The following is a 61,425-nucleotide window of genomic DNA, read 5'->3' on the forward strand; positions in this document are numbered from 1 at the left end:
GGAACCCCAGTACCACCAAAAAAAAAAAAAAAAAACTCCATAAATGTAAAAAGCCAGGCATGATGGCACAAGCCTGTAATCCCAGTATTTGTAATCCCAGACTGAGACAGGGAACCGCAATTTCAAGGCCAGCCCCAGCACTTCAGCAAGGCCCTCAGCAACTCAGTGAGACCCTGTTTCAAAATAAAAAGTAAATAGGGCTGGGGGTGTAGCTCAGAGGTCGAATGTCCCCAGGTTTCAATCCCCAGTACTGCAAAAAATTTTTAAAGTAAGCATAGGGCTGGGGGGCGTAGCTCAGTGGTAAAGCAGCTGATTGCCGAGGATGCCCAAAGCCCTGGGTTTAATCCCCAGCACTGCAGAGAGAGAGAGAGAGAGAGAGAGAGAGAGAGAGAGAGAGAGAGAGAGAGAGAGAATGTAAATATAGCATAACATAAAGCTCAAAATTTGCATGAAGTTTAAGATATAATAAGAGACTCCTCAAAGGTGTTGCTTTCAGCAGGTCCTAAGATGCTCTGGTGGGAAAGTTTGAGTCATCCGTCAGCATTCTTTTGGAAGCATCCTGGCCTGACCTGCGTGGACAAAAGCCAGCTCCCCGATGTCCCGCAAACCCCAGGCAGTGGAGGGCAGGATGAGGCTCCCACCAGGCAGTAGGGCCAGGAGTCCAGGCCGCCTCTGAAATGGGGCCTTCTGGGCTGGCAGTTGTCAGCCATGGGGATCCCCTTCCAGGGTGGCCAGAGCAGGACCCAATGGAGGGCGGAAGGGTGAGCCAGACAGCCAGGGGAGGACAGACAGGAACTCCGGAAGCCATCAAATGCGCAGCGGCTGGGCAGGAGGGATAGGGTGGGGAGACAAGTCCCTCACTACCCAGCCTCTCGCTCCCCTTTTTATTTTCTCTAAGACCCGCAAGTAGCAGCGCCAAGCGAGGGAGCCCGCCCTCCAGCCCTGCAAGAGCCTCCCACACCCCGTAGAGGACACTGGGCGCCCCGGGCCCTTCCAAGGGCGTGGTGCATGGTGCCACGTGTGCACACACACACACGTGCCTGCTCCTGGCAGCGGAGGCCTTCGGGGCTCACAGATCCTGTGAGTCTCAGAAGGCAGCAGCAGGCCCCTGTGGGCCCCGTGGACAGAGCCTGGAGGAGGCGCAACGTTGCACCCTGTTTCTTGATCAGAGGCACAGTGGTTGCCTTCAGTCAATGGAGGGCTGTCATGGGCTTTTTTTTTTTTTTTTTAAGGTTATTTCCTCCCCTCTTTGCAAGTTCTTACAAAAATAGATTTTCTCCTGGTGTTCTTAAACCCACAGCCACTGGCTCTAGGTGCAGGGGACAGGTAGGAAGCCATGTGGCGCAGTTCCCTGTGGCTGGTCAGGCCCTGATCGCCAGTTGTCCAAGTCCCTTGTTCTCAGAAGTCTATGCAGCCAGCCTGGGGTCGCTGAGCACCTTCTGTGGGCCCGGCAGGCTGGACGCATACTCTCGCTGGAGCCGGCCACGGTAATAGAAGAGGTAGGAAGGTAGCAGAAATCCCAGCAGGGAGAATATCAGGAGGCCCAGATTCACCTTCAGGAGAAGGAAAAAGACACAAAGTCAGAGAAGCTGCTCAGAAAGTGCAGGGGCTTGCCTTTAGGGTCCTGTGTGGAGGAGGAGGCCATACGTTTACTTCAGCTCCTGGGGCAGAATAACAAATATGAGTAGGGTATAGTGACTCAAGTCTTTAATCCTAGTACCTGGGAGGCTGAGATAGGAGGATCGCAGGTTAGCGGCCAGCCTCGGCAACTTAGTGAGACCCTGCTTCAAAATAAAAAATAAAAAGGAGCCGGGCATGGCGGTGCACACTTGTAATCCCAGCATTTGGGAGGCTGAGACGGGACAATTGCCGTTCATGCACAGCCTCAGCTACTTAGTGAGGCCCTTAGCAACTCAGTGAGACCCCGTTTTAAAATAAAGAATAAGCCGGGCGTGGTGGGGCACGCTTGTAATCCCTCGCTTGGGAGGCGGAGACAGGAGGATCGCGCTGGTTCGGAGCCAGCCTCGCTGGCTTAAGAGATCCTGTTTCCACATAAAAAAGTTAAAAAATAGGTCTGGGAGTGTAGCCCGTGGGAGTGTATCCCAGAGGCAGAAAGGCTTCCAGGAACCCCAGTACCACCAAAAAAATAAAAAATAAAAATAAAATAAAGAATAAAAAATAGGGCTGGGGGTATAGCTCGGAGGTAGAATGGCCCTGGGTTTCATCCCCAGTACCACACATTAAAAAATAATAAAAATAATAAATAGGGCTGGCGGTATAGCTCAGAGGTACAATGCCCCTGGGTTTCACCCCCAGTACGGCAAAACTAAATAAATAAAATAAAAATAAAAAATAAAAAGAGCTAGGGTGCTCAGAGGTGCACTGCCCCTGGGTTTGATCCCTAGGCCTATGCACACACACGAAAGAGAGACAGCTTGCACTTGGAGGATGCGATCGGGTTCCACCAGTCATCTCAGTCCAGCAGCCTGACTACGCGGCTGAGACGAGGAGGCCGGCGTCTGTAAGCGGCAGGGTCTAGCCGGCATCCACGCAGTACGGCCCCTCTGGATGGATAGAAGGGAGGCGCCAGCCAGGCTGGTCGGGCTACCTCTGAAATGAGGCCTTCTGGGCTGGCAGGGGCAGCCATAGGGATGCCCATTCGGGGTGACCCAGAGGGGTTGTGAAACCTGGACAAGGGAGCAGGGACGGGCAGCCTGGAGGAGAGGCCTGGGACGGCGGCCCTCAGGGACTCTGCTTGGTTCACGCCCCACTCTGCCCAACTCGTGGTATCGGGTATATATGTCAACCTAAGTGCCTCCTTCCAAGAGGAAGGGAAAAGGGCCCACAGCATGCCTGGAACACTGGGAATGCCCAGGAGAGCTTAATCCACCCTGGTTCCCCAGGGGCAGGGCTGTCTTTTTAACATTTGGCAGAGGCTTCCGAAGGCAGCCAGCTCAGGAACCCTTGGAGAGGGGTCTGAAGATGTGAGGAGGATTTCAGTCCCACACAAGCCCCGCCAGCCTCTTCTCCTGCAGCCAAGGAAGTAGCCGCTGCCCCCCACAAGCCCACAGGCTCTTACCCAGAACGGGTCTCCTTGCAGGGGTCCCACCATGGCCATAAAGAGCGGCTGCTGGAGCAGGGCGAACACGGCGCTGAGGAGGGACTGCAGACCCGTCAGTGTCCCGAAGTGGTTGGATGGGAACCTGTCCGCAAGAGGGGCAGCCGAGAATCAGGGGCCGGTGGCCTGTGCTTCTGCACACGCTGGTGCCTGCAGGGCAGGCTCGGGCCCTGCTCTCTGGTCCCTGCCCTCGAGGGTGCGAGCTGTGGCTTCGGGACCAGCGAGCTGGGCGCTGACACCCTGTCTGTGTTTGAATGCAAGTAGCTCAGTCTCTCTGCACCCCACTTCCTCCGCTGATAGCAGGGACGGTGGACCCCCCAGGGCTGCTCACTTGACTCCGTCCACGAGTGTTTGGTGAGCTCCTATTACGTGCCAGGGAATGTTCTAGGAGCTGGAAATGAAGCAATGTACTAAAGGGGCAAAGGTTCCTGCCCCGGGGGAGGTGGTGTGCTGACCCCAGCAGGTGGTGGGCAGACAGTAAACAAGATAAAAGCTGTCAGGTGTCAGGTGCGGTGGGTGGCCTCGCCTGTAATCCTAGGATTTGGGAGGCTGAGAGAGAAGGATTTTAAGTTGGAGGCCAGCCTCAGCAATTTAGCAAGGCCCTATTTTAAAATAAAAAATAAAATAGGGCTGGAGGTGTGGCTCAGAGGTAAAATATTCCTGGATTCAATTCCTAGTACCAAAAAAATTAAAAATCAACTGAGAAGAAGTTGGGCATGGTGACACACATCTGTAATACCAGCAACCAGAGAGGCTGAGACGTAAGGATCTCAAGTTCACGGCCAGCCTGGACAACTTAACAAGATTCTGTCTCAAAACAACATGAGAAGGGCTGGGGATGTAGCTTAGTGGTAGAGTGCTTGCCTAGCATGTACAAAGTCACGGGTTCAATCCCTGGTACCACATTTATTTATTTATTTATTTATTTATTTATTTATTTATTTATTTTTGTGGTACCACTGGGGATAGAACCAAGGGGCATTCTACCTCCAAGCTATACCCTTAGCGCTCTTTTTTTATTCTTTATTTTGAAACACGGTCTCACTAAATTGCGAAGGGCCAGAATCTACAATCTTCCTGTCTCAGCCTCCCAAGTACTGGGATTACAAGAGTGCACCACCATGCCCACCCAGCTCCCCTGGTACCACATTTTAAAAAAACAGAAAAGAAACCAGGCATGGTGACGCATGCCTGTAATCCCAGTACTCGGGAGGCTGAGACAGGAGGATCTGCAGGTTCAAGGCCAGCCTCAGAAACTGGGTGAGAACCTGTTTCTAAATGAATGAATGAATGAATGAATGAATGAATGAATTTAAAGAATGGGGTATAACTCACAGGTAGAAGGGAGGGAGGGAGGGAGGGGAGGGCAGGGCCTGGGAGAGCCGGGGCTGGCCGGGGGGGGGACCACATGGAGGCTGCTGCCTCGGCCCATGCTGGAGATGAGGGTCACGTGCCAGGGCTGCTGGAAGGCCGGCAGAGCCAGATGCAGGGTAAAGGGAGCGTGGAGTGGGCCACGCAGCTGGCAGGACCGCAGATGGACCGAACGTGGAGTAGCGGGAGGAAGAGAAGACCCAGCAGGGCTACAAGGTTGTGGCTGAACGAGCCAGGGAGGCGCTGCCCTCTGCTGGGACAGAGGCGCTGCGGTGAGCCTCCCGCAGGGCAAGGCTCAGTGTCCTGCCTGGCAGGACGAGGCCCAGGCCCAGGGGATGGCTAGGTCTGTCATCGTTAGCGTCAAGTCCTTTGATCTCCGTCCCCCATGCAGGGGCGTCTCTCCGCAGGCCTAGCAGTGGATAGAAAGGGAGCTGGGGCTGTTCAATGCGGAGAAGGGAAGTCACAAAGAAAAGGCTGTCCCAGCCGGGCGCACTGGCCCAGGCCTGTAACCCCTGTGCTTGGGAGGCTGAGATGGGAGGGTCACGGGTTGGAGGACAGCCTCAGGAAGAAATGAGACTCTCACCAACCTAGCGAAACCCTGTGTCAACATAAAAATAAAGCCGGGCGTGGTGGCGCACGCTTGTCATCCCAGCATTTGGGAGGCTGAAACAGGAGGATCGCGGTTCACGGACAGCCTCAGCTACTTAGTGAGGCCCTCTGCAACTCAGTGAGGCCCTGTTTCAAAATAAAGAATAAAGCCGGGCGTGGTGAGGCGCACTTGTAATCCCCGCGCTTGGGAGGCGGAGACAGGAGGATCACTCAGGTTCGAAGCCAGCTGCGCTGGTTTAAGAGACCCTGTTTCCAAAAAAATAAAAAAATAATAAAAAATAGGTCTGGGAGTTTAGCCCGAAGGTAGAAGGGTTTCCAGGAACCCCAGTAACACACACACACACACACACACACACAAAATTAAAAAATTAAATAAAGAAAAAAATAGGGCTGGGGTGTAGCTCGGAGGTAGAGGTTCCACCCCAGAACCACAAAAATAAATAAATAAATAAAAATAAATAAAAATAAATAAATAAGGCTGGGGGTTTAGCCCAGAGGTAGAATACCCCTGGATTCAGTGCCACAAAAGAAAAGAAAAGAAAGAAGAAAAGGAAAGGAAAGACAGAAAAAGGCTGTCTTAGTTGTACACAGTGCCACATGCCTGTAATCCCAATACTTGGGAGACTCAGATGGGGAGGATACCAAGTTCAAGGACAGCCTCAGCAACTTAGTGAGACCTTCGGCAACTCAGTGAGACCGTTTTTTGGCTAAGGGTATAGCTCAGAGGCAGAATGCCCCTGGGTTCGAAAGACTTCTGAAGGTAGGATTCTCCCGGTAGTGGGGAAGCTTCCTTTGCGGTAGTGAGCTCCCCGTCGCTAGAGGGGCCCAGAGAGGGAGCAGATGTCTCCCCAGATCCCCACGGGCTCTGAGATGCCAGCCTTGGGGGGGGGGTGCAGAGGTGAATGGAGAGCTGTAAGGGCCCTTCTGCCTCTGCCCTGCCATGGGGGCAAAGGTCAGGGAGACCGTGCAGCCCAAACTCACACTGCAGCATAGAGGCCTCCGCAGGCCGAGTGGAAGAAACCTCGAACCACGGTGTGCAGGACAAAGGTCACGTACTGAAACCAAAAACCAGGGGGATTAGGAGGGAGCGTCAGGCAGGAGGACGGGCGCAGGGTGCAGAGGGACGGGGGGCCTCACCAGCCATATACACACCCCCACCCCGCCGGGACCCCACCAGCCCAGTCCACTAGTTAAGGAGAACCCGGGACATAGAGCCAGGCCGGGGGACGAGCACCGTGCCTCCTGGAGGCAGCAGCGGGTAGAGGCCCCATAGGGGGAGGCTTGGGAGGCTGGGAGGGTGCAGAGACCCAGATGGAGGCCGGCACCTGGAGGTGTAAGTTGCTGATAAGGCAGGTGACGCCGAAACCCACGAGCAGGAAGTTGGTCAGGGTGAAGGCGTTGATGGCGTTGGTGAGTTTCTGGATCTTGCGGTAACGCGGTCTGCTGCGCTTGGTGGCAGCCCCGTCCCTGAGGAGGGAAGACAGTCACTGGGCCCTGCCTCGACCTCCCCGGATGCTCCCGCTTCTCGGCCTGATCACACCCCCGCGGACGAGCCTCCAGCCTTGGGGCAGCAGAAAAAGCAGGGTGCTGTTTCTTCAATGCCGTGTTTCTCAAAGCGGGGTCCCCCCAACCAACTCCAAGAGCACTAAGAGGGACTTCTTCAAACGCAGATTCAGCTGGGTGTGGTGGTGCATGCCTGTAATCCCAGTACTTGGGAGGCTGAGGCTGGAGGATCACAGGCTAGAGGTTCAGCCTCAGCAATTTAGTGAGATCCTGTTTCCAAATAAATAAAAAAGGTTCGGGCGTGGTGGCACCCACTCGTAATCCTAACATTTGAGAGGCTGACATTTGAGAGGACTTGTAATCCTAACATTTGAGAGGACGGCCTCAGCTACTTAGCGGGGCCCTTTGCAACTCGGTGAGACTGTTTCAAAATAACGACTAAAATGCAGGGCTGGGGTTGTAGCTTGGAGGTACAATGCCCCTGGGTTCCATCCCCAGTACCCCAAAAGAGGGGGGCTGGGAGTGCAGCTCAGAGGTAGAACGCTCATGGATTCAAGCCCCAGTACCTAAACGCAGACTCACAGGCCTGGGTCCAGGCTCTGCAAAACCTCAGAGAGGCCCAGGAGCGTGCACTCGAGGTGTCCTGGGTGTTTCCCGTGCATAATGAAGAATAAAGAACAAGAAGGGTGGCAAAGATGGGTGGTCTCCCGCCGGCTCTCACACCGGCCAGGACAGAAGCACGTGCCGTTCTGGGGCCAGCTCGGCTCCCGCGTGCCCAGCCACCTCCTCCTTTTGGCACGATCAAGGGCTCCAACGCCAGCACAGGAGAGAGGTCAGTGGGCTCGGGTGAGGGCAGCCTGCCCGTCTATCCTGGCCATCAGGAGCAGAGGGTAACGGGAAGGCTGGGCACCGCTGGCAGGGAGGGAAGCCAATGGACGGACCGCTCCTTAGATGACGACGCTCCTGGAGGCCCTCTGACATCGGGACAAATGGGGACGATTTGGATCAACGCAAAACAGACCAAAAGCCAACTGAGCGCAGTGGCGCAGACCCGTGTTCCCAGTGCTTAGGAGGCAGAGGCGGGAGGGTTGCAGTTTCAAGGCCAGCTTCAGGGATTTAGCAAGACCGTGTTTCCAAAGAAAAAGGGCTGCGGGTGTGGCTTGGAGGTAGAATAGCCCTGGGTTCCACCCCCAGTACCCCCCCCCCCACACACACACAAAGAATATGTCGCAGTGACTCCTGCCCCACCCCCCACTCCCACGGGCCCCTGCCCCACCATCCCAGGGCGGCTGAATGTAACAGAAGCCATGCCTGTTGCTTCTGAGATTCTGCTGTGAAAGACAATGCAGCTCTGTCTTGGCCTCTCTCTCAAGAAAGCCGGCCACCATCTGCCCCGCCCCCTCGCTTGACCCCGCCTTATGAAAGACCCTTGTCAGAATCATCCAGCTGAGTCAATCCCAGGCTCCCAGCTCCCAGGAAACGTATGAGATGACAAATGTTTGTTTCTTACGGATGGCGTCATCTGTCTTACAGCAATAGATCCCTAATATGCCAGTTCCACCTCCCTCTACCCTTAACCCATTAGGCCTCAATGTCCCCATAAAAAACTTAAATTAGTCAGGCGTGGTGGCGCACGCTTGTCATCCCCGCGCTTGGGAGGCGGAGGCAGGAGGATCGCGCAGGTTCGAAGCCAGCCGCGCTGGCTTAAGAGACCCTGTTTCCAAATAAAAATGTAAAATAGGTCTGGGAGTGTAGCCCGGAGGTAGAAGGGTTCCATCCCCAGTACCACCAAAAACAAAACAAAACAAAACAAAAATTTAAATTAGCTGAGTGTGATAGCACACCACTGTAGGGAGCTCAGACAGAAGAATTAGATTCAAGACCAGCCTCAGCAAACTTAGACTCTCAGTAACTTAGTGAGCCTCTTTTAAAACAAAAAATAAAAAGGACTAGATGTGTACTTAGGGGTGTAACTTGGAGGCCCATGGCATTCTACCTCCAAACCATACCCCAGCTCTATTTTTTATTTTTTTATTTTTATTTTTTTGGTGGTTTTTTTTTATGGTTCGCGGACAGCCTCAGCTACTTAGGCCCTTCACAACTCAGTGAGACCCTGTTTCAAAATAAAAAATTTAAAAAAAAAAATGGACAGGGGTTATAGCTCGGAGGTCAAATGCCTCTGGGTTCCAGCCCCAGACCCGCAAAAAATAAAAAATAAAAATAAAAATAAAATATGTATAAGGGCTATATAAGCTCTGGAATATGAATTCCAACTTATTTTAATACACCTGTGTCAATTTCATTGAAATATTCTCAGAACTGAAAACTTGGGACTCAGCGGGTGAAGAAGGCCTTGGGGTAATCCCTGAATGGCATGACTTCAGGAGCCTGCTGTGTGAGCCTGGGCCAGCTACGTAGCCCTGTAACCCTGTGAAAACAACGAGGTTCCTCCTCTTCACGTGAAGACCATGACATCCCCACCCGAGAGAGCCACGGCAGGGCAGGCAGCCCACACCGGGCGCCTCGCGCACGCTCAGCACTCAGTGTTAGCTGTTCTCAGAACCAGACAAGCCCTGGCCCTGCTCCCCTCACTTTTTTTTTTTTTTTTTTTTGGTGGTACTGGGGTTCCTGGAAGCCCTTCTACCTCCGGGCTACACTCCCAGACCTATTTTTACATTTTATATTAGGAAACAGGGTCTCCTAAGCCAGCGCGCGTGGCTGGCTTTGAACCCGCGCGATCCTCCTGTCTCTGCCTCCCAAGCGCGGGGATTACAAGTGTGCGCCACCACGCCCGGCCTCCCCTCACTTTTAACATCTGTAAAGTGGAGGGGTGTCAGCCGGGAGTGGTGACGCACACCTGTAATCCCAGCACTCGGGAGGCTGAGACAGGAGGATCGTGGGTTCAAAGCCAGCCTCAGCCACTTAGCAAGGCTCTCAGCAACCTAGCAAGCCCCTGTTTCCCTCCCCCGCAAAAAAAAAAAAAAAAAAAAAAATACGGCTGGGGATGTAGCTTGGAAGCAGAATGCCCCTGGGTTCAAACCCCAGTAGCAAAAAAGCGGGGCGGTGTCTTTGCCCTTCCCAGGCCCCTCGGGGAGCGAAATAAGAGACTAGATAAGCAAGCACCGGAAAATAAAAACCTCCACCTGCTCACTTGCTACCACCATCCCCGGGGGGTCACCTGGGGTCTCCGAGGGCGGGGCCCTCAGTCGGGATGTCCACGCAGTCCTTGATCCGCCAGTCCATGAGGTAGCCAATGAGGGGGCAGGTAAGGAGGCACAGCAGCTGCATGGCCCCAAAGATGGAAGTGTAGAACCCAACTGGGCGGGAAGGGAAGGGGGTCAGGATGCCAGCGGCCGCACTGCGGCCCACGCCCAGCAAGGGCAGGAAGCGCCCACTAGCCTCCCTCGGTCCTCAGACCCCCAGAGTTATCAGCAAAGAGGCTCTCAGCCCAGAGCAACCCCAGCCCCAGGGCTCTGCCTCCGGCCCCTACCTGTCTCCGGCACCTTCTGTCTCAGCTCAGTGGTCTCTGCGGGAGGAGGGAAGACGTGGTGAGGGCAGGCAGGCGGGCTGCACCCCCGGCCCCGGCCCCGGGACTCGCCGTGCCTCACCGTGCTGCTGGCCCCCGGTCAGGATGTATTCCAGCATCTTGTTCATGGCGGCCATGTAGAAGATGACTCGAAGTTGGGTCATGCCCATGGTGAGGAGGCTCCACAGGAAAATGGGGGAGGTGAGGCTCTTGCGGAAGGGGGTAGACTCTGGGGAGACAGCAGGGGGCTCCCCTGAGCCTCAGACCTTCCCCTGGGCTCTGACTGCCCCAGCCCCTGAAGGACCGTGGGGATCCGGAGAGCTGGGTTCTTCAGAGGCCAGAAGTTCGGCCTCACCCGCCTCCTGCCCACAGAGCTGTCTCCACAGAGCACCTTTAGGTGATCTCTGGATACCCGTCCTATGCTTGTGTGGTGACGGAAACTCCGGAGCACTTACTAAGAGCTACACACATGACATGTATTAGCCCTGTGAATCAAATCTTAAAACAACCTTCTCTCCTTTTTTTTTTTTTTTTTTTTTTTTTTTTGCAGTAATGGGGATGGAATCCAGGGGGCATTCAACCTCTGAGCTACACCCCCAGTTCTATTTTTTATTTTATTTTTGAAACACGGTCTCACTGAGTTGCAGAGGGCCTCACTAAGTAGCTGAGGCTGGCTGCGAACCGCGATCCTCCTGTCTCAGCCTCCCGAATGCTGGGATTACAAGCGTGCGCCACCATGCCCTGCTTCTCTTGCCTTTTTATTTATTTATTTATTTATTTATTTATTTATTTATTTATTTATGATAGGTCTTGCTCTGTTGCCCAGGCTTTTTCTCGAACTCCTGGGCCCAAGTGATCCTCCCGCCTCCCCGTCGTTGTCGGCTGGGACCACAAGGTCACGCCGCCACACCCAGCTCTCGGCTGTATTTTATAGATGAGGATGCTGTATCTCAGACAGATAAGCGAGTGACCACCCGAGCTCACGGGCTGCAAGTGGTCGCCTCTGGCCCTGTCCTGTGAGCACAGGGGAGATGGCCGCCCTCGTAACTGTAGCCATCTGTCACTTTACAAAGAGCTTTCTCGTCCATGGCGTCAGCCAGTCCTGACAACTAACTTCCTGTTGGGTGGGTGTTATTAGTGCCGGTTTAGGAAATGTGGGAGGTGAGAGCCAGGGAAGAGATCCACCTGAGTCACACAGCCTATACAGAGGGAGCAGGGCCTAAACCCTCAGCTCCTCACTCCCCTAACCACAGAGCCCACAGTCCCAAGATCTGAGCTACCTTGGGAAGTGGACCAGGCAGGTGGGTGCAGAGCCTCCTGCGTCCAGCAGGGGGCGCCGGGCAGCCAGGTATTGGCAGGCACCTGCCTGAGGCTGCACCTGACCCAACAGGCTCAGGGATTTGCAGGGGGCTCTGAGGAAACCCACTGCCCCACGCCAGGAGATTTTGTCCCCTTCTGGAAGTTCCTCCTCCCCCTTCCTCAGCTTCCCAGGGCTCTTAGCTTTGACTTCCCCGTCTGTAGTGGAGGTGTCTGCCTCTCCTGCACTGTGGGGTGCTGTGGGGAGCGAGGAGGGCTGCGACTGAATACTCAGGCCTCAGTGCACCCTAAGCGTGGGACGCACCCTCCCCGCCCCGAAGGCTGGCACCTTGGCCCGACACTCACTCTCAGGAAGGCCGTCCGGGGTGCTCTGAACATCCTGAGATGAGATGAAGGCGTCGGCCCCGTCCTCCAGGCTGGGGGCCTTCTGGCTCAGCCGCTGACCCACGACTGTCACGTGGGTGTAGAAACGGTCACCTGTGACCTTGTGGTCCAAGGCCAGCCCGATGAGCTTAACCTTCTTCCTGCGGGCAGCCAGGTCGGAGCTGGTGGGAACCAGCCATGCGGAGCCCACCCCCAACCTCTCGCAGCCATCCCAGCCTGTCCCGAGGGTGCTGAGCACCCCTATACCTAGCCCTGACAGGCCCAGAAAGCTCCCTAAGGCAGGACCCATCTCGGGGCCCAGAGCCTGACCTGGGGCGCGCGCATGCAAGCAACCCAGCAAATGGAGGGCGAGTGAGTCCTTTTCACTTGGGCTGTTCCTACGAATAAGGGCATGGAGAATTCACTCTGGCCGGGCGTGGTGGCGCATGCCTGTAATCCCAGCATTCCGGAGGCTGAGACCAGAGGATCGCGGTTCAGTTCGCGGACAGCCTTAGCTACTTAGTGAGGCCCTCCACAATTTAGTGAGACCCTGTTTCAAATTTTAAAAAATAAAAAAAGTAGGGCAGGGAGTGTAGCTCAGAGGTCAAATGCCCCTAGGTTCCATCCCCAGACTGGCAAAAAAAAAAAAAAAAAAAAGAATTCAAGACTGCACTCAGCGCAATGCCAGCCTTAGATGCACCCCGTCTTCACTGGCATGACCTTCAGAAAGTTACTTTGCTCTCTGTACTTTTGTGATTAATGAAGTTAATGATGAAACCAGTTTGCTATTTGAGAATGGTCTGGGGGCTAAGTACAGTGCCTGGCATACAGTAGACGTCAGCTGCGAGACTGCCACCCGAGGTGCCTGGTGACGGAGCAGCAGCTCTGACCCCGCTGAATGGAAAGGGGGTTGGAAACCACTGGAATCCAGGCTACCCCACAAAAAGCGGAAAGCCGGGTTTGTTTACATCCTCTCTTCTGGGTCCACATAGCAACTGACACTACTGCTGGGATGCCTCCTACTCTGATCTCTCCAAACTCAGGAATGACAACAGCCACCATGTTCTGGCCACCTGTTATATGCTGGCTCTGTTACTTAAAAACACCTGTGAGCCGGGCACAGTGGCACACGCCTGTAATGTCAGTACTTGGAAGGTTGAGATGGGAGATTCGCAGGTTCAAGGCCAGTGTCAGCCAGTTAGCGAGGTCCTCAGCAACTTAGTGAGACCTTGTTTCGAAATAAAAAATAAACCCGGGCATGGTGGCACACGCTTGTAATCCCAGCATCTGGGAGGCTGAGACGGGAGCATTGCAGTTTGCGACAGCCTCGGCTACTTAGTGAGGCCCTTTGCAAGTCAGTGTGACCCTGTTTCAAAATAAAGAATGAAAAATAGGGCTGGGGGTGTAGCTCAGAGGTAGAATGCCCCTGGGTTCCATCCCCAGTACAATAAATAAATAAATAAATACTAAAATAGGGCTGGGGTATAGCTCAGAGGTAGAATGCCCCTGGGGTCAATCCCCAATGCCCAAACTAAAAACACCTGTGAGTAGGTAGGATCAGGTCGGCTCTCCAGATGAGAAAACAAAGCTGGGCTCCAAACGCAGGTCTCTCTGTCCATTACCACGACCCTCACCTCCCTCCCTGCAACACAGGGAGTCCCCCCCACTCCAGGGCCCCAGCTCCACCCACTCACATGTAAGCGATTTCTTCTGGGGCAGGGAAGGCTTCCACGGGCCAGTTGAGGGCACAGTTCAGAAAGATCAGGCAGGCCAGGCCAGACCAGGTGAACATGATAACCATAAAGGAAACACCGGCATCGTAGACCAGCTGTGGGGGAGAGGGACAGTCCATGGAGGAGGCTGCTTGGCCCTGGGCCCCACAGAGGCAGATCCCAGGCCTCGGAGGTCTTACAGTCTCTTCCACCCTGCTCCTTGTACCAAATTTGCAGATGAGAAAACCAAAGTGAGAAATTAAGTCAGATCCCTACTCCAAGACCCCACCATTCCTCTTCCTCCTTCACCCAAGTCCCCCCAAAAGAAGTACGGAATAATCTCCCCAAAAGTGCTGAAGCTGCTGGCTACTCACGCAATACGTCTTGGAAATCTCAATTATTATCTAGAACAGACACACACATTTTTGCCTCTGACCCTATAAATGGTCCTGTCTTCATATTATTTCATATCGTGTACAAAAAAAAAAACCCACTAATTCTCCAGGTTTATCACGCCCAACAAAGTGTTTATCCTGTCCCTTCCTGGCATGTTCCCTGGGGGAAAGGTAAACCCAACCTGAGAAGCCGATCTCACCTTTCACAGGTGCTTCCAGGTGCACCAAGGCGGGGCGTGCTAGTGCTCTGCCTCCAGCCTCCTGACCCCGCGTCAAATAGGTTCTGAATTGCCTAGGACTCTGTGCAATGCATCAGCACCTCTGGTGGGAGAAGCTCTTGTGCATGGGGTCAGTTGCTCCTCTGGTTCTCGCTGCTACCCTCTGCCAGGGATGACTGCCAGGCTCCTGGTCGGAGCTCAGCTGCTGCCTGGGAGACCCCTCTGCTACTCCGCAGCCTTGGGGCTCCTTCCTTCCTTGGGAAGAGTCATCCCCCTCAAATGTGGAGAGGCAAGACCTGGCTCCTCAAGCTCACCCCTGCACTTTTATACTCCTGTGGGGGCCAGGCGTGGTGTCCCATGTACATAACCCCAGTACTTGGGAGGCTGAGACAGAGGATCACAGGTTCACAGCCAGCCTCAGTTTAGTGAGGCTCTCCCTAACTTAGTGAAACCCTGTTTCAAAATAAAGAATAAAGCCGGGCGTGGTGGCGCACGCTTGTAATCCCTGCGCTTGGGAGGTGGAGACAGGAGGATCGCGCAGGTTCGAAGCCAGCCTTGCTGGCTTAAGAGACCCTGTTTCCAAATAAAAAGTATAAAATAGGTCTGGGAGTATAGCCTGGAGGTAGAAGGGCTTCCAGGAACCCCAGTACCACACACACAAAAATAATAATAATAAATGAAAAAGAATAAAGAATAAAGAGCTGAGCGTGGTGGCACACGCTTGTAATCCCAGCATTCGGGAGGCTGAGACCAGAGGATCACGGTTTGCAGACAGCCTCAGCTACTTAGTGAGGCCCTCTGCAACTCAGTGAGACCCTGTTTCAAAATAAAGAATAAAAAAAAGGGCTGGGTGTAGCTCAGAGGTAGAATGGCCCTGGGTACCATCCTCAGTACCACACACAAAAAAAAATAATAATAATAGGGCTGGGGTGAAGCTTGAAGTTAGAATGACCCTGGGTTCAATTCCCAGTACTGCAAAAACAAAACAAAACAAAAAAACCTCTTTAGGGCCGTGTGTGTGTGTGTGTGTGTGTGTATACACACGTATGAACATGTGTGTTCCTGGAGACTGCACCCAGGGGCATGCTACCTCCGAGCTACACCCCGACCCTATTTTATTTTATTTTTTTATTTTGAAACAGGGTCTCGTGGAGTTGCTGATGGCATCGCTAAGTTGCTGAGGCTGGCCTGGAACCTACAATCCTCCTATCTCAGCCCCCCAAATGCTGGGATCACAAGTGTGGGCCACCACACTTGGCTTCTATGGGGCCTTCTTTTTTTTTATTAAACACATTTTTTTATTGAACATAAATGGTATACATTTAAACTATACTTGGTGTCCTCTCCCCTTATGGGGTCTTCTAAGCTAACAAATTAGCCGCCCACAGTGGGATTTGAGGGACAAATCAAAGCCCGGTCGGAGGAATACTTCGATGCCACACGACGGAGGCCTTGAGCTGGCCCAAGCTAAAATCAGGCCCCCTGGCTCCCAGGTCCACCGTGCTGAGCGCTGACCTGTACATGATCTGTCCTGGCACAGAAACACTTTGTGACTCTGGGCCAAGTCACTGGGCCTCTCTGGAAGGGAGATGCCCACAAGGTTGGATGAGGCCAGACAGTCAGCAACCTCGACCGCCTGTGAAGGGGTTGAATGAACTCGATCCTGTCACTAAAGCAAAACCACTGAAGCTTTACAGGGAGCCTGCGAGCCAGCGCTCTCTCTAGGATTACTCTGGAAGCCATGTGAACGCAGTGTGAAAAAAGGACCGATCAGAGGCAGGGAGACCGGCTGAGGAAGCGAGCTCCGCCCAGGGCAGGAGGAAGGCCTCCGTGGGACGTCGGTGAGGGAGGAGCAGAGCGGAGAAGTCAGACCCACGGGGCGGAGTCGGAGCCCTTCCACACCATGGCGGCACCCGACCTGTGACAGGTGGGAACTGGGTCCCTAGACACCACCCACCCAAGGCAAAAAGGCGACCCCGGCGACCTCACCCGCCCTTCAAGAGCCACCATACCTTGATTCCTGGGAACGTGATGGCTGACGAGGCGTAGGAGCCAATCATGAGGGCCATGAACGTGGAGCGCAGGTTCCCAAACATGTTGGGCAGCTGAGAGAAGAGAGCGGGCGGTGAGCTGGGGATGTCCTGACATCTCCCAGGGCACCCTGGCCAGAGTCTAGTGTGCGCTCCAGGAAGGATGGCCCCCAGACATGCCACCGCCAGTCCCAGGCTGGGGGTGTCGCTCAGCGGTAGAGCGCTTGCCCGGCACGTGTGAGGCCCTGGGTTTCATCCCATGTATCCGCCCGAAAAACGTTCCAAGGCAAAATCAATGTGGGAAAACTGTACTCTAACCTACTCTGACGCGTTCACAATACTTTACCACCTAAACATTTCCCAGAAACGGCCTCAAAGAGAAATCTTGTTAATTTTGTTTAATTCCAGGCTTACACAAAAATGTGTTGTTTATGAAACCCCTTTATTGTGTGACACTACCTCTAGATATCCCATGGAACAGGTGTTAAGAAACACTGGGCTTGCCGGGCGTGGTGGCACACACTTGTAATCCCCGCACTTGGGAGGCGGAGACAGGAGGATTGCACAGAAAGTTCGAAGCCAACCTCGCTGGCTTAAGAGACCCTGTTTCCAAATAAAAATATTTTTAAAAATGGGTCTGGGAGTGTAGCCCAGAGGAAGAATGGTTTCCAGGAACCCCAGTACCACCAAAGAAAATAAAAGAAAGAAAGGAAGAAAGGAAGAAAGAAAGAAGGAAAGAAAGAGGAAAAGAAAAGAAAAAGAAACACTGGTCTAAGCCAGGCTCGGTGGTGCATGCCTGTAATTCCTATACTTGGGAGGCTAAGACAGGAGGACCACAGGTTCAAGGCCAGCCTCAGCAACTTAGCCAGACCCTCAGCAATTTAGTGAGACCCTGTTTGAAGATTAAAAAATAAAAAGAGCTGGGGGATGAGCCGGGCATGGTGGTGCATGCCTGTAATCTCAGTACTTGGGAGGCTGAGACAGGAGGATCACAGACTCAAAGCCAGCCTCAGATCTAGTAAGGCCCTTTGCAACTTATCTGCACCCTATTTCCAAATAAAAATAAATAAATAATAAAATAGGACTGCGGGTGTGGCCCAGAGGTAGAATGCTCCTGGGTTCAATCCTCAGCACCATAAAATAATTAATAATAATAATAATAATAATAATAATAATAACAACAACAACAACAACAAAATGGGGGCAGGGGCCTAAGGGTGTAACTCAGAGGTAGAATGCCCCTGCGTTCTAGCCACAGTACAAAAAAAAGTAAAGAAAAGAAAGAGATGAAACACTGGTCTAGTCCAACTCACTTCACAGATGAGAAATTGAAGCTAAGAAGGGAAGAAATGTATGCGTTCACAGCCTGTTGGGGACTCTCTCCCCTTCTGGTCACCCCAGCCTTACCCAGGCTGTGTCCGCGGCTGACCCTAAAACATGACGATGCCCGGTAAGCCTTGCGCCCCAAGCACTCCAGCCCACAGCTTCTACTGAACCAGATTATGGGAAAAGCCAGGGAGGTAAAACCAGACTAAGGGGGCAGGGGCAGGAGCTCGGCAGAGGGGCGGCAGTGACGCACAGAGGCGGCCCAGAACTCCCACTAGCAAAGAATTCAGTGAGCCAGGCGTGGTGGCGCACGCTTGTAATCCCCGCGCACGGGAGGCGGAGACTTGGGAGGCGGAGACAGGAGGATCCCGCTGGTTCGGAAAGAGACCCTGTTTCCAAATGAAAAAAATATATAAAATAGGTCTGGGAGTGTAGCCCGGAGGTAGAAGGGCTTCCAGGAACCCCAGTACCACCAAAAAAAAAAAAAAAAAAAAAAGAATTCATTGATTTTATGGACCTCTTCACGGGCCTGCCCCAGGCCCCAGCGGATGGGAAGGCAAAGTCCTTGGCTTACACCTGTCAACCTCCCCAGATCTCGGAATCCCAAAGCTGGGAAGGGCTTTATATGCCACACAGAGCCTAAACTCTCCACTGTGGAGGAAACCCAGGCTCAGGGGAGGGACCTGGAATCGCTGAGAAGGCAGGATCTCTGCACACAGAACTGACTTGTCCTCCCCCCTCCCCTTAAGGGAATGAAGCCAAGTTGGCCCCCACTCAGGCAGAGGTTTCGCTGGCACCCTCTACCTGCCAGGCACGCCGCCAAGGACGGCAGGGGAGGGAGCTCAGGGCCGGCCGGGCTACCCGCGGGCGGACCCGGCTGGCGGGCTGCGTTGGGCAGCAGCTGAGGCCAATAACTTCGGGGTCGCTGCACTGGACGTCCCGGCCCTAGCAAAGCACGGGCCGGGGCGGGGCCAGAGTGCAGGGGCGGGGCCGGGGGCGGGGCCGGGCCGGGCCCTCCCATTGGCTGAAGGTTACTGGCGGGGCGCTGAGCGAAGCGGCGGGCGGGCTGCTGGCCGAGCCCCCAGGCTGGCCCTGGCAGGGTCCAAGGTCTAGCTAGCCTCACCCCCAGGGAGAAGGGACTTAGGGACCTGAGCCAAGATGCACAGCGGGAAGGGATCCGCTTCCTGGAGAGTTGTGAAATGTCCCCAGCTGGAATTAAAGGCGGCTGCTGGGGTGAAGAGAAATTCAGCCAAAAACACCCAGTTTGGCCGCATCAGAGATAAACAACCCAAAGACGTCGGCCTGGGCCACCCACCGCCACCCCCTCCTGGGCCACTCCTAAGCCTTTAACCCATATGCTCATATACACAAACATATACACTTAGACAAACACAGCTCACGCACATCTGAAATAGGTGGAGACACGTGAAAAAGCCAGTTTTGTGGGACGGCATGATCAAGTGTTGGCAATTTCATATAATTCAACTTCACAAACGCGCTTAGCCGCTTGCGCTCTTTCACATGGACCAGCATGATTCTCACACACACACACACACACACACACACACACACCCCTCAAGTCGCTCCCTCCCACCACCCTCCCATTACCCAATTTAACTTTCTTTATAGCACTCATGACCAATGACTTTATTTACCTGGTACTTGGCATTGAATTTGGGGGCATTCTACCTCAGAGCTACACACCCAGCCCTTTTTATTTATTTATTTATTTATTTGTTTGCTTATTTACTTATTTGCAGTACTGGGGACGGAACCCAAAAGCATTGTACCTCCAAGCTACACTGCCAGCCCTATTTTTTAGTCCTTTTAATTTATTTTTATTTTTTATTTTTATTTTTTGGCGGCTCTGGGGATGAAACCCAGGGACATTTGACCTCCAAGCTATACCCTCTGCCCTATTTTTTATTCTTTATTTTGAAACAGGTTCTCACTAAGTTGCAGAAAGCCTAAGTAGCTGAGGCTGTCCGCAAACCACGACCCTTCGGTCTCAGCCTCCCGAATGCTGGGATTACACGCGTGCGCCACCACGCCCGGCTCGGCCCTTTTAATTTTGAAACAGGGTCTCTCTTAGCTGCCAAGGGTCTTGCTATCTTGCTAGATCAGGCCTCAGACCTTTGATTCCCCTGCCTCAGCCTCCCAAGTGTGTGTGCACGGGCACGCCCACCTGACATAATTTTTTTTCCAGTACCGTGGACAGAACCCAGGGGTATTGTACCTCCAGCTACAGTCCCAGACCTATTTTTTAGTCTCTATTTTGAAACAGGGTCTCACTGAGTTGCAAAAAGCCTCGCTAAGTAGCTGAGGCTGTCCGCGAACCGCGATCCTCCAGTCTCTACCTCCCGAATGCTGGAATTACAAGCGTGCGCCACCACGCCGAGCTCTGCTTCTACCTTTATTCCCTAAGTCTCTCTCTGGTCTTTGCAACAAACCCCGGTGGTACATGTCCATTCCAGCCGAGGAAACGGAGGCTCAGTGTGGTTAAGGGGTTTTTCAAGATCACACAGTGGATCAGTGCCCAGAGTCTTTCTCTGACATAATTTCTTAACCTTGCTTATTGAGTTGTCTAAATGGAAGCTCCTGGAAAGTGAACACGTTCTCAGTCCTGTTGTGCTGGACGGAGGCTCCCAGCGCACACACAGGCCCCAGACTGCCGGCACACCACCCTCGGCCGCCACCTGCGCAGAGCCCCTCCCCACGCCTTGCCCGGGTGCCCTGCGGCCAGGCCCCGCTGCCGTACTCACAGTGAGAGAGGTGAAGGTTAGGCAGATCCCAGCAAACCCATTCAGGGACAGCGCCAGGAATATCAATGGAGACAGAACTGGGGAGAGAGAGAGGCAGGTGAGGACACTGAGGGAGCTGTGCGGGACAGGAGCCAGGGGAACTGCCTGCCTCCATCCCACCCAAGAGGCTAGACGGCTCACCTTCGGGGTCCCGAGAGGCCAAGGCCATCAGGGTACAGGATGCTGCGAAACAGGCGCTGTGGGGAAGGGGCAGGGCTGACTGCGACCTGCCAGCTAGCAGCACCCACCCCGCCCTCAGCTCCCGCAGCCCCACCATCGTACCTGCCAACGAGCCGGAGGGGCCGGGGCCCGAAGCGGTCCATGAGGATGCCCAGCGGCAGGGTGGTGGCACTGAGCAGGAAGGAGCCGATGGTGAAGCCCAGGTTGAGCATCTCGTCCTGCTGGTCGCAGCTGGGCCACCGGGGCTGGGTGGTGTTGGTGGAGTTCTCAGCTGAGAGGGGGAAGGGAGGGTTCAGCACCCAGGGCCAGGGGGCCTGCCTTCCAATCCCAGGCCACTGATCTGAATCAACCTAGGTGCCTCTGCGAGGCTGGCCTCCAACCTGCAATCCTTCAGTCTCAGCTTCCCAAATACTGGACTCCCTGGCTTGTGCCACCACATCCGGCTCACCCTCCCATTTATTAGGAGGCAGCGCTACCAAGGGCAAACGCAGGATGCACCTGGGAGGCAGACAGAGCAAGGTCTCCATTCCCACCACCAGCCGCAAGCAGTGCCGCTTTGGACAAGCAGCCGTCCCTGCGGAAGCCTCAGACCCCTTGCCTGTAAACAGGAGCAGGGGATGCCTAAGCCACAGGCTCCTTGGGACGCCTCAGCCCCAGACAGTGAAGAAGGAGCTCTGCACAGCGCAGGCCCCGGGGAGGTGCTCCTGAAACAGGTGTTACGGATTCCACGGTTAAGAGGCGCAGCTCTCTCGGGGCTGAGATGACAGGGAGCAAATGGGTGGTGATTTAAAGAGAAGAAAGCAGGGATGTAATAACGCCTGGATGCTGGGGAGGGGAGATGGCAGTGACCCCGGATTTCAGGTATCCAGAGCCCCCCTTCCCTACAGGCAGCACAGGGTAATTGGACCCAGGTGTAAACATAAGAAAGAATATATGGAACCATCAGGTCGGGAGCGCTGGCCACCCAGGGAAGAGACCGCCGTGGGCGACTGGGAGTTCCCCCTGGTACCAGCCAGGGCGGCTGGGGGAGGCGTGGAGACACCTGGAGGAAGCGCTTAGGGGCTTAGACCACACAGCTTGGGGGCCTCGAGCTAGCCCTGTAATTGAGTGATCTGTGCGATCACCGTTTATTTCCCCACCAGGCTTGTCTGCACCGGGTTATTCATTCTGTGCCCACTTCTTGGACTTTTACCGCAGGCCAGCACCGCATTGCAACACTAGGTAAAAGCAAGAAGAAACGGAAAGGCGATTTAGCCCAGAGGCTGCCGTGACCAGCACTGATCCTGCCCTTGTTATACATGTGTCTGGCAGGCTTGATCCTTACAGTGTTCTATATTGCAGTTGTTGAAGCCGGGCCAGGCATGGTGGAGCACCCTCTAATCCAAGAACTGGGAAGCTGCGACAGGAGAATCATAGATTCAGCCTCCCGAGTACTGGGATTACAGGCATGCGCCACCGTACCCGGCTTTCACTTAATCTTTACAACAACCCTATATGTAATTGGTCCCCATTAGCGAGGATGAGCCTCCCAAAAGCAAAGCCCCTCGGTCAGCCAGCACAGACAGGTTCAAGTTCAAACTCAACAGAACCTCCCAAGCCAGTGTTCTTCCTTCCCACACGAGGGCCTTGCTGCCCTGCCCAGCTACCTTTCCCGGACATAAGCTGGTGCTGACAATGCCACACGCTCCTCCATTGATGGAGAATCCATCCCAGCCGGCTGCCAATGACTCAAGGTTCTTTAATACAACGCTTCCTTGGTTTATCATCAGCCTCTTATGCGTTTGACTAGTAGGAGCTAGCTCCTGAGGCCTGAGCTCAGAGCCAAGAGCCACAGACCTCTCAGACCCGTAGCCATGGTACTTAGAGCAGAAGCCCTTGGCATCCGACTTACCCACATTCACAGACACGTGAGGCGTGGGACGGGACAGGACAATGTGTTCAGTGGGTCAGTGATAGAGCTGGGCTTGGAAGCCCGGGAAACAGGGTTCCCCCGCGTCGGATGCGCTGCACTGGGACGCTCGGATGGGTTTAAGTAGCACATGACATGGTTTCTGAGGTTTCATAGTCATCAGTTATTTGAATGTATGTAACATCAAACCTAAGATTTCAAAGATTTTGCACATTAATTTAATAGTATCTGTGGTACACAGAAATGGTAAAATCGTGAAGGTAGATTGCAAAAGACAGGTCTGAGAAACTTTGGAAAATGGGATCATGGTTCCTTTTTATGGGGGAGTACTAGGGATTGAACCCCAGCCATTTTAATTATTATTATTATTATTATTATTATTATTATGCAAACAGGGGCTTGCTAGGTTGCTGAAAGTCTTGACATTATTATTGCTGAGGCTGTCCTCAAACCTGCAATCCTCCTGTCTCAGCCTCCCGAGTGCTGGAATTATAGGAATGCATGACCACACCTGGCTATGGTTAACTTCTTTTTTTTTTTTTTTTGCAGTACTGGGCATGGAACCCAGGCGCATTCTACCTCTGAGCTACGCCCCAGCCCTATTTATTTTTTATCCTTTATTTTGAAACAGGGTCTCATTGAGTTGCAAAGGGCCTCACTAAGTAGTAGCTGAGGCTGTCCGTGAACTGTGATCCTCCTGTCTGAGCATCACATTGTGAAATGCAGACTTAGAGGCTGAGGGCTGCCCCGCAGGCATACGGACGGTCTCACAGGATGATCCCATTTCCTTTGGTCTCCTTTGTCAGCGTTCCCTTCCTATACCCCTGCTGCTTGACTTCGGGGCAATTGGCAGGATCACATTCACCAAAATCACCTTGGGACTGAGCGCTGGCGGGTGTCTGTGGATAGACTCCCCAGGAGAGCCCTGAGCAGTTGGAGGTGTGCATATCTACATATTCCAATGGTGCCCAGCAAAAAGGTTCTGAGCTGAACGCTCACCCCGCTCCTTATTTCCTGTGTGGCCTGGGGCAGGTTAGCATCTCTGGGCTTCAGCTTTCTCTTCTGCTAGGTGAGGTTATCATACGACTCATATCGCCACTTTTGAGGAGAACTAAAGATCTAACTAGCAAGTGGACAATGCTTAATGCACCTCAGTGATTGTTTTATTATTTGGGCACCTACACTGGATACATATAATAATGTAAAATAAACTGAATTTTCACTGCCTGAAGAGTAACAGATGCCCACACACTGCGATGATCCTATAAAGTGGGTACACATCAAGAAAGAGGGTGTGGCCAGAGAGCCCCCAAACCTACACTAATGAAAACCTCACGAATGAGCGCCACATCTGTTGGGCTTTCGAAATATTTGTTAGATGATATCTTTTGATTCTTTGTGTGTGTGTGTGTGTGTGTGTGTGGTACTAGGGATGGAACTCAAGGGCCTTCTACCTCTGGGCTACACTCCCAGACCTATTTTATATTTTTATTTGGAAACAGGGTTTCTTAAGCCAGCTGAGGCTGGCTTCAAACCTGTGCGATTCTCCTGTCTCTACCTCCCAAGGGAGCGCCACCACGCCCGGCAATGTTTGGTGGGTGGAAAGTGACAATTGTCCACTCCATTTTACAAACTTGGGAAGAAACGGAGAGCCAGGGAGAGGCGACTTGCCTGAGGTACAAGGAGGTGGTGGCTAAGCCGGCCAGTGCGTGATGACCCCCGTCTGTGTCTCAGATGGGGTCTGCGTGTTCTCATTTGGTCTTCACAACAGCCCCACGAGGCAGGGTTACCAGCCCCATTTTCTATGGGGTACCTAGCTCAGAACAGGCAGCTAGCGCATAGCAGAATGTAAAGCCAAACTAATGTCCACTGTGGGGTCACAGACTCCTGGCCCCCTTCTGTGTTCTTTGGACACTGTAGGGGACAGCTAAGACCCCCGTGAATGAGGCTCCAAGAAGCGGGAAGTAGGCATGGCTGATCTGGCAGCCGAACAGAGGCAGAAGGAGGAACAGCATCCCCATCAGCCTGACAGACTCCAAGGTGCAGGATGGAGTCCCTGGGATGAGAGCACGGGGAGGGAAAGAGGCTTGGCTGTGCTTGGCTTTCCAAACATGAATAGGCTGAGAAAAAAAGATAAAGGTCCACTTTGGTCACCTCTAGTGACCCCAAAGAGCCAAACTTAGACAGACACCCACTTTTGGGAAACTCAAAGTAGGAGGTTGAGCTAGGCATGGTAGCACACACCAATAATCCCAGTACTTGGGAGGCTGAGATAGCAGGATGGCAGGTTCAAAGCCAGCCTCAGCAACTTGGCAGGACCCTCAGCAACTCAGTGAGACCCTGTTTCAAAACAAAATAAATAATCCCGGTGTGGTGGCGCACGCTTGTAATCCCCGCGCTTGGGAGGCTAAGACAGGAGGATCGCGCAGGTTCGAAGCCAGCCTCAGCTGGCTTAAGAGACCCTGTTCCCAAATAAAATATAAAATAAGTCTGGGAGTGTAGCCCGGAGGTAGAAGGCGCCTGGGTTCCATCCCCAGTACCACCAAAAAAATTACTTACTTAATTAATTTAATTAAATAAAAATAGGCAAATATCTTAATAGACATTTCTCCAAACTGATGGCCAATAAGTACATGAAAAGATGTTTGGTATCATTAACCACTAGGTAAATAAAATCAAAGCCAAAAGAGACACTACTTTACATCCACTAGAATGGCTATAATAATAATAATAATAATTAAAAATAAGAGCAGTAATATGTTGGTGAGGATGGGGAGAAACAGGAAGCCTCATACACTGCTCATGGGACTATAAAACGGTGTGGCCACTTAGAAATGGTCTGATAACTCAGCCGGGCAGTGACACACACCTGTGATCCCAGTACTTAGGAGGCTGAGACCTGAGGATCGTGGTTCGTGGCCAGCCTCAGCTACTTAGTGAGACCCTCCGCAACTTATGGAGACCCTGTTTCAAAATAAAAAATAAAAAAAAAAATAGGGGTGTGACTAGGAGATAGAATGTCCCTGGATTCAATCCCCAGTACTGCAAAAAGAAAGAAAGAAAAAAAGGATTATTCTGGTAACTCTTCAAAATGTTAAGAAAGTTAGCCTTATGACCCAGTAATTCCACTCCTAGATATATACCTAAGAAAAAATAAAAATGTGTGTCCACATAAAGACATAACACACGTGAACAGACTCAGCTACTTCTTAATGAGACCCTTTGCAACTTAGTGAGACCATCTTTCAAAATAAAGAATAAAAAACAGGGCCGGGGGTATAGCTTGGAGGTAGAATGACCCTGGGTTTCATCCCCACTACCACACATACAAAAAAACTTATATCATGATTATTTATTTATTTATTTATTTTTGTGGTGCTGGGGATGGAACGCAGAAGCATTCTACCTCCAAGTTATACTACCCCCAGCCCAATTTTCTTTCCTTCCTTCCTTTCTTCTTTCCTTCCTTCTTTCCTTCCTTCCTTCCTTTCTTCCCCTCTCTCTCCTCTCTCTCTCTCTTTCTTTCTTTCTTTTTTGTGGTACTGGGGATTGAATCCAGAGGCATTCTACCTCCCAGTTATACCCCCAGCCTGATTTTCTCCCCCCCCCCCTCCTCGGTACTGGGGATGGAACCCAGGGCCATCTACCTCTAGGCCACACCCCCTAGACCTATTTTATATTTTATTTAGAAGAAGCCTGTCACTAAGTTGCTGAGAGCCTCAATCAGCTGCTGAGGCTGGCTTCGAACCTGTGCAATCCTCCTGTCTCAACCTCCTGGGTTGAGTACTGGGAATACAAGCGGGCACCACCACGCCCAGTTTGTACATGATTATTTATAAGAGCATTTTCCATAATAGTCCCCAAAGTGAAAGCAACTCCAATGTCCATCAACTGATGAATGGGTAAATGAAATGTGATTGAGCCACACAGGGTCCTACGATGCAGCCCTAAAAAGGCAAAGAAATCCTCGTGTATAGCACAAGGACGAACCATGAGAACATGACGTTAATGGAAAGAAGTCGGTCACAAAGGACCCCATTTATAAGAAATGTTCAGAGTCTAATTTTTGCCGTAGGCAAACCTATGACAGAGGGTAGTCGAGTGGTGGCCTGGTACTCGGGAGTGTTGGGCGGGGGATGCTATCAACAGGCACAAGATTACCTTGGGAGACAGGCAAATGTCCCGTAACTTAGATAATAACTGCACAACTCTGAATACACTAAAACCTATTAGATGGTGTGCTTTGTTTATATATGTGTGGTACAAGGGATTGAATGCAGAGGTGTTCTGCCACTTCCAGCTTGGTTTTATTTTTTATTTTGAAACAGAGTCTCACTAAGTTGTGGAGGGCCTCACTAAGGAGCTGAGGCTGTCAGCTAACCCAGATCCTCCAGTCTCCGCCTTCCAAATGCTGGGGTTACAAGTGTGCGCCACCACGCCTCGACCACACTGTATACTTCAAAAGTACATTTCTGTGTGGAGGTGGGGGGAATTGAACCCCGGGGCATTCTACCACTGAGCTACACTTCTAGCCCTTTGTATTATTTTTCTTTTGAAACAAGGTCTTGCTAAGTTGCCAAGGGCATCATTAAACTGCTAAGACTGGCCTGGAACCTGTGATCTTCCTGTCTCAGCCTTCCAAGTACTGAGACTGCCTATAAATGACATATTAACAGAGTTGTTTTACCAAACACAGGTGGAGGGATGGGCTCTTAAAAGGGAAGCAGAAGTTTTTGGAGTAGCAGATATGCTTTTTTGTTTGTTTGTTTTTCTCTTCTTTCCTCCCTCTTCCCCACTCCCTCTTTCTCTTTTTCTGTGGTGCTGGGGATAGAACTGGAAGTCAGGGCATGGTACATGCCCGGTAAGTGCTCTCCCAGCTACAGAGCCACACAGGCCCCAGAAGTGTCTTTTTTTTTTTTTTTTTTTTTGGCGGTACTGGGGATAGAACCCAGGGGCATTCTACCTCCAAGCTACACCCCCAGCTCTATTTTTTTTTTATTATTTATTTATTTATTTATTTATTTTGGTGGTACTGGGGTTCCTGGAAGCCCTTCTACCTCCGGGCTACACTCCCAGACCTATTTTATATTTTTGAAACAGGGTCTCTTACGCCAGCACGGCTGGCTTCGAACCTGCGCGATCCTCCTGTCTCTGCCTCCCAAGCGCGGGGATTACAAGCGTGCGCCACCACGCCCGGCTCCCCAGCCCTATTTTTAATAATTTATTTTGAAACAGGGTCTCACTGAGTTGCAGAGGGCCTCACTACATAGCTGAGGCTAACCACGAACCGCGATCCTCCGGTCTCAGCCTCACAAATGCCGGGATTACAAGCATGCGCCACCACGCCCGGCTCCCCAGAAACATTTTCAATATTCTCTGTGGTGAAGGTTACTGGGGTGTATAAATTTGTCAAACCTCATCAAAGTGTATGATGTCAATTAATCTTCAGTAAAGTTGATTGAGAAAAACACTACCACCTCCCAGTGGAAGAGGCAGGAGGCCGCCCCTGGATGGGGGAGGGGGGCATCATGGGTACAGGCCAGCAAAGTGCAAAGAGGCCCTAGTGGCCCTCCTCTGGGTCCTCTGGGCCACGCTGGAATGCCTATCACTTCATCTCAGGCCTCCTCCTCAACCACCCACCCTGCCTTGCTGGGCCCGCCCAGCTCCACCTCCTCCAGCCCCCAGAAGTCAGAGCCAGTAGTGCTTCTGCACCTGCTGCTCCCTTACAGATAAGCCAGGCTGGGGTGGGATAGCCCCCAGGGTGGGGCAGCTGCTGCTCTAAGCAGAGACCACGACCCCCTGCCCCCACCCACAAGGGCTGGCTTTCTCTCCCAGGCTCTGAGGCCGGGTGTTGAGCTGAGGGACACTTGCATGCCAGAAGGACCCGGGTGTCTATCAAGTGTGTTGAGCCTCTCGGCACTCTTGTGGGACAGTAGTACTATTGTTCCCATTCTGCAGACCAGGTAACTGACGCTCCATGGCGTCACCCGGTCTCAATGGCAAAAGCTGGGAATCGGCCAGGCCGGCCGGCAGTCCTTCCGCATTTGCCCCAGAACATGGAGGTTGGCAAAGGGATAAGGCAGAAGAAGAACCCAACTGCCTATCCACCCAGCTCGGGGGCTGAGCTTCCCAGCACAGGACCCTCCTTCCCCGAAAAGGAAGAGACCCTTCAAGTCCCAGCTGTCAGGGGGAGAACCCCCCATCCCCTGGGCAGCTGCAGACAGCCTGAGGTTGGGTGATTGCTCCCAAGGAGTTTAGGATTCCCGCTCCGGGGTTCTGAGCCCCCACACAAGGCCAAGGGGATTGAAATGGGAAGAAGAGACCATGCCATTCGAAAGGAAACAGAGCTATACTCACTTTGTGCAAAGGGCGATTTGGAAACCTGGGGACTCTGAGGTCCTGGAGCTCCAACACTCCACTTTATGTGACTCTCCTCCCCCTCCTCCACAGCAGACTGAACCCAGGATATTCCACAGCTGGGCTGCATCTCCAGCCCCTTTTATTTTGAGGCAGGGTCTCCCTAAAATACCATCCTCCCGCCTCCGTGTCCTGAGTAGCTGGGATTATAGGTGTGCACGGGGCCAGGCTCCAGAGGGACTTCTTAACAGGGTTGTGGTAAGACTTTTAAATAAAAGAAATGAAACGGGCCAGCGTGGCACATGCCTCTAATCCCCATGTGAACTCAGAAGCTGAGGCAGGAGGATCTCATACTGTAGGTCACCTCAGCACTTTAACCAGGCAGGTCCTGTCTCAAAAGAAAAAATTAAAAGGGCTGGGGGTGTAGCTTACTGGTAGAGTGCTCTCAGAGAGATGGGTCCTGGGTTGAATCCTCAGCACCCTCCCCACCCCCCAAAGAGAGCCAGCATGGTGCACACAGCACCTGCCTCAGTGCAGAACTTCTGGGTCTACACCCGGCTGTAGACCAGAGGCTTAGAACCCTGCCTGTGACTCCCAGGATCCAGACAGCCGCCCAGCAGGATACCTGGCATTCAGCACCAATGGGTAAGATATTCTGAGGGGAGTGGACAGAGGGCCACCCTCTGTCCATATGAGGTTTGAAGAGTTTAAGAAGTGGGGCCAGCCCAGGCCCCTTTTTCCCTCCACCTGCCCGCCTGCCCTTGCCTCCTCCTCCTCCGCACCCCCCATCACCCAGCCCCTTCCCAGGCATACCTGGGCACAGGCTGGAATAGAAGCCCTCCTCCTTAAGCATGATCAGCAGGGAGCCCCAGCCCAGGAGCACAGCGGAGAAGAAGAGGTTCTCCAGCACCGCGGTGCAGGCCATCCACCAGCGCCTGCTGTACGCCTGCTGCAGCGTGGGGGCCATGCTGGCCGCGAGACTGCAGAGAAACAGGGCGCTGAGCGAAGGGCCTCCCAGCGGCCCCTGGGACGGGTACTGCATCATGGTGGCTCCTGAGACCCCTCGGGCCAACCCGCGACGGCGCCTTCACGGAGGGCCCATAGAGCCCCGAGCTTCGCAGCCCGCGTGGCCGAGCCGGCTCTGTGCGCTCTGGGGGGGCGCACGCGGCCGGGGCTCCCGCCCCGCCACTATCAAAACCAAGGGAAGTCCTGTGTGCGCGCCGCGGCTTCCCGGCGCACGCCGGGCTCTCCCACCCCAGCCAGGGGCGCAGGGCCAGCTCCTGGGGGGCCACGCCCGCGCTTCCCGGGCGCCCAAAGGTCAGCAAGGGGCAGGATGCGCTCTAAAGCCACCGCTGGTCCGTGGCTGGCCTCTTGCATCAGGAAAGACCCCCCCAAAAGCAAACCGGGGCAGGAGAGGGTAGTCCGAGGCTAGCCCAAGACCTCTTTCTCCGGGGTGCCCCTGTGTCCACTCCTCCCGTCCGGGACCCGGAGAGGCCAAGTCCTTCCCTGCCCGGGCGATCCGCGCCCCTACAGCCTCGCGGGCCAGCCCAACAGCTGCCACGTGGAGGGACACCCCGCGCGGGCAGCCCGGCGCCCCCGGCCCCTCGCCTGCCCCCCAGGCGCCAGGCGCGCCCGGGGCCGGGGAGGGGGCTCGCCCGGCAGGAAGTCCGGTGGCTGCTGGCTTTTTAAGGGCAGGGCGGCGGAGGGGTTGGCTGGCGGGTGGACGTGTTTACCAGAGAGAGAGGGAAGGAGCCGGAGCTCGCCCCGGCTGCCACCGCCAGAGGCGTCCAAAGGCGGGCGCGCGGGCCCCCGGGCGGCGGAGGGAGGTGGGGGAGCGGCCGAGGAGCGCGGCGGGGCGCCGGGCAGGCTAGGGCAAGAAAGACCCAGGGCCAGGGCCACTGCTCCGGCCACCTCGGCGCCCCATCCGTGAACTGGGGCTTCCGATTCAGGGTGCGGGCGCGGGTGCCCAGGCTGGCGAGCATCGCCGCCACCGAGGAAGCGCGAGGCAGGGGGCGGCACACACAGCCGGGGACCCCTCCCCGCCCCGCTCACCTGGGGCCGCGGCGCGCGGGGCGGCGAGGTGCCTTCGCGGGTGTCCACAGTCCCCGCGCCGGGGTCCGGCCGGCCCAGCCCTGGACCGCGCCCGCGCTGGGGTCGCTCTGCGCGCGGGGTCCCCGGGGCCCGGCAGCCCGGTGGTCTCGCCCCCTCCGCCCCCTGGAAGGAGTCGCGGAGCCGGGAAGGGAGCGGGACTCAGACGGCGCGCCCCGGCCAGCGGATAGCTGTATTTACACTCGTCGGGCTGCGCCCCGAGGTGGGGGCGGGAGCGCCCTTCCCTTCCCCTCCCCCTAGGTCGAGTTTCAGGCGCACGTGACCGGCCCGCTGGTCCCCAGATACTCTCCCCAGACGCACGCCCGGCTCCTCGATTTCCACCCTCAACCCCCACCTCTTTCCTTCGGGCTAGCGTCAGGCGGCGCCCTCTGCAACCCCGGTCAAAGCCGAGGAAGGCTCCGGCGGGACAGGCCCACAGCGATGCTGAGCAGGCCTGGGTGGGCTATTTACAACCGCGCACTTGAAGGTAGCATTTTCCTAGAGGCAGAAGGCACAGGTTCCTCTGGAGTCCGTCTGATTGATGGTGGTCCAAGCCTCGACTTTGAAACTGACTAGCCTGGGTTACCTTGGGCAATTTACTTAACCTCTCTGAACTTTAGTTACCTTCTCTGGAAAAAAAAAAAAATTGGGGGGGGGGGCGGGTCTGGGGATGGAACCCATGGGCATTCGACCTCCGAACTTCACTCCCTTCCCCCCACCCCCTTTTTCGGGTTTGGGGATGGAACCCAGGGGCATTTGACCTCCAAGCTACACCCCCTGCCCTATTTTTTATTATTTATTTTGAAACCGGGTCTCACTAAGTAGCTGAGGCTGTCCACGAACCGCAATCCTCCGGTCTCAGCCTCCCGAATGCTGGGATTAGAAGCGTGCGCCACCACGCCCGGTTTATTTTTTATTCTATTTATTTATTTATTTATTTATTTATTTATTGCGGGTCTGGGGATAGAACCCAGGAGCATTCGACCTCCAAGCTACACCCCCTGCCCTGTTTTTTATTCTTTATTTTGAAACAGGGTCTCACAAAGTTGCAGACAGCCTCACTAAGTAGCTGAGGCTGTCCAAGAACCGCGATCCTCCGGTCTCAGCCTCCCGGATACTGGAAGTACAAGCCTGCGCCACCACGCCCGTACCTTCCTTGAAAATTTGATTAACAGTAAACTACCTGACAGAGGAATTGGCGATTCTGATGGAGGAATAACGCTGGGTACAGCATGTGGCATACCAAGCATAATGTTCTTGCTTGTAATCCCAGCACTTTGGAGGCTGAGACCGGAAGATTGCGGTTCCCAGACAGCCTCAGCTACTTAGTGAGGGCCTTTGCAACTCAGTGAGACCCTGTTTCAAAATAAAGAATAAAAATAGGGCTGGAGGCCGGGCGTGGTGGCGCACACTTGTAATCCCCGCCCTTGGGAGGCAGAGACAGGAGAATCGCGCACGTTGGAAGCCAGCCGGGCTGGCTTAGGAGACCCTGTTTCCAAATTTTAAAAATGTAAAAATAGGTCTTGGAGTGTAGCCTGGAGGTAGAAGGGCTTCCAGGAACCCCAGTACCACCAAAAAATAAAAATTAAAAAAAAAATAAAAAATAGGGCTGGAGGTGTAGCTTGGAAGTAGAATGCCCCTGGGTTCCATCCCCAGTACTGAAAATAAAAATAAAAAAGACCAAAAAATAAGGCTGGAGGTGTAGCTCAGAGCTACAATCCCCCTGGGTTCCATCCCTGGTGCTGCAAAAAATAAAATAAAATAAAATATGAAATACAAAGACTAAAAATAGGGCTGGGGGTATAGCTTGGAGGTACAGTGCCCCTGGGTTCCATCCCTAGTATTACAAAATTTAAAAAAAAAAAATTTTTTTTTTTGCAGGACTGGGGATGGATCCCAGGGGGGGCATTGTACCTCCAAACTACACCCCCAGTCCTTTTTTTTTTTTTTTAGTTTTTAAAAATTTTTTTTTCTAAACAGGGTCTCACTGAGTTGAGAAGGGCCTTGCTAAGTAGCTGAGGCTGTCCGCGAACCACGATCCTCTGGTCTCTGCCTCCCAAATGCTGGGATTACAAGCGTGGGCCCCCACGCCCGGCCAAAATAAACGTTCTTGATCACTGCTACTGTCATTATTTCAGGAGACCTGGTGAGCAGATATTCCAGCCACTGAATGATTGATTTCAGGTAAGTCTCTCAACCTTCCCGATCCTCACCTTTGGAAAACAGAAGGGAGATGTCATTACCGGGACGACGGTGTGGATTCGATGGTGGTGATGGCAAGTCTGGATGTGAGTTTAATACAGCACGTTAAGAGTGGTACCCGCAAGGGTGCAGAAAGTCCCGAGAAGGCCTCAGATAAGAGGCCCCCTGAGCGGTGAGCCGCCAAGCCAGGAGAGGAACATTGCCAAGCCGCTACTATATGCTGGGCATTGTCCAAGAACAAGAGTAATGGTAATGATAACAGTAAAGTCCTCAGAGCCTCCTTGTCTCATTGAAGCCTCCCTACTCTCTGACTCCCTCCCCCACCCCGGGGAGAGGGCTGGAGGCTCGCAGCAGCGGCAGCCCTGGTGGTTGGAAGCCGGATGCCAGTCAGGTTTGTCTGGCTTCTAAGCCCGGGCTCTTTCCATTCCTCCAGGCCAGGGGAGCAGTCACAGCCAAAGCTGAGTGGTAGAAAAGGCACGAGACGTTCTCACTGGCAAAACCACACGGCAGGCCTTGATGGTTTCACTTCTTAAAATGTAACACGGAAGCCGGGCGTGGTGGCGCACCGCTTGTAATCCCAGCATGCAGGAGGCTGAGACAGAAGGCTCGTGGTTCACAAACAGCCTCAGCTATTTAGTAAAGCCCTCTGCAACTCATCGAGACCCTGTTTCAAAATAAAGAATATAAAAATAGGGCTGGGGGTGTCGCTCAGAGGTAGAATGCCTCTGGGTTCCATCCCCAGTACTGCAAAAAAAAAAGGCAAAACAGAAGGAGGGGCCTGGCAGCGTGTACACCTGTGAGACAGAAGGATCACAGTTGGAGGCCAGCCTCAGTAACTCAGTGAGACCCTTGGCAACTCTGTGAGACCCTGCTTCCAAACAAAAAAGTAATAAAAGCTCAGAGGTAAATGCCCTGGGTTCAATCCTCAGTCACACATACACATGTACGCACGCACGCACGCGGTGTGGGGGCCTGTCTGGGGAGGTGGCTTGGTGATCCAGCACTTGCCCAATATGAGTGAGGCCCTGAGTGTGGTCTCCAGCATCAAAAGAAAAAACAAAAAACTGGCTCCCAGCACTTCCAGGGCAAGATCAAAGTCCTTAGCTCAGCACTTAGCTCAGCACAAGGGCCCTAGAGGAACGGCCCTAACTCAAGAGGGCCGTGGGTCTGCCTGGGAGTATAACAAAATGCAAAATGTCGATCCACTCTAGGAAAATGCTTGTGAGCACATAAGCACACTTTTTTGTTTTGGGGTTACTTTTTTGTGGGTCTGGGGATGGAACCCAGGGGCATTCTATCTCCGGGCTACACCCCTAGCGCTATTTTTTATTCCTTATTTTGAAACAGGGTCTCACTGAATTGCAGAGGAGGGCCTCACTAAGAAGTAGCTGAGGCTGTCCTTGAACTGCAATCCTCCTGTCTCAGCCTCCCAAATGCTGGGATTACAAGCGTGCGCCGCCACAGCCAGCTTCTATTCACACTTCAGGGTTTTGTGGATGGATTCCACAAGACGCTCGTGTCCCTGGGCTCCCATGACTGCAGCCTTGCCCTTTCATCCTAAATCACGTTTCTCCTCTGCTTCCCCTTGAGAACTGGCTTGTTGTGTGCCCCAGCGCCTGGTGCCTAGAGGGTGCTCAGCCAAGAAGAGTCCAGCCAGCTGGTGTGCCCCCGGGAGTGACAGGGTCCCTTCTTCATCACTAAAGCCCCCGTCCCGTGCAGCTCAGCTCAGAGCTCTCCAGTCTAGAGGCTGTTAGACCGCCCAGGTGGGGAGAGGGGCCTCTCCTGCTCCCCCCACACACACTGCCCTAACCTCTATCAAAGTCCCCCACTGACCTAGAATGATCCCTTTAGTTCCTTCTCCCTTCCTCCCAGCATGAGATAGAAATCTCTTGGGGGCAGAAAGGCTGCATTGTGGGTAATCTGTTTGCCTCTGCCTATCACAAGACCTGGCAGGTAGCAAGCCGGTGGCAAATGTTTGTTGAATAAATTAGAAGGGAGTGGCAGGAAATGCCGCTGGAAAGGGAGGCTAGGATCACCTTGGAACACCTTGGAACTGATGAGGACTTCCAGTGCTGTGAGGTGGAGGACGGGGAACGCCCAGATGGGCCTTGTTGTCGATGATGATGTGTTTTTTTTTGTTTGTTTGTTTGGTTTCTAAATGAGGGAATAGCTATAGTTGCGTTTGTGCATTGAATGAATGGAAGATATATCAGAAAGGAAACCTAAAAGCAGTTAGGAGGTCATGGTAATAGTTCAGGTTTTTTCTTTCTTTTTGGCACTAGGGATAGAACCTAGGGGCATTTTAGTCTTTCCACTTTTACTTTTTATTATTATTATTATTTTTAGTGGTACTGGGGGTAGAAGCCAGGGGCTTTCTACCTCCTGGCTATACTCCCAGACCTATTTTATATTTTATTTGGAAACAAGGTCTCACTAAGTTGCTGAGAACCTCACTAAGTATCTAAGGCTGGCTTTGAACCTGTGCGATCCTCCTGTCTCAGCCTCCCAAGCACTGGGATAACAAGCGTGCGCCACCACGCCCAGCTAAGTCTAGTCTTTTTATTTTTGAAACAGGGTCTCACTGAGTTGCGAAGGGTCTTGCTAAGTAACTGAGGCTATCTATCCCTGAACCACAATCCTCCGGTTTCAGTCTCTCAAATGCTGGAATTACAAGCATATACCATCATCCCCAGCTAGTTCAGATTTTTAAAAATAGGAAAGATTGCTGGATGTGGTGGCCCACGCTTGTAATCCCAGCATTCGGGAGGCTGAGACCGGAGGATTGCGGTTTGCAGCCAGCCTCAGCTACTTAGTGAGGCCCTCTGCAACTCAGTGAGACCCTGTTTCAAAATAAAGAATAAAAATAGTGCTGGGAGCGTAGCTTGGAGGTAGAATGCCCCTGGGTTCCATCCCTAGTACCCCCCCCAAAAAAAAATAGAAGGGGAGAATCTTTAGACATATTTCCATATCATGATCAAAAGGATTTATCAGCCTCTTTCTTTCTCTGTCTGCATAAGTAATCTCCCTTCCTAGACTGTTTTCAGGACATTGCCCACAGCACAAGTACCACAGCGCTGTCAGTCTTGATCTCACGTGGGCTCCTTCCTGGCTAGAGTCTACTCCCCGACATACTGCACAAGAGCACTGCCCCAGGAGTCAGGCTGAGTCCGAATCCCAATTCTGTGGCTGGTGAGTTGTGCGATTCTGCCCCGGTCATTTAATCTCCTGAGCCTCGTTCTTCCAATATAAGTGTGGGACGTAATAGTGCCTCACTCAATCCATTGTGTAAGAAATAATTTATCCAGCCTAGCCAATGTGCCATCAACTTTGCATACGGAAGAGAAATAAAATGATATAGGAAGTTTAGAAAACTGGCAGTTCCTCAAAGAGTTAAACATAGACTTATCACTCTAACCCCCAGCGATTCCACTCCTCCGTATAGATAACTAGGAGAACTGAGAAGTTCTCTGAGTTATAAGTCAACACAAAAATCTGTACACCAGTGTTTACCACCGTATTATTCACAATGGACAAAAAGTGCAAACAATTTAATTATCTACCAATAAGTGAATGGAGAAAAAAACGTGGAATTCCCATACAATGTAATATCATTTGCCCGTAAAAAGGAATGAAGTACTGATGTGCGCTCTGACGTGGTGAACCTTGAAATCATTATGCTCAGTGAAAGAAGCCAGACGCGAGGCCACGTTCAGTTGCATTTATGTGACATGCGCAGAAAGGCCGATCCTCAGAGACAGGAAGTAGGCGAGCCGTGTGGGAAAGCGGGGTGGGGGCGTCACTGCAATGGCCACGGGTTTCTGCCTGTGGTGATGAGTGTGCACTTGGACGGCGGTGGTGGCCGGACAGCTCTGTGAGTGTGCGAAAACACACTGGATGCTGTATTTTAAAAGAGAGAATTTTGTGTTATGTGAATTATCTCTCCGTTCTTAAGAAACCACCTTTGCCTATGTTAAGCAGTAGGGGTTGGGTGGTGAGACACAGGCCCCATCTTCAGGGAGCACAGTCAGTGGGGGAGAGGGAGCGCTGAGGGGAGTCGTTACACATTAACCGATTTCATCTGCAGGAGGGGCTGGGGGAGAGGCAGAGGCGACCACGGGAACATCGCTGGGGAGGGTCCCACCGAGATGGGAGGTCGGGGCCGCCTTTATGGGCGACGCAGGTGCTAGGATTTGAAGATGGCTTTCGGGGTCAGAATCGGGACTGAGCAGCCTCTGTTGAGGAAGAAACACCAGGAGGACAAGCCGTGAGGGAGCTGGACCAGAGCCAGGGAGGACGAAGTGCATGCAATGGGGGGCCCGGGGAGCGTGAGGGTACAGCTGGAACAGAGACCTAAAGCCAGAGAATGCTCAGCAACCTCCAGTGACTTGACCCACTTCCCTACACCCTAACTCGCTTCTCCTGCATTGACACCTGCTCCAGAGACAGCGCGGCCCTCACTGAGGGCTCTGAGTCTTCCCAGACCACACTGCCTTCCCGATCTGCCTGCCTGTGGGTCTGTGACTCCTACGTTTAAGGTCTCAGCTCAGCCGGACCCAACATCCCACGCCTGTAATCTCAGCACTTGGGAGACTGAGAAAGGAGGATCACAGGTTCCAGGCCAGCCTCAGCAACTTAGGGAGACACTGTTTCAAAATTAAAAGTAAACAGGGCTGGGGTGAGCCAGGTGTGATGGCACAAGCTTGTAATCTTGGCATTCTGGAGGCTGAGACAGGAGGATCATGGTTCGAAGACAGCCTCAGCTACTTAGTGAGGCACTCTGCAACTCAGTGAGACCCTGTTTTAAAATAAAGAATGAAAATAGGGCTGGGGTGTAGCTTGGAGGTAGAATGCCCCTGGGTTCCATTCCCAGTACCACACACACACACACACACACACACACACACACACACACACACACACACACACACAAAGCTATGGTTAGCTTGATGCCCCTGGGTTCAATCCCCGGCACCAGAAACACAAACACGATCATCTCAACACACAGCCCTCCCTGGCCACTGTCACGCCACAGTCCCAGCCCAGGCCTGGAGTCCTGCAACCCACCAAATGGCCTTCCCAAGTCTGCCTTCCAGGGGCACGGCCTGTGGGAAGCGAGGCTTTGACCAGGCCGTTTTCCTTGAGATGTTTCTCATGCGCCTTGAGGAAACGTAGACTTCAACAGCAGCCCCTGAGCCCTGTGACCTGCGGCCACCTCTGCTCTAAGCCCTCCCTCTACCCTCCCTCCTGTGTTCCCCATATTAACCCTTCCTTCACTCTTGTAATGCGCTGGGCTCTCTCCCACCTCAAGTTCTTCCTGGGCCTGAAACGTTCTCTAGCCCCGGCCTAGCTGACTGATCTTTCAGATCTTTTCTTTTGTCCTGGGGCTCAAACTTCCTGGAGGTCCTAGGTTCTCTAGTAGGCTGGGCAAATGCTCTACCACTGAGCTACATCACAGTGCTGTGTGTGTGTGTGTGTGTGTGTGTATGGGGGGGGCGGATGCTGGGGATTGAATGAAGGCGCTCTCTACCTCTGAGCTACATCTCCAGCCCTATTTTATTATTTTCCAGCGGGGGCTTGCTAAGTTGCTGAGGCTGGCCTTGAACCTGTGATCCTCGTGTCTCCGTTTCCCAAGCACAAGATCACAGGTATGTGCTATCATGTCCAGCTCACAGTACTTCAACTTTTTTTTTTTTTTTTAATTTGTTTAATGGTCCTGGGGATAGAACTCCGGGGGCATTTTCTACCTTTGAGCTATACTCCAGCCCTATTTCTTTTATTTTGAAACAGGGTCTAAGTTGTAGAGGGTCTCACAAAGTAGCCGAGGGTGGCCAGGAACCTGGGATCCTTCTGTCTCAGCTTCCTAAGTGCTGAGATTACAAGTCTATGCTGCCACACCCAGCTATTTTTTTTTTTATTATGTGTAGGTTTTTTTCCCTTTTGGTTTTTGTTTTGTGGTACCGGGATTGAACCCAGAGGCATTCTACCTCTGAGCTACACCTCTTAGCCCTTTTATTTTTATTTTTAATTTTTTTGGTACAGGGGATTGAGCCTAGAGGCATTTTATCTCTGAGCTATCCGCAGCCAATTTTTTTATTTGGCAATGGGATCTCACTAAATCCTGAGGCTGGCTATAATCCTGCGATCCTCCCGTCTCAGCCTGCCAAGCACTGGGATGACAAGCTACAGGTGTGCATCACCAGGACTAGCTCCAGCCATTTTTGTTTTGTTTTGAGGTACTGGTGATTGAACCCAGAGGAATTCTACCTCTGAGTGACACTCCCAGCATATATATGTTATTATATGTAATATGTAATGTTATTGCATGTATTATTTCTTATTTTGAAACAAGAATTTCACTGTTACAGAAGGCCTCACAACTTACTGAGGCTGGCTGCAAACCTGCGGTCCTCCTGTCTCAGCCTCCCATCTACTGGGATTACAAGCTGCGCCACCACATCTGGCTCAGCTCCAGCCCTTTTAAAATTACTATCATGTTGAACTAAAGATGGCGGCAGCGGCGGCGGCAGTGGCCAGTATTCAAGAGGCAAACAGATCCAATCCAATCCACCTCGAATTTTTTTTAAAATCTCCCAGAAAGTAGACTGCTCCTGCTGCACATCCTAAGGAATTCTGGACAACATACTATGTAAGAAAAATATTCGGGGCATGTCAGGGGGAGGCCCGCGTGGCCTGACCAGGCCTCGTGTTCTAGGGGGCCTTGGGGCTCATGGCGCAGGCTCCTCTACACCATGCTGGGGACTAGAGTACACTAGCAGCAGCAGATCCCACTCTCCGTGGTAAAGCTGTGGGCCTCCACGCTCTGTGGAGAGATAAATCCATTGCCGCTAGGTATTCAGATTCCCAGCTTCTGCAAAAGACACGTTCTGTTTTCTTTCATTAAAATTTTTTTTGTGTGTGTGGTGCTGGGGCCTCCAAGGCCGGGATCAGAGCCTGCTGAGGGGTTCGGCCAGTGCCGGGGCCACTAGCCGGCATCAGAGCCTTCCGTGAGGCAAGGCCACTACTGAGGCCTCCGAGGCCTGGATCGGAGCCTGCTGAGGGGTTAGGCCAATGCCGGGGCCATCGGCTAACATCGGAGCCTGCCATGAGGCAAGGCTGGTGCTGGGGCCTCCAAGGCCAGGATCGGAGCCAGCTGAGGGGTTAGGCCAGCGAGGCCGGGATCGGAGCCCGCCGTGAGGCAAGGCCGGTGCTGGGCCCTCCGAGACTGGGATGGAGCCTGCCGAGGGGTTAGGCCGGTGCTGGGGCCAATGGCCGGCATTGGAGCCTTCCATGAGGCAAGGCCGTTATTGAGGCCTCCGAGGCCGGGATCAGAGCCTGCCGAGGGGTTAGGCTGGTGCTGGGGCCAGCGAGGCCGGGATCGGAGCCTGCCGTGAGGCAAGGCCGGTGCTGGGGTCTCCAAGGCTGGGATCGGAGCCTGCTGAGGTGTTAGGCCGGTGCTGGGGCCAGCGAGGCCGGGATTGGAGCCTGCTGTGAGGCAAGGCCGGTACTGGGGCCTCCGAGGCCGGGATCGGAGCCTGCCAAGGGGTTAGGCTGGTGCTGGGGCCAGCGAGGCCGGGATCAGAGCCTGCCGTGAGGCAAGGCTGGTGCTGGGGCCTCCGAGGCCAGGATCAGGGCCTGCTGAGAGGTTAGGCCAGTGCCGGGGCCACTGGCCGGCATCGGAGCCTTCCTTGAGGCAAGGCCGCTACTGAGGCCTCTCCAAGGCCTGGATCGGAGTCTGCCGAGGTGGTAGGTCGATGCCGGGGCCATCGGCTAACATCGGAGCCTGCTGTGAGGAAGGCTGGAGCTGGGGCCTCTGAGGCCGGGATCGGAGCCAGCTGAGGGGTTAGGCCGGTGTCGGGGCCAGTGAGGCCAGAACCAGGCCCTCCCATGAGGCAAGGCCGCTGTTTGAGCCAGCGAGGTCTGGATCAGTCCACCAGGTAGCCAGGCCACAACTGGGGCCGTCAAGTGTGGGATCGGTATTTGCAACACGGCATGCACAGAGAAATATTGCAGAAAATTAAAACCAGATGCTCCCCCTAATCAGCAATAAGTAGGAGGAAAGGGGCAACAGGAAGTGGCCGAGCTATAGAAAGGGCCCTATAGTGAAGCAATTAAGGTGACCAATCAGAGGGTATGGAATAGGGGAGGATGGAGCCTCTTTAAAAAGCAGGAGGTCATAAACATATGTATCAAAATTAATAACCAAACAAGCATGGGATTGAGGGAGGGGGAGGGAATGGGATGCGGGCTGTATGAGGGCTAATTGGATGATGTGTGCTTGTATATCCTCTCAAGTCTTGTATTCCAATGTGATGTATGATTACAATGCACCAATAAAAATAAATTTAAGAAATTTTTTTGAAAAAATTGAGAGGAAAAAAATGAAGAATGGGAACTTCTGGAGACATCCTGTCCACGGTTTCAGGGACCGGGGCCTGCTCCACAGCAAAGGGCCAGCAGGTCCCTGCAACCGTGGGGTCAGGAAGCACTGGAGCTGCCACTGCTTCACCGCATCTCTCAACAGAGTCCCACATCCAAGTGACCTCTATTAAAAAAAAATTGCGCCAGGCGTGGTGGCGCACGCTTGTAATCCCAGCATTCAGGAGGCTGAGACCTGAGGATCGCGTTTCACGGACAGCCTCAGCTACTTAGTGAGGCCCTCTGCAACTCAGTGAGACCCGGTTTCAAAGTAAGGAATAAAAAATTGGGCAGGGGGTGCAGCTCGGAGGTCGAATGCCCCTGGGTTCCATCGCCAGAGCTGGGGGGGGAAAAAATTGGTTGTGAGTGGATTATCTCGTCCAATTTCAGCTTCTGGCTTTCAGGATTTCAGTAAGTGGGAATGAGTGTGGAAAATAAAAGGACTTCCAAGAAAGAAACTGTAATTATCAGATGTGGAGAAGTAGAAACTCTAATACATTCCTGGTGGGATTGCAAATTAGTGCAACCACTTTGGAAAACAGTATGGAGGATCCTCAGAAGAATGAAAGCAGACTTACCATATGATCCAGCAATACCACTCCTGGGTATCTATCTACCCAAAAGAATGAAAACCAAACGAATGCATGAGTATCTATGGTCACAGCTGCACAATTCACCATTGCCAAACTATGGCAACAGCCAAGATGTCCATCAGCAGATGAATGGATTGCAAAACTGTGGGACATGTACACAATGGAACTTTACTCAGCCATTAGGAGCGCTAACATGGCATTTACAGGAAAATGTCACAAAAAATAAGAAATTGGATGCTTTCTCTAATATATGAAAGCTAGGGAGAAATGGGTAACAGGAGGAACTCTAGATGAAGAAGGAGATCCTACAGAGGAGCAGATAAGGTGACCTATGTGAGGGGATGGGAGGGGGAAGAGGGAACCTCTCTAAAGCACATGACGTACTTAAACAAACACATCAAAGTCAATCACCAAGCCAAGCATGGGAAGGAAGGAGGGGGAGGGAATGGGATGGGGATTGGGTAAGAGCAAATTGGGAGATGTGTGCATGGATATCTCCACAAGTTTTTTTTTAATCCCATTAAGATGTATGACTACAATGCACCAATAAAAATTTATTTTAAAAATAAAATAAAATTACTATCATTACTTCTTTTGAAACAGGGTCTAAGTTCTAAGTTGCTGAGGCTGTCCTTGAATCCACCATGCTCTGGTCTCAGCCTTCCAAGCACTGGGATTACGGGCACGTGCCCCCACATCTGGCTCGGTTGGCTATTTGGGAGCAGCGCCTGTCCAGCCTTCAAGCCTCAGCTCTGTACTCCTCCGCTCCCTGGCACACTCCGGCCACACTGTGGCTCATTTCCTCAGCACTCCACACTTCAAAGCCTTTTCAAGTGCTATTCCCTCCAGCTGAAACCTCTTCTCCCCTCTCCTATCACACCTTCCATCTGCTCCAGCTATGCACTATCAAGAATTTTATTTTTTTATTTTTTTGCCAGGTGTGGTGGCGCACGCTTGTAATCCCAGCATTCGGGAGGCTGAGACAGGAGGATCGTGGTTCATGGACAGCCTCAGCTACGTAGTGAGGCCCTTTGCAACTTAGTGAGACCCTGTTTCAAAATAAAGAATAAAAAAATAGGGTAGGGTGTATAGCTCGGAGGTCAAATGCCTCTAGATTCCATCTCCAGACCCCCCCCAATTTTTTTTTTTTTTTGCCATACAGAGAAGGAATCCAGGGTATTTGTACTTCCAAGTTATACCCTCATTCCTATTTTTTATTCTTTATTTTGAAACAGGGTCTCACATGAGTTGCAAAGGGCCTTAGTAGTAGCTGAGGCTGTCCTTGAACCTGTGACCCTCCTGTCTCAGCCTCACAAGTACTGGATTACAAACGTGCGCCACCACACCCAGCTGTCCCAGCTCTATTTTTTGTTCTTTTTTTTGAAATAGAGTCACACTGAGTTGTAAAAAGCCTATGTAGCTGAGGCTGGCTGCAAACTGCGATCCTCCTGTCTCAGCCTCCCTAAGGCTGGGATTACAAGCGTGCACCACCACACCCAGTTTATCAAGAGAACTTCTGATGTTCCTCGCTAAACCTGAAGACAGGTATAACTATTTTCTTCCCACTCTTCCAAGCCTGATGCTGGTAGATGTGGAGTTGGCCACAGCACCAAAGACCTGTGAGCACACAGCGCCACCTGTTGACCCGATTTTGTACTTGTTTCTTGGAAAGCCTTAAATAGTATACCCCTATTGCTGAAAGTTTTTTTCTAGTTTTACAGGTCCACTTGGTGTCTCTACCTTACACCAAACCTAGCAGTGAAAAGAGCAAATGTTACTTGCTCGAGGCATCAATGTGTGCTAGGCTTTTTTTTTTTTTTTTTTTTTTTGGCGGTACTGGGATGGAACCCAGGGGCACTCTACCTCCAAGCAACACCCCAGGCTTATTTTTTATTCTTTATTTTGAAACAGGGTCTCACTGAGTTGCAGAGGGGCTAAGTGGTAGCTGCGGCTGTCTGCGAACTTGGATCCTGTCTCAGCCTCCCAAATGCTGGGATTAAAAGCGTTTGCCACCGTGCCTGGAACCCTATTTTTTATTCTTTATTTACTTTGTTTTTAATTTTTTTTTTTTTTTTTTTTTTGGTGGTACTGGGGATGGAACCCCGGGGCCTTCTACCTCTAGGCTACACTCCCAGACCTATTTTACTTGGAAACAGGGTCTCTTAAACCAGCTGAGGCTGGCTTCGAACCTGTGGGATCCTCCTGTCTTAGCCTTAGCCTCCCAAGCGAGGGGATTACAAATGTGCACCACCACGCCTGGCTTATTCTTTATTTTAAAAGTCAGTCTCAGTGACTTGCAAAGGGCCTAAGTAGCTGAGGCCAGCCATGAACCATGATCCTGTGTCAGCCTCCCAAATGCTGGGATTACAAGCATGCACCACCATGCCTGGCTGGCTATTTCTTGTGTGTGTGTTGTGTGTGTGTGTGTGTGTGTGTGTGTGTGTGTGTGTGTGTGTGTGTGTGTGTGTTACTAGAGATTGAACCCAGGGGCATTCTACCTCTGACTACACCCCAGTCTTTTTATTTTGAAACAAGGTCTCACTAATTTGCGGAAACTGGTTGAGAACCTGCAATCCTCCTATCTCAGCCACCCAAACACTTGGATTGGCCATTTTTCGAAGTGCTTGGGGCCTTCTACCTCTGAGCGACACCCCAGCCCTATTTTTTTATTCTTTATTTTGAAACAGGGTCTCTCTGAGTTGCAAAGGGCCTAAGTAGTAGCTGAGGCTGTCTGCAAACTGGGTTGTTAGTAATTTTCACAACCACCCTATTGCGCAAATAGGGTGAGTGGGGTACAGAGCAATTAAAGGCGTACCCAAGATCACACAGCTAGAAAGTCTCAGTACTCAAACCCAGGTCAGCTAACGCCTGCACCTGCAAACCTCACACTCCCTACCTCCTCCTCTCCATCTCCAACACCACCGTGAAGGTCCACTTGAAGGCACTGCTGCCCGAGGGCATCAACCAAAACCCACCTCAAGCAACCCACTCGCTGAGTCCTCCGAGGGCACGCCTCAGACAGGACACGGGCCCTGAGGATTGGCCCCACCCTCAGTGAGACAGCCGTGCAGCAGCCAGCCCTGGCCCCAAGGTGCTGCTCCATGTGAGATGTCCTGCAAGCAGCCGCCTGTCTCAATGTCCGTTCCTAAGGCCTTCAGCCCAGATGGGGGATTAGCTTGCAAGGCACAGGTGGATTCAGGTGAACACGAAACGGCAGTAGCCAGGAGTGTGCTCCTGGGGCCACATACTACAGGGCTGGACCCTTTCACACACCCTGCCGCCACGATCTGGAATCGAGGAGGCTGCTGGCTTCCTAAAGCCCCTCTACTCTTCACTCCTTCCTCTGTGAAAATACCTGCCGTCTCCACTCAATTTCAAGCTGGTTTTCAAATACTTATTTAGCATGTTCTGTACCTTACTCGTGTTATACCCAGCTGAGCATTTTAATATGCTTTACCCACCTTAACTACTCATTTGACACCACCACCCCCATACCCCTATGATCACTCTCATTTTACAGAGGAGGCCAAGGTACAAAGAAATGCCACTTTCGGGACCAGACATAGAACTAGTGATGGACCCCAGCTAAACCTAAGCTGTCTTGTCAGTCCATTTTTTTTTTTCCAGTATTGGGGATTGAACCCAGGGGCACTCTACCTACGATCTCTAACCTTAGCACTGTTTTTTATTCTTTATTTTGAAACAGGGTCTCATTAAGTTGTGGAGGGCCTAAGTAGCTAGGCTGGCTGCAAACCTGTGATCCTCATATCTAGGCCTCAAAAGTACTGGGATCACAAGCACCACCATGCCTTGGCGGGTCTAGGGATGAAACCCAGAGGCATTTGACCTCTGAGCTAAACCCCCTGCCCTATTTTTTATTCTTTATTTTGAAACAGGGTCTCACTAAGTTGCAGAGGACCTAAGTAACTGAGGCTATCCGTGAACCACGATCTTCTGGTCTCAGCCTCCCGAATGCTGAGATTACAAGTGTGCGCCACCACGCCTGGCTCTAGTCTATATTCTTAAAACTTGACACTGCACTCCCTCTGCTGGTAGAGGCTGTTTGATTTCTTTACTTCCAAATGCTAAGCACACTACTTTGCACATAGTAGGTGTCAACAAACTTACTTTAATATACATATATATAAATCTTTATACACATACACACACACACACACACACACACAAGAGTCACATACCAGTGTGACAAATACCTCTTCTTCAACCACAGGAGAGCTCTACCATACTCAGGGCTCCTGGACATGCTCCAGAGAGAGCCCAAGCCCAAAGTCTTCACATGACACCCAGCGGGGAGCACTTTTATTAGATGCGGGAAGGAGCACCCTGGGTGTGCACGGTCTGTGGCCTCAGGCGGGTCCGGAGCTCTGCTGCACCCTCTTCATCAGCTCCTCATCCTGCATAGACAGCTCCGTCAGCTTTTTGCCCATCCGCTCGTGGATGTCCAGGTACTTGGAAACACACCGGTCCAGGCACACAGACTCGCCCTTGGACAGCTCTGCTTCCTTGTAGTGGGGAGGCACACACTTCCGGTGGCAGGCACTGGTCATTCTGGAGACAGGGAGAGGTAGAGTCAACGACAGCCTGTGGCGATCTCAGAGCCCTCAGCCATTCCAGCCCCGCTATGCTGATTCCCTCCCGGGAGAATCAGTGCAAGTCCTCATTTGCACCTCAACCATCTCGGAAGGTTCTTGAGAGCAGGGACTTTGCTCATTCATTAAATAGGAACTACTTGTTGAATACTGTGTGCTGGGCCTCAATGCTGAGTTCTCTACATGGACTCGGGTATACAATCCTTGCAATAACCCTACAGCACAGCCACAACTGTCATCCCTGTTGTACAGATGAGGAAATCATGGCAGGGAGGCTTAGTAACTTTCTGAGGACCACACTATGCCAGGCAGTTTCACAGCTTACATTTAAAAATCAAGCAGCTGGGTGTTGGTGCACACTTGAAATCCCAGTACATGAGAGGCTCAGACAGGAGAATCACAGGTTCAAGACCAGTCTCAGCAAGCAGTGAGACTCAGCAACCCAGCAAAACCCTGTTTCAAAACAAAAACAAAAACAAAAAGTCGGGCGTGGTGGCTCACACTTGTTATCCCAGCATTCGGGAAGCTGAGACGGGAGGATCGCAGTTCGTGGACAGCCTCAGATACTTAGTGAGGCCCACTGCAACTCAGTGAGGCCCGGTTTCAAAATAAAGAATAAAAAAATAGGGCAGGGGGTGTAGCTCAGAAGTTGAATACCCCTGGGTTCCATCCCCAGACCCGCAAAAAAATAAATAAAAATAAATAAAATAAAATAAAAATTGGGATGCAGGGTATAGCTCAGAGGTAGAATGCCCCTGGATTCAATCCCCTATACCAAAAAGCAAAAAGACTGTGTATGTGTGTGCACGTGCAGCGGCGGGGGGTGGGAGTGACTAATAAAATTAACCTACTGGATTATTTTAAGAGCTTAAAATAAAAAAAAATATATAAAATGCTGTCACGCAAATCCCTGTGAGTAAAATTTAAGAAACGTTAACTACTAAGTTAGGCGAACAACTATAATCCTAGTACTTGGGAGGCTGAGAACAGGACAGCAGGTTCAAGACCAGCCTCAGCAACTTAGGGAAACCCTGTTTCAAAATAAAAATAAAAAAGCCGGGCGTGATGGCGCATACTTATAATCCCAGCATTCGGGAGGCTGAGACCGGAGGATCGCAGTTCACAGACAGCCTCAGCTACTACTTAGTGAGGCCCTCTGCAACTTAGTGAGACCCTGTTTCAAAATAAAGAATAAGCTGGGCGTGGTGTCACATGCTTGTAATCCCCGCGCTTGGGAGGTGGAGACAGGAGGATCGCGCAGGTTCGAAGTCAGCCGCGCTGGCTTAAAAGACCCTGTTTCCAAAAAAAAAAAAAAAAAAGGTCTGAGAGTGTAGCCCGGAGGTAGAAGGGCTTCCAGGAACCCCAGTACCACCAAAAAAAGAATAAAAAATAGGGCAGGGGGTGTAGGTCGGAGGTCCAATGCCCCTGGGTTCCATCCTCAGACCCGCAAAAAATAAAAAAATAAATAATAAATAAAAATAAAAAGCTTGTAATCCTAGTACTTAGGATGCTGAGACAGGAGGATTGCAGGTTTCGTGGCCAGCCTCAGTTACTTAGTGAGGACTTCTGGAAACTTAGCAAGACCCTATTTCAAAATAAGAATGCCCCTGGGTTCAATCCATAGTGCGGGGGGGAAAAAAAGGGGGGGGGTGCTCAGAGGTAAAATGCAACTAGGTTCTATTCCTAAATACCAAAACAAAGACAAACAAACGAACAAAAAACAGTACTTGGGAGGCTGAGACAGGAATGCAGGTTTGAGGCCAGCCTCAGATACCTGTTTCAAGTTAAAATAAGGCTGGGGGATCAAAGATTTGAAACTAAAAAAGGGATAGAGGAATTAGCTTGGAGATAGAGGGTCCCTGGCTTCAATCCCCAATACCACACACACACACACATACATACATACATACATACATACATACACACATAAATACATAAATAGATAAATAAATAAGGCAAGCGCTCAGCGGTCCTTGGAAATTAACCAGAGCTCAGACTGAAACTCCTCGTCCTGCTTGGCTTCTTCATGCTAGTTCCAACTCCATCTCAACTCCCTTGTCCTTCTGGTGACCCCACGCTGAGTGTACCAAGGGGTGGGGATGCGGAGAGCAGGCCTCAGGCTCTCCTACACTGAAGAAAGCATTTACTAGAGAAGCATCCTCCTCTGCCTTCGGTACGGGTGGCCGAGGCCTGTTTTCCAACACTGGGTATCGCGAGGAGTGTTTCTCCTTACCTGTTGTACATGTCGGCCATCATCTCCACCTCCAGCTCTGCTGCCAACTGCTGGGCCCTGAGCGGATCCATCGCAGCCCCGCACCGTGGAGGGGTCCTCCTCCTGCTCCTCTAGTCCTGGAAGCAGCCGCGCCCGTCAGCACCGACCCGTCACACTCACCCTCCTACCCAGGGGCTAGAGAATGCGGAGAGTCAAAGGGCGTCAGGCCACAGGAGCCCCTGGCCTCTGCGAGGTTACCCCCCCCCAAAAGGAAATCGATGCCCTACAGAGTCCACCGCCGAGCCAAGGTCACTGAGGATGTCATTGGAAGGGGGAGCGAGAAATCGAACCCCGGAGCCCTGACGCCCCTGGCACCGCGAGTCACCCTCAAGCAGGAGAACGAAACACAGGGGCAAAACACTGCACACCAAGGGCCTGAACCCCTGGCGCCCTGGGAACTGGACCGCACATCCAACCGAGGCGCCCAGGGCCTGGCCCAAAGGCTACACTTCCGGAATGGCGACGCCACCATTAGGACAACGTGAGACGAGAGGGCACGGCTCACTCACCACCACTCTGGACGGGCCACAGTCCTCACCGCGTCGCCAATTTAAGGCGGATTAATAGGCACCCGCCCGCTGCCCAAGTAGACCGCAGCGGAAGCACGTGGGCCACTTCCGGGAGTGAAGTCCCGCCTCTTATTTGACCCGGAAGGAAATACCAAGGAGGCGGCGCTGGGAGGCCGGCCACCATAGAGAGGGAGGGAGCGCCGGCCGGCAGGAGGGCGACTTTCGAAGGCTAGAGGGGACGCCGACATACCATAGAGGCTCGGGCGGGGTGCAGAGCGCCTGCCGCCGAATAGCCTTCTGGTCCCTTGGGTGTCCCCGGGACCTTTGAGTGTAGATGGTGTAGGAAGGGGCGTGGCGACGATAGGCGAGCCCCACCCCTCCGCGGAGACCGCGGCTGGGCGCCATCCCGCGAGGAGGAGGAAGAGCGCCCCCAAACGGCGACTCTCGGTTTTTGCTACCCATTAAGACTACCTGGGACGCGATTTAAAATCTCCGTGTCCCGATCTCACCTCCTGCCAGTGAAATCAGAATCTTATTTAACTGGACCCAGGTTTTAGCTAAGTTTAAAATTTTCTCAAATTTAAATTTTTCCCGGGCGTGGTGGGAGCGGTGTTTTGTAATCAACAAAATCGGGCTTGGGGAGTTGCTCAAGGGTAAATGCCTAGTAAGTAATACGCGTGCGCGCGTACACACACACACACACACACACACACACACACACACACACACACACATTTTTTTTTTCCAAGTAGCAGAATATGGTGGTGTATTCCTGTAAATCCCAGTATTTGGGAGTCGGTGACAAGAGGAATGCAGATTTGAGAACAGCTTCGGCAATTTAGCAAGGCCCTCAGCAACTTAGACCCTGTTTCAAAGTAAAATATAAAAAGGGTGTTGGGGGCTTAATTCAGAGGTAAAACGCCCTTGGGTTCAATCCTCTGTAACACACACACACACACACACACACACACACACACACACACACATTTTCCCAGGCGAGCCTGGGACATCAGCGATTATGGCTATGTGTAGGTCACTAACCAAAACCATTCCTGGTGCTGTAAAGATAAGTGAGTTAAGTTTCTGCTTAAAGAAGGAAGAGATACGTATAGATCGTGTTTTATTCAACTTCTGTTAAAACGTCCTGAGTCATAAAGAGATAAAACCAATTTGGCAGCTGCCAGAGCTGAGTATTTGAGTGAGGGAGGAGGCTTGTATTAGCGAACTCTTGATCTTTCAAGACAATGTGTTCCTCCACTTATACCATCCATGCCCCCACAGAAAAAGAACCCTCAAACCCTTGACTTTTTATGTGAAAAGTCATTATTATCCTAAGTACCCTGACTCTTTTAAGAAAAAAGGCTCAAGCCAAGGCATGATGGCGCACATTTGTAACCCCAGCATTTGAGAGGCAAAGACAGGGCATTGCTGTTTGAGGACAGCCTTAGCTACTTAGGCCCTTTGCTACTCAGTGAGACCTTGTTTCAAAATAAAGAAGAAAAAATAGGACTGGGGGTATAGCTCAGAGGTAGAATGTTCCTGTTTTATGCCCAGTTTGAGGTGTCCCCAAAGACCACCAGGAGACTGTCACCATATGCAAAAGTAAAGAGCCTTTATTCGGGTTTAAACTCGGACTCTCAGTCTTTACTGACACAGCGGATCTGTACTGAGAGCCCCTTCCGCAGTAGAGATGAAGCTTTTATGGTGGTTAGAGTATGGGTGGGGGAACCAGCTACATCTGAGCAAGGTTAGTCTGGTACAAGGGGATTGGTCCATACTGACCACATCAGCTTAAACTTTTTTTTTTTTTTTTGGTGGTACTGGGGTTCCTGGAAGCCCTTCTACCTCTGGGCTACACTTCCAGGCCTATTTTATTTTTGGAAACAGGGTCTCTTAAGCCAGCATGGCTGGCTTCGAACCTGTGCGATCCTCCTGTCTCCGCCTCCCAAGCGTAGGGATTACAAGCATGCGCCATCACGCCTGGCGCCAGCTATACCCCCTGCCCTATTTTTTATTCTTTATTTTGAATACTGGGTCTCACTGAGTTGCAGAGGGCCTCACTAAGTAGCTGAGGCTGTCCGCGAACTACGATCCTCCGGTCTCAGCCTCCCAAATTCTGGGATTACAAGCATGTGCCACCACGCCCGGCCAGCTTAAACTTTTTAAGCACAGGTTTTGGGGGTTTTAACAGTCAGTATTCAGCTGGGCTAACAGTCAGTTCTTAGCTGACCAAGGTCAATCCTGGCTGCAGCTCTTTGATTGATAGCTTTAGAGACAGAGAGAAGGATTTTGTTCTGCCTAAGTTTTCTTCACCTGAGTTCCATCCCTGCAAAAAAAAAAAAAAAAAAAAAAAGACTAAGTCATCACATTTATATAGTAAAATACATAGAGCACACAAATTTTAAGGTCAATTTTATTTATTTTGTATCTGTGTTATGCTGGAGATCTAGCCCAGTGCTAGGTCACATGCTAGGGAAACACTCTACCCCTGAGCTATGCCCCCAACCCCAGTACTGATGTTTTAGTGGGTATATGTTGCCCTGAGTTTTGCATTTAGAAAATATTGTCACAGAAGGCCAGGTGTGGCGGTATACACCAGTAATCCCAGTCATTATGAAGGCTGAGGCAGGAGGATTGCAAGTTCAAGGCCAGCCTGGGCAACTAATGATATCCTATCTCAAAAGTAAAATAAAAAGGCCCTCTCTGTAGTTCAGTGGTAGATGGCTTGCCTGGCATTTGCGAGGCCCTGGATTCAGTCCCTAGATGTATACACACACATTATACCAATGTCCATTTCCTAGCCTTGATATTGTGTGTAGTTATATAAGGTTTAAGCTTAGCTGGGCACAGTGGTATGTGCCTATAATCCCAGTACTTGGAAGGCTGAGACAGGGAGTTTGCAGGCTCGAGGCCAGCCTCAGCATCGTAGTAAGACCCTCAGCAACTTAGCCAGACCTTGTTTCAAAATAAAAAAATGAAAAGGCTGGAGGTGGAGCTTGGAGGCAGAATCCCCCTGGGTTCAATCCCTAGTACCACAAAAATAAATAAATAAGGCAGACAGCAGCCATTAATGTTGGGCTGTTTGTATGTTAATATCCAAACCTGGCTGTGCAAAATGATCACCCCAAACATAGGACTCCAATTTTTATATTCCATATTTCTTTCTTTTCTTCCTCTTTTTTCCTTTCCTTTTATTTATTTATTTGTTTATTTCTTGGTACCGGGTATTAAACCCAGGTGCCCACTGGAGAAGGTGGGCTGGACTTTCAAGTTACACCCCTAGCCCCTTAAAAAAATTTTTTTAGGCCGGGCGTGGTGGCGCACGCTTGTAATCCCCGCGCTTGGGAGGCTGAGACAGGAGGATCGCACAGGTTTGAAGCCAGCCTCAGCTACTTAGTGAGGCTCTCAGCAACTTCTTGAGACTGTTTCCAAACAAAGTATAAAATAGGTCTGGGAGTATAGCCCGGAAGTAGAAAAGTCCCTGGGTTTCACCCCCAATACCACCAAAAAAAAAATTTTTTTTAAATTTCAAAACAGAATTTTGTTACGTTCCTGTGGCTGGCCATGAAAGTGCGACCCTCCTGTCTCAGACTCTCAAGTACTGAGATTACAGGTGTGTATATTCCATATTTCTTTCTTTTTTTTTTTTTTTTGGTGGTACTTGGGTTCCTGGAAACCCTTCTACCTCCGGGCTACACTCCCAGACACCTATTTTTTATATTTTTATTTGGAAACAGGGTCTCTTAAGCCAGCGCGGCTGGCTTCGAACCTGCGCGATCCTCCTGTCTCCACCTCCCAAGCGTGCGCCACCACTATTTCTATTGAGTAAATAATTCACTTGTTAGTTAAACTCAAAGTGTATTTCTCAAGCACCTAATATGAACCAGGCAATTTGAAAGGCCCTGGACATGCAACCATGACCCCAGTAGATGAATTTCCTGCCTTCAAGGAGCTAGGGCCCAGTGAAAGATGGATCAGGAGCAAAGGAGGAGGGTCATTATTCCAATATGATGGAGGGGAATTGAAAGTCGTGGAGATCGCTCTGGGGGAATTGAATCTGAGTCCAGAAGAACAAGCGGTAACCAGGTCCGCACAGAGCAGAAGGAAAAGCCAATCCAAGTCTACAGAGATGGCTCTCGGGGACAGAAAGAAGGCCCGCGTGGGAGCGTGAGGGCTGGGAAAGGGGAGCCGGGGCGTGTGAGCTCCTTGAGTGACGGGGGTGTCCCCTGCCACAGTCTCCCAAGTGGTGCCTTCCTCAGACCGGGCGACACGTAGTGAGAGACAGCTTTGAAGTATTTTTTTCTGAGCACAATTTCAATTTGGCACAAAAATGTGTTCAGAGCCCACCAGGTACCGGTCCCTTCAGCTCAAAATAGGACACAGGAGTTGTGTATTTTCTAGACTCTAAATCCAGCTCACTCCATCTCTCTTGTCTCTGCCCCTCCCCCTTCAGGTCTCTCCGTCCCAGCGTGAGCCCTGAGCCCCCCTCCCTGTGCCTCCCCGGCCACCCCCTCCTCAGCAGCTGTTTTTTTTTTTTTATTGGTGCATTGTAATCATATATCACATTGGAGTACAAGACTTGAGAGGATATACAAGCACACACCATCCAATTAGCCCTCATCCAGGCCCCATCCCGTTCCCTCCCCCTCCCTCCATCCCATGCTTGTTTGGTGATTAACTTTGATACATTTGTTTATGTACCTCCTGCGTTTTAAAGAGGCTCCATCTACCACCCTGAAGGCACCTGATTTCAGCAGCTGTTTTGTCTGAGGAAGAGAGAAAAAGACAGTGTGAAGGGCCATTCCTGGTGAGGGGCCCAGGAAGGCCCAGCCACAGGGCTGAGGACCAGGTTCCAAATGGCCTTGCGGATGGCTGTAGGGGTCCCCAGGGAAGGAAGGTGACCACAGGACGGATGCTGCTAGGGTCAGGGTGGGAGAGACAGTGTGATTGAAAGGGGCCACCTGTCAGGTCTTCAGGGGAAATCTGAGCCTCCCAGTCTAGGGAAAGTGTTGTACCAACAGGGCGTAAACAATGCTCTTCAGGCAGCCCAAGCTCTTGACGTGGGGATGGGCGGGTGGAGGGGGAGAGGGAGCCGATGGGAGGGAGCCAGGGGCTAGAAGCCACTGGGGCTCAAAGGCGAGTGAGGCTGCTCAGCTAGAGGAAGGCAGGAAGGCAGCGGCTCCCAAGCCCAGGCCGAGGCCCCACAGGTAGGAGAAGCCCTGGGCCCTCTCTAAGTGTCCCCTCTCCATGTGCCAACCCCGACTCCCACCTTCTAAGGGCCAGGCCTTGCAAGGAGGGCCAGACCACCCATACCGCTGGCCACACTTCTTTCTAGGGCTTTGTCAGTTGTCTTTAGATGGCACAGGGCTCCTATTCCCCGGGGAGCTGGGTGACCTTGGGAGTCACCCAGAGCAGCCTGCAGGTGGTCTTCCAGGAGGACCTCCCAGGGCGGAGGGGCCTGGGGGTGGTCTTGCCAGTCCAGTGGGGTTGGGAGACAGATCCAGCCGTGGGGAGTGGCCTCTGCCGAGAGGGTCTCTGGCGTAGGAGAGAGAGGGGGACTGGAGGCGGGCTGGGCGGCAGGGTTAGGCATCAGCCTTGCTCTCCAGGGCTGGGACTTGGCTCCTGGGTTTTCCCTCCCTGCTGGGGAGCCAGCTGCAGTGCTGCTCTGGATGCAGATCAGGGATGATATGAGGGCTTCCTGGGGAAGGAAGGAGGAAGGAAGTAGAGGGTAAGACAGGAAGGAGGGGTGGAGGAACTTTCACAAAGGACCTCCGAAAGAGAGGCTTCCTTAGCCATATCTGATGGCCTCTCCCCATCAGATGAGGAGAGCCCCGTCCTAGGAGTTAGGACCTCTGTAGGGACACTGGGCTGGGAAGCTAGTAAGGTTAGTATCGTTATTACAGCTTCTGCCCCGGGAATCAGAAGACCTGAGTTCTAAGTACAGTTTGGCCATTTAATTGTCCTATGACCGTAGTTAAGGGACTGTGAATGTACTTTTTTTTATCCATAAAATAGGGCCAATCTGGGAGTGGTGGCACACACCTATAATCTTAGTCCTTGGGAGGCTGAAACAGGAGAGCTGCAGTTTCGAGGCCGACCTCAACAACGTAGCTAGAAGACCCTCAGCAATTTAGCAAGTACCGCAAATAATAATAATAATAATAATAATAATAATAATAATAATAATAAATAAAAAGACCTTGTTTCAAAATAAAAAAATAAAATAGAGCATTCGGGAGGCTGAGACCAGAGGATCACAGTTCACAGACAGCCTCAGCTACTTAGTGAGACCCTCTACAACTTAGTGAGATCCTGTTTTAAAATAAAGAATAAAAAAGAGGGCAGGGGAGTGTAGCTCGGAGGTCGAATGCCCCTGGGTTCCATCCCCAGACCCGCAATAAATAAATAAACAAATTAATTAATTAAAAATTTAAATATAGGGCTAGCAGGGGTGCAGCTCAGAGATAGAACGCCCTTGGGTGCAATCCCCAGTCCCAAAAAGGACGAGAGGGGGCAAGAACACCCAATCTGGAGGGTCAGGGAGAGGCTGGACCAGGGTACAGTGAGGTGCTACAGTGCATGCTGGGAACCGGGGCGGGCGATGTCACCCCAGTTTCTCAGCATCCTGAGCGCATTCACCCACTCCTCGTCTATTCCTGATGAGCCGGGAGAGTAGAGATCGGGGGTGATGTGCAGCTAAGGTGCGTGCACGTGTGCAGGTCCGTACGTCTTAGCCAAACACTGCCACACTCGGAGGTATAAAAGGGCTTGTTTGTCAGATTCCCGACACAAATAAACGTCCTCGGTGGTCAGGACCTCAGGCTGGCCCGGGGCTGGGTGCGTCCGTGCTGCACCAGCTGGGGCGAGGTGCACTGCGGGCTCCTTCCAGAAACCCCCTGCGCACTGACTCCCTAACGCTCTGCCACCCCTACGGGGTGGGGCCCATTGTTTTCTTCAGAAATTAAAACCAGAGAGGTTAGGGAGCTCGCCTGAGATCACACAGTTAGGAAGAAGCGGGAATGGGACCCCGTCACAGGAAGACCCCGGGGTCAGCCGTCTCCCCTGTCCCGCCGTATCGCTTGCCCCCCCCACCCCGCCAGCAGAGAGCAGGGAGGAATGGGGCGCGGCCCGCCCAGAACAGCGGCTGCCATCTTCCTCCTGCTGAGCCTGAGCCCTTGTTTCAGGGGGCAGTAAAAGCCCCTCAGGAAAACAGCGAAAGAAAGCCAGGATGGAAATATCTTAAAAAAGCAAAGATGGAAATATCCATAGCCAAGTAGGTTTAGGGAAGAGTGAGTTCACTGAGAGGTTCTAGCAAAGTTCAGGTTTCCCTGCTGTGTGGCACCCGGAAACTGTTTAAGGGCCAGTGAGGTCTACCTCTGTGAAGACAAAGAATTGGCTATTTTTAGAGCGATTTTGACCAAGGAATCCATTTTCTCCCTCCCCCACAAGAACCCTTATTAATATTATGAAACACCCTATTTTTTTTTTTCCTTTCTTTCTTTCTTTTCTCCCCATTCCCGTTTTAGGGATTACGTGTATATGTGTTTGTGTGTGGTATTTGGGATTGAATCCAGGGGCATTCTACCTCCGAGCTATACCTCCAGCCTATTTATTTATTTATTTATTTATTTATTTATTTTGGAAACAGGGTCTCACTAAATAGCTGAGGGTCTTGCTAAAGTGGCTGAGGCTGGCCATGAACCTGTGATCCTTGGGTCTCAGCCTCCCAAGTACTAGGATTACAAATGTGGACCCCCATGCCCAGCAAGACCTTACTTTTCCAGAGCACATCTAGAAAATCGGATCCAGATAAACCATCTCTTGGAAACTGAGGCCCAGAGAGACAGAAGGACTTGCTCAGGGCTCAGAGCGGGACACAAGAAGGTGGGGGTCAAGGCCAGCTCCATCACTTTCTGACTCTGCAGGGCCGGCCATCACCCTCCCCTGGCTCATCCTCCCCCACCCCTTCCTTTTTTTTTTTTTTTTTAATAATTATTGTCTTTTGTGGTCCTGGGGATCGAACCCAGGGGTGGTCTACCTCTGAGCTACACCCTCAGCTCTTTTTATGTGTTATTTTGAAACAAGATCTGGCTAAGTTGCTGAGGCCAGCCTCAAGCCTGCAATCCTCCCATGTCAGCCTCCCAAGTACTTGGGATTCTGGGCTTGTGCCACCACACCCGGCTTATGCCCTCACTATAATACTTCCCTGGAGCTGCTGCAGTGAGAGGTCTGTGGCACGAGGGGTGGAACTGAGAGACAGCATTGTGCATCTTTACAAACCCCCGCCTGGTCCTGAGGAAATGGGGGGGGGGGACGCCAAACCCAAGGGCTCCAGGACTCTGTCCTGGGGGCTGTAAGCCCCAAGTGGCTGGCAGGAGCAGAGCCCTGTCCCTTCCTCCTGAGCTCTGTCCCAATCGTCCAGGTGTCCTGGGTACTGTCACCGAAAAAGACAGTCCTGCCAAGAGCGCTGGAAGTATTTTTAGCCAGTGACAGGAGTGCTCACTTTCTTACGGCCTGAGTCATGCCCTCGGCCCTATTTGGAGATTGTTTTCTTTATAAGTGCACTCACAAGAAGGGCAGGGGGATGGAGGAGTTGGCCCTGTCCCCCCACACTCCCCACGCCACCTGTTTTGGTAGCTCTTGTAGTATATACAGTACTTAAGAAGGAAAGCCCAAGTTGTCCTGACCGCCCCCAGGCTCCCGGAGGGCCGGACGCCCCTGCTGAGTCTAGGCAGGGAGAGGACGACGCAGCAAAGCGGGTTCTCCCTCACCCACCTGTCCTGAGAACCAGAGGGTGGCAGTGATTGAGACCGGCTGGCCCAGGGGTTCCCAAATTTCAGGTATTTTTATTCCATTTCTATCATTACGTGTGTGTGTGTGTGTGTGTGTGTGTGTGTGTGTGTGTGTGTCACAGAGAGAGAGAGAGAGAGAGAGAGAGAGAGAGAGAGAGAGAGAGAGAGAAAGAAAGAAAGAAAGAAAGAAAGAAAGAAAGAAAGAAAGAAAGAAAGAAAGACTGGGGATGGAACCAGGGGCGTTCTACCTCCAAGCTACATCTCCAGCCCTATTTTATACTTTATTTGGAAACAGGGTCTCACTAAGTTGCGGAGGGCCTCACTAAGTAGCTGAGGCTGGCTGTGAGCCTGTGATCCTCCCGTCTCAGCCTCCCAAGTACAAGCACTGACCACCATGCCCAGCTCCATTCGTTTAATTTTATTTCATTTTTTGTGCTACTGGGGGTGGAACCCAGAGGCTTTTCTACCTCCAGGCTATACTCCCAGACCTATTTTATACTTTATTTGGAAACAAGATCTCAGTAAGTTGCTGAGAACCTCACTCAGTAGCTGAGGCTGACTTCGAACCTGCGCGATCGTCCTGTCTCAGCCTCCCAAGCACGGGGATGACAAGCGTGCGCCACCACACCCGGGTCCATTTATTGAATTTTAAGACAAGTTAATTCAAAGGAAGGCATTCAGGAAATTAGAGCGCAGATATGAAGATGTAGTTAAATCAAAGAAGTAAGCTGGGCCATGGTGTTGCAAGTCAATTTAGTGAGACCCTGTTTCCAAATAAAATAAAATAAATAAAGAGTAAAGAGTAAAAAAGTAAAGAGTAAAAAAAAAAAAAAAATAGGGCTAGAGGTGTAGCTCAGAGATAGAATGCCCCTGAGTTCCATTCCCAGTACTGCAAAAAAAAAAAAAAAGTATTTGTAAAGCTGCTTTTTTTTTTTTTTTTTTTTTTGAGGTACTGGGGATGGAACCCAGAGGCATTCAACCTCCCAGCTACACCTCCTGCCCTATTTTTTATTCTTTATTTTGAAACCGGGTCTCACTGAGTTGCAGCGGCCTTCACAAAGTAGCTGAGGCTGTCTGCAAACAGAGATCCTCCTATCTCAGCCTCCCGAATGCTGGGATTACAAGCGAGGGCCAGCACTACTAGTTCGTAAAGATACTTTATATCACAGTTGGAAAGGGAAAGTCCATATCACTTGCCAGCCATAGAAAGTAACTGTAAAGATAGGTAGAATGTTAACAAAATAGAACTGCTGATTCTGCCACACCCCAGCCTACTCCAGGCTCTAGGGGTCGGCAGCTACTGTTGCAAGGGGATTCCAAGATACTAGTGGCAGATTCCGACTGCCTCACTGCTTAATTTAAGAAAAAAAAAAGAGCAGGATCACTGGGTAAGGCGGCTCATATCTGTAATGCCAGCTATTCAGGAGGTTGAAACAGGACCATTTCAGATCACAAGTTAAAGATTAGCTCAGGCAAGGTAGCAAAATCCTATCATCATCATCATCATCATCATCATCATCATCATCATTATTATTATTATTATTATTATTATTATTATTTCGGTACTGAGGATTGAACCCAGGGGCATTCTACCTCTGAGCTACACCCTCAGCCCTAGTTTTATTTTGAAACAGGGTCTCACTAAGTTGCAGAGGGCCTCACTAAGTAGTTGAGGCTGCTGTGAACGAATCTGTGATCCTCCTGCCTCCCAAGTCCTGGGATTACAAGTGTGCGCCACCATGCCCATCTCCGTCTCGAATTTATTTTAAAAAAGGGAGCCAAGGCCGGGCATGGTGGCGCACACTTGTAATCCCCATACTTGGGAGGCTGAGACAGGAGGATCACGCAGGTTCGAAGCCAGCCTCAGCTGGCTTAAGAGAGCCTGTTTCCAAATAAAATATTTAAAAAAAAATAGGTCTGGGAGTGTAGCCCGGAAGTAGAAGGCCCCTGGGTTCCATCCCCAGTACCACTAATTTAAAAAAAAAAAAAAAGGGAGCCAGATATGGTGGCGCATGCTTGTAATTCCAGGACTTGGGAGGCTGAGACAGGAGGATCGCAGGTTTGCAGCCAGCCTCCGCAACTTAGTGAGACCCTGTTTCAAAATAAAGAAGATACACGCTCAGTCATAGAAGGTCCCAGAGTTCAATCCCCAGTGCCACAAAAAAATAAAAATAAAAGTAAAATAAAAGAGTTGGGGGTATAGCTCAGAGGTTAGAGGTTCAACCCCCAGTGCCGCAAAAAAGGGCAGGGGCAAAATCTGAAAAAGGCATATATAATTCACTGTTTTTGTTTTATTGTTTTTGGTACTAGAAATTGAACCCAGAGGTGTTCTACCTCTCAGCTACACCCTAGCCCTATATTTTTATCTTCAAACAGGGTATACGTCACTGTGCTGATGTTGCCCCTCAAACGTGTGATCTTCCTGTCTTGGTCTGCTAAATAGTGAGATTATAGGCATGCACCACTGTGCCCGGCTTGATGTGATGTTCTTTAAAGCCAAAACTAAGCTGGGTGAGGTGGTGCTTGCCTGTGGTCAGTACTTGGAAGGACAAGACAAGCAGAATCTCAGGCTTGAGGCCAGCCTTAGCAATTTAGTGAGACCTTGTTTCAAAATATAAAAATATGCCGGGTGTGGTGACACACACTTGTAATCCCAGCATTCAGGAGGCATAGACGGGAGGATGGTGGTTCAAGGACACCCTCCACACCCTCCGCTACTTAGGCCCCTTGCAACTCAGTAAGACCCTATTTCAAAAATAAAGAATAGGCCAAGCATGGTGGCCCATGCTTGTAATCCCAGCGCTTGGGAGGTGGAGACAGGAGGATCCCACCGGTTCAAAGCCAGCCTCAGCCTCAGCTACTTAGTGAGGCTCTCAGCAACTTAGTGAGACCCTGTTTCCAAATAAATATAAAATAGGTCTGGGAGTATAGCCTGGAGGTAGAAAAGCCCCTGGGTTTCACCCCCAGTACCACACACACAAAAAAAAGTAAAGAATAAAAAATTAGGGTTGCGGGTATCACTCAGAGGTAGAATATCCCTGGGTTCCATCCCCAGTACTGCAAAAATAAATAAATAAATAAATAATAAAATAAAAATATAAGCCAGGTATGATAGTGCATGGCTGTAATCCCAGTAGGGAGGCTGAGACAGGAGGAAGACTCTCAACAAATGAGTGAGACCCTGTTTCCAAATAAAAATCTAAAAAGGA

General features: G+C 51.7%; 2 protein-coding genes across 2 annotated transcripts; both read right to left on the reverse strand.

Moving 5' to 3' along the window:
• Positions 1–1,406: 1,406 nt before the first annotated feature.
• On the reverse strand, positions 1,407–29,780 carry SLC43A1 (solute carrier family 43 member 1; the record flags this gene model as incomplete). Its single annotated transcript, XM_080691460.1, has 14 exons — positions 1,407–1,553; positions 3,080–3,203; positions 6,080–6,153; positions 6,424–6,565; positions 9,780–9,918; positions 10,092–10,127; positions 10,210–10,356; positions 11,790–11,968; positions 13,502–13,635; positions 16,145–16,237; positions 20,251–20,327; positions 20,431–20,486; positions 20,572–20,740; positions 29,549–29,780. The coding sequence occupies 14 exons, from the start codon at positions 29,778–29,780 to the stop codon at positions 1,407–1,409; spliced, it is 1,749 nt and encodes a 582-aa protein (XP_080547586.1).
• Positions 29,781–46,400: 16,620 nt separating this feature from the next.
• On the reverse strand, positions 46,401–48,961 carry TIMM10 (translocase of inner mitochondrial membrane 10; the record flags this gene model as incomplete). Its single annotated transcript, XM_080708291.1, has 2 exons — positions 48,877–48,961; positions 46,401–46,602 (listed from the first exon to the last, which is right to left on the reverse strand). Exons 1-2 carry the CDS (start codon positions 48,945–48,947, stop codon positions 46,401–46,403), a joined length of 273 nt encoding a protein of 90 aa, XP_080564417.1. The 5' UTR covers positions 48,948–48,961.
• Positions 48,962–61,425: the final 12,464 nt, after the last annotated feature.

The sequence above is a fragment of the Muscardinus avellanarius genome (genome assembly GCF_963383645.1).
Source record: "Muscardinus avellanarius genome assembly, chromosome: 1".
NCBI lineage: Eukaryota > Metazoa > Chordata > Mammalia > Rodentia > Gliridae > Muscardinus > Muscardinus avellanarius.